At 33.9% G+C, this 72,089-nt stretch overlaps 3 protein-coding genes across 3 annotated transcripts; 1 reads left to right on the forward strand and 2 right to left on the reverse strand.

Annotated features, from left to right (window-relative positions):
- Positions 1 to 3,365: 3,365 nt before the first annotated feature.
- On the reverse strand, positions 3,366 to 4,263 carry LOC124353390 (alpha/beta hydrolase domain-containing protein 17B-like). The gene is given in 2 exon segments (XM_046803233.1): positions 3,366 to 3,792; positions 3,794 to 4,263. Coding segments are annotated over 2 exon segments (651 nt in total). The 5' UTR covers positions 4,091 to 4,263; the 3' UTR covers positions 3,366 to 3,438.
- Positions 4,264 to 9,342: 5,079 nt separating this feature from the next.
- Positions 9,343 to 49,520, forward strand: LOC124355959 (major facilitator superfamily domain-containing protein 12-like). The gene is made up of 6 exons (XM_046807108.1): positions 9,343 to 9,359; positions 44,174 to 44,437; positions 45,171 to 45,378; positions 47,795 to 47,918; positions 48,869 to 49,048; positions 49,494 to 49,520. The coding sequence occupies exons 2-6, from the start codon at positions 44,188 to 44,190 to the stop codon at positions 49,518 to 49,520; spliced, it is 789 nt and encodes a 262-aa protein (XP_046663064.1). The 5' UTR covers positions 9,343 to 9,359; positions 44,174 to 44,187.
- A 3,591-nt stretch (positions 49,521 to 53,111) lies between these two features.
- LOC124355960 (major facilitator superfamily domain-containing protein 12-like) lies at positions 53,112 to 58,699 on the reverse strand. Its single transcript, XM_046807109.1, has 2 exons — positions 58,428 to 58,699; positions 53,112 to 53,380 (listed from the first exon to the last, which is right to left on the reverse strand). Exons 1-2 carry the CDS (start codon positions 58,453 to 58,455, stop codon positions 53,112 to 53,114), a joined length of 297 nt encoding a protein of 98 aa, XP_046663065.1. The 5' UTR covers positions 58,456 to 58,699.
- Positions 58,700 to 72,089: the final 13,390 nt, after the last annotated feature.

Consider the following 72,089-nt stretch of genomic DNA (forward strand, 5'->3'; position numbering starts at 1 on the left):
TTTTTCCATTGCTCATTAAGTGCGTGTGTTGATCTGTACTTTTAATACAAGTTAGTGCGAGTGCCGTTGAAGTTAATTTTTGATAGCTAATAATAGCTTATTCATCATGGCAGGTAATATGAATATTATGTACACTAATGGTGAAATGGCAGACATGCATTTAATGTACGGTCTTGCACATTGCAACAGTCGTCAGGCAACGTTAACCCCCCCTGGGAATTTGTTCATATGACCAGACCAATATCCTGACGAAATTAAACCCCCTCTTGTCTTAACCTCCTTAACATTAATCACCCACCCAGGGAATTTCTCGCCTTGACTAGATAGTCTCCTGGTGATATTAAACCCCCTGTTCGACTTAAAATACTGCCTTGAGGTCGGTTTTTATTATGTTTATACTAAACAATTCAAGATAGCTGACCCGTGCAGACTTTTCTCCCGAGCTCATTTCTGGCTAAAACCATAGGTCGTAGATCAGATCTGAGGGCACAAATCGAAAGACAAAATTAATTTCCAACAAGAAAGGTCCAGTCACTTTTTGTCGTATCTCTAACGGTTTAACCGCAAAAATGCCCTCAAAGTCAAAAGTTTTTACGAATCCGGAAAAAAATCTATGAAAAAGGTCAATTTCTAAATCCCTTGTCATTTACTTAATGTCCGGACTTAACCAGTCACCGAATTCCGCTTATCCTGAATTTGCAAGCGTTTACTTTGGGGGCCTGGGGGCGTAGCCCCCAGCGAGCCGAAGGCGAGTCAAAACTTATAAATGTTCATGGACACTTTTGAACCAAGTCAAAGAATTCTGCCGTGTCGTGTGGAAGGTGGTCTGCAAGCCGGTCTTCTTAGGTTCTTCAGTCTGTTGCCTGTGAGACATTAAGCGATTCTGTGTAGTTTACGTCCAATGTTGGATGGTTTCTTTTTAATGCTGTGCGATGAAGAGGTAGGGATGTGTTGTGATTGCATGTCTTGTGTTGTGTGTACGTACGTATACTACTTCCTGTAGGTAGCTCCATCTCATCGATATGCAGAACAGCATCTATTATATAGAAGTGCAATGGCTGTTAGTATCCCGAGATATTTAAAATGACTCTCTGTAGCTGTCCATAGAATTTGAGATCAGCCAGCACCCTTATGGACAAGAAATTTCAAGGACAAGAATTCGCCGTAGGTTACCTTCAGTTGTTTTCTCCCCGAGACTACTAGGCCATGCTAAGATGGGACACCACAAGTGAGTAATAGACTGTCTTCGCTGCATTCAGATCATCAATTACCACTCCATTTATTTCTTCTCATAACATAAATCCCAGCACTTATTGGCCAGATTGTTTATGTGGTCGGGGAAGTAGGTTCATACTTTTGTTAAACACTTTACATTTCTCTTAGATCAAAGCGCACTTGCTCATTTATTGGCAATTCTTTCACACGGTTCTTACAAATAGTTGTTGTTCTCAACCATCGTGGGTATTCTGAAGGAAGCAATACATTTCTTAACAGGGATAGAACCTCCCAGAAATAGTGACATACAATTTTTTTTTTTTCACTGAACATCAAATCAGAATACACAACCAGACAAGAGGCCACCTTGTATTCAGTAGCATGGTGATTCTGACTATGTTCCCAAAGCAGATAACACTGAAGCTCAGCACAGGCAATGACAAGATAACGCACATAAAAAAATAGATTACATTTTACATCTCGAAGGCTCTGAACCAAGAACAATATGATTCCAACATGTCGAACAGCCAACTGGATTACAGATCCGGCTGGTAAATTAAATAATTATTTTGCTATCAAAATTGTTCAACTAACAACGAGATTGATTATAAAACTTTTAAAACCAAGGTCAAAGCAAAAGAAACAAAACTACTCCAACAGATGATGGGATTGCATTCCACTACCTGGAGGAAGGGCATCACAACCAGATGCTAAGCAAATAGGAATCTTTAGCGGCAAGAACATTCTATGAAACTGATTTATTTGGCTTTGTTTGTAAAAATAAGGAAAGACCATTGTCAAAAAACACTCATTAGACTAGTAATGACGCTAACACAGTCTACAAGACATTATTTTAATAACTAGGAGGTATAATTACAAGCAATCGCTTTCCCCCCCCGACCTGACCATGCCACTTTGCTTTTAGACCTAGATACTGCATGATCAGATATTTCATCAGTGATAAGCCATGCGTTAAGTTATAAATCCCACACAAAAAACAAACCACACATGTGAAGAATGGATATAACTGTTGGAACAAAAAAAGAAACTTGAAATGAGTTAGTAACTTTACAGTTTAATACATATAGAACATGAGAATATGTAAATGAATAGTCGAGTTTTAAAATCAGATAAAATATTTACATACATTTTTTTTACAGCAAAACTCAGTATAGCCTTAGCACCAAACACTACCGCCTGTGTAGTTAGATTAGTGGGATAAATATTTTGAAACTATGGATATACATCATATCTATAAGCCTTGCCCATCAGCTAAACAAATACAAATTATCTAGAAATGTCTAACTAGAGTCTCAAAATTGCTATAACTCAATAAAACCATTCGTCTTAAAACTATGAAGCTAATTTAGTACTCGGGGAGACTTTGGTAAGCAGCCTACACTCGTTATTTGATTGTTATAACTCTAGAGTTCACCACCGCTCTAACCAACTGAGCAATTGAAGAATAATATAATGTTATAAATTATATTGTTACATTATATAATTATAATATGGTAAGTATAATTTTTAATTCAATAAATTTAACAATAACATTAAAACCATAAAACTATCTTAGACATATATGTAAATATCAGAAAAACTACAATATTCACAGCTTGACCGGATAGCTGTGAGTAACCACTTTTGTGAAAGGGACGTGTAAGGATTATCCCCATGGGTACAAAAACTAAACATGGGGGGAAACAAATCTAATCACTTTTTAAATATATCTCACATAATTTCCTCACATTAATCGCCATTTTCAAATTCTCCAAAAATTGGTTACGTCTAGTTGCTTAAAATAATTTTAATTAGGCTAATAAGTTGAAATCAATATGTTAGTTAAATAAATTGTAATAAGCTATAATCATTCATTATAAAATCAAACATTATAACATTAGATAAAAACAAATCAAAACATCCAATAATAAAGGATAAATAACCAGTGTAGGCCACTTATTAAAGTCTACTTACATACAGACCAGGTCCTATACAATTAATTGCTTACCTTTCTAGGTTGTTATGGCAACAGAACCATTTTGAATAAAACAGATAGCTAAACCAATTATACATTAAGTTTGATCTAAAATAGTGAGTTTTTCACAGATTGCTAGATCTAATAGGCCTAAGTCTTAATCTAAATAGCTTACTAGGATCTTTAGGCACTTAGCAATTTCAGAATTTCCCTTATATAAGAAGCAAACAACAGGCAGTTCAACTAAGTTACCTAGGAAAGGCATCGAAGAACCACGTCCTTTTCGTATTAGGAAAGGCCACTCTCATGCCTGACATCAGCGGTGAATGTAGAACAACTGCACCAACCTCATATCTTGATGCCAAGTCCACTGTGGGTACAGTTCCGATGCTTTGTCCATATAATATTATATTTTCAGGACTTATCCCATACCTTGTCCTTAATGTTTGCCAGGCCGCATCAATATCAGCATACAGGTTCTTTTCAGAGGGTTTGCCTGTACTTACTCCATATCCTGAATAATCGTAACTAAATATGTTACAGTTGATTCTAGTTCCTAAGCCTAGATAAAAACTACTCATCTGCCCCAAGTCAACTGCATTAACCGTGTGAAAACAATATTGTAAACCGAGCATTAGCACTGCACCTAACAAAAAGACATGCAATTCTATTGCCTCTTGAAGTCCTTGCAAAGAAGCCTTCTATATTTTCCTTCTCACGTTCTGAATATTGCCATTCCGCTCTGTCTGAGAGACTGATTTGAAACTTGGATCCAGATTCATCAGACTGAAAGCTGTATGTGGGATCAGGTGGTAAGAAAGCTAATTTTGCTGCGATTCTTGATGGACAAGGTGGACAACAAAATAAGCAACACAATTCACTCAAACTTAACCCGTTCATTGCTACCGATAAGTTCTAAAACGTCTAATTACACTCATGAATGTAGTGAGTTTTACAAACTAAACTCAATTACTATAACTTAAATAACCAACAAAAAAGAACTGTTGTTATTAAATTAACAAATAGGCCTCGCGCCTGACACTACGACAGTGCATCGTTTCCGCCATTGTAGTCTGTAGATTCTTCAATGCCACCTGTACTAAATTTTGAAAAATATACTTTGAGACCATCCCAACCACTTATGATAAGTATCTTCTGTATGTAGCATTAAGACAAATTTGTTGCATATACTGTAATATAAGTGAATATTACTGGGAATCTTTATTATAAATAACAATACTTGAGCCAGATTATCACAAAAACGTTTACAATTTGTGTTATAAAATGGAGTAAGGTTTGAACCGAACTGAAATGGTTTTATTCAATTTAAAACAAAGCTACATTTAGATAAATGTGTTTACAGAAAGTAAACATAAATATTGAGAATTAATAAGCAGCTGTTTTAAGACATAAAAGACATAAGATAATGCTACATTCACCCCCTCCTTTATATAAACATAGTCTCTGAGATATGTAGGGGCTTTTCTTACTCTTAACTAATGTAGTTTTGTAATAGAACGTTGGCTTGTTTTCTACGCATACGGAGCATGTAGCAGTCGTCCTACGCACATCCTCTATAGAGTAGGGAAGATTCTTGCGTTTCAATAAGTGAAAAGTTCGCACAATACCCGGATGTCCAATATCTACGTGCATCTGATAAAGTTTTTTCAGATTTTTTAGTTGAAAGAGAAGGGGAAACACGATAAAAGGCATCTGTTTAGTACTATGAATGTAACATTTATTCAGGGGCGGGCGTCCTCCACCATATTTTTAACTCAACAGTTGAATGTTGGTGAAGAAAATCATGTCCTATCACATCAGCGCTTAACTCAGGTAAAATTATGAGTTTTGCTTGCGAATATTTATGTCTGTTATATTTCATATCAATATACAAATAGCCAAGTGCATAAGACACAAATATTTGACGCCTGATTGACGCCATGGGATAGTTGTTGCTTTATTGGATATTTTACGAGTGTTGTATCTTCTAACAGCAGTCTCAGATATAAAATTATCAGAGCTCCATGTGTTGATTAAGACTTCGACATAATATCCATTAATAGTCAGGGGAACTAGTGCTTTGGAAAGACATTTTTGAGATGCAGGCAATGTGGATGATGTCATATAGTTTACTCTCTGTCCTTTTGTTTTGAAAGTGTTTGTCCCTTTACACAATTTTTTTGTAAAATTACACACTTAGGCCCAATGTCCCCTTTGCTCACAAATATTGCAAATCGAATCCTTAGCGGGATATCTGTTTCGTGGGTGCCTACGCCGTCCACAGAAACATTCATTCTTCTTAAGAGAGGAGACTTGATGAGAAGATGAATCAGTCAACGATTCGCGACGATTAAATATTGATTATTTCTTTATATGATATAATTGCCTTGGTAGAAAGTAAACTTTCTCAGGAAGTTAAGAAATCTGGTTTCAGGCTTTAATATCTACTCATGTGATCGATCGTATAATAATCGTACGACTACTAATTTTACCACAACAACAACTACTAATACTAATACTGCTGCTGCTGCTGCTATTGCTTCTGCTTCTACTGCTGCTGCTGCTACTACTACTACTACGTCTATTACTACTACTACTAGAACTAAATTTAGTGAGGGGCTGCGTGTTTGTTTCTGTTTACAACCCAGACGCTTATTGGATAATTCTTATATGATCCTACCGAATGGTATTATTTCCTGGACTTTATTATCATGATGCATTTTCTTGGTTTTGCATATAGCATTTCTCCATAACCTGCCAACCTTCTATGAAATTTGTAATTCTCGATAAGGTTATTGTTTGCACTTTTCCCCCTGAGAATATTTTACTGATGAGTGATTTCAATATTCCGAGTTTTAACATATCTGCATCGCATTATATGATCCGGAAGCCTGCAACAGATTTACTCCATGCAAAACCTCAGATGTTTTTATCTCGACATAGTTTTTCTTCTATCTCTGATTCTAAATTAATTCTGGTCCAAGATAAACTTTTAAGGAGGATATTCATCACGCTGCGCGCACCCTCCATCTTCTTTTGCCTTGGGAAAATTCCCTATACTAAAAATGCAAGATATGTATACAATTTACGTCAATTTAATTTATATGCAATTTCTCAAGGTCTACAAGTATTGCCTATCCAATTCTAAACACTTTATACAACTCTAAAACTGAAAATAATAACAATGATATCCTCGGACCGACAAACAATTTCAAACTCATCAAACTGCCCATATTAGAGTAGAATCACTAATTACCTTAGTGGAGATAATAAATAAAGATAGATGAAACAAAACTAAGCCGCAATAAATGTAACCAAGACAAGAAAGGGTAAGAAAACTTCTTGTAAATTCCATAACTTTTATTGAAATTTAAAACGTCATGTATATAATTTTATACCTCACTCTAAAATAACAACAACCAGCAGACGGAAAACTTTATTTGACGTCCATGACCTATTAATGGAAAATTTGAATCGTCACCAATGTGACTATTAGTCACAACATAGGTCTAGTCAGTAATTTCTTTTTACGGTTCGTACTCTATTTTTTATTTTTATGAGATAAAACATTAACGCTGAGACTTTTTCATACATTGTCATTTTAACATTGTGACATAAATGTCAAACATGGTTCTATTGAGGTTATGTTTTTATGAATGGTAAGTTTTAATTTTTTATGAATTTAGTAGAATTATGGATTTATTACTAAATTAGACTCTCTTCAAGATAAATCAATATTTACACAAAATGTTCAGCTAATGAAAACCTTACAGTGGTTAATAAAATTATGAATGTAGTCTAGGAATATGGTTTTTAGTTTGCAACCTTATATTTTACATATACATTTATTGTAACATTTCCTTATAGCCTACATGTTCTGAATAGAAGTACAGGGACACAAATTTAGTTCACTTGTGCCTTCAAAACTGTGCAAATAAATATAAATTACATCGTAGAGCGATAAGATAAATGTCTTGGCTAATGATTTTTAGGTATTACCCCTGTTCCCTCTGGGTAAGTTACTGATTATATTCACCTGTAGTGATACACAGTTTTTTAGGAGTTTTGCAAGCATATGCTGAAAATAAATAATTAGTAAGCTACACAAAATTTAAAGTTCATTAGGCTATATATTATATATCTGTCTTATAAAAAGTTACAGAATAATAAAATAATCATTGCAATAAGGCCTCTTACTATTACATATTGAAAAATATAAACTGTTTTTTTAGAGAAGAATAAGCAGGGACTTTAATAAGTAGCCTACACTCGTTCAATTGTTCTATCACACTATTTGATATATTATCCAAATTCAATATTTTATGTAAATCGTACGAAACAAGAATAATAATAAATTAACAACAAGAATAATACATTACAATTTTTAATAACATAAATTTAACAATAACATTATAAAATAACAAAACCAACTATGGCCTAGACCTGCACATCAGAAATATGTTACAATATTTATAGATTGCGTGGATAGCAGTGAGCAACGGCTTTTGTAAAGGCAGTAGCCAAACCCACAATTATATCTAGAAATCTATCATACGATTTCCTCATATTCATCGTCATATTCAAATTCACAATAAATTAGTTACTTCTTGCTGTTTCTTATTTACATGACAAATGACTAACTAATAAGTAGGAATTATATGTTTTGTTAAATACATTTAATATTGAATTATTCATTCGGTTAAAAACAATTTGACAAACCATTTGAAAAAACAACCGAATAAAGAGTGTAGGCCGCTTATTAAAGTTACCCAAGAATAACAGTTATTATGTACTTTTTGACCTGTAGCATAGCATAGTACTTCAATTCCCTCAAATAAAAATCCAAAATATATAAAATATAAAAAAATGTTACAAATCAAAAATATTTACAACTCGCCTCATTTATTTTTATATAAAGGCACAAAAACACCAATTGAGTTGTTTTGTACCCACTGAAAAACTAAAAATCTGAGAAAGTTAAATTACTTTAATACGTTTTATTGCATCAAGAAAGAGACCATGTTAGTATATCACATATGTTTTTAATTGAATGTGTAGAAAGAACAGAAAATTTCAAATAAAACACTAAAGAAAACTTGAAATTACTTTAGTTATCAAACAACAACAAATTAATCGCATAAGTAAGGGCGATTCTAACTAGCTCCAACAATGCTAGCATCTTATGGTGCTGCCCATCACTGTACTAGTGATAAACAAAACACATATTTTAAGATAGTATGTATCACGTACCAGGTATATTTATATTCCTTGAGTGGTTCTATGAACTGACGTTCTAGAATTCAATAGGTGGTAGTCAAAGTGGACATACTGCTTTGCAGAAAAACAACAAGATTTTACATACACTTGTTTTGAATGTTGTATAAAACACTGTTAGATGTGCTAATTTTGTTTCTTCAGATGAAGCATTACAATCTAAATTTAACACGTAACAATATCTATTATGTAATAAATAATTGGTTTTAGGCATATAATCATGTATGCACATAATAACTGTAAATCTTACAGATGGTCCATATTGTCAATAAAGAAATGAAATCTACTCTGGTTATAAGCTATACAATGTCTGAACACTTATCTATCGGGTTTACTGAAATGGTAGCTAGAACAAAATTAACAGGATTGTAAGGGCTGTGTGTGTTAGGCAGTAGTATGCTCTTAGCAGTGCGTAAGGAATTTTATAATTGTTGGAAAAAATTCTCTAAAGTATTGGAGCAAGTATAAAAATCATGTTTTCTTCTGCAGAGTTGCGCAAAACAAGTTTTACTTAAGTTATATTGTTTTTAACGTTTGTTTTATCCTTAATATAAATGTTGATTATATAATATTAAGGTAGAAACTAGGCTATTGGTGTGGTAGTCTAATTTATGAATAATATAAGTTACTACATTTCCAATGCTGCCAGATAATTTTACACAACAATTATTATGGGATTTTCAGATATAATAATTCTGTATTTGAGTTTTAAAAATTGTCAGTATAAATTATTAACACCAAGACACACAAGTTTAGTAAAAACAAATCCAGTTCCAAAACATTTTTTAACAAACCTATTTTTTTTCAGAAAATGAATATTTTTTAAGAAAGAAAATCTCTAAATAGGAAGGAAAGAATCTGAAGTTCTATCAAGCACCTCACTTTAGTAAACCAGGTAAGTAAGGAATCATTTTCCATAAAATATATTGTGTTCTTTTAAGAATCTAAAAGAATACACAAAAGTGTTTAAAAACAGCAAAAGTTCATTCTTTTTACAAGACATACTGTTTTATTTCCACTGATGAGATAATCTGGTTATACTGAAGTTATTTGAGAACTACTCATCATACTTGGCCAGGAGATAAGATTTAAAAACAAAACACACAAACAGATGAAGATCCTATTATACATTTATGTACAAGACACTAAAATAAACCACCTTTTCCAATATTCGTGATGTTTTGCAAAAGAGCAAATGATTCAAATACATGTTATAGTTACACAAGGCTAAGGAGGCCTTATGTGCACGGGATGTATTTATTGTTACGTGAAACATTGGCAGAATCAATGAAGATAGCTTCTGTTTATATTGTACATGTTAATTTAATGACAAGACTTCTGTTGCTTATCTATGTATTTTGTATTTATTTAAATATGACTTCTTGTGTGCCAACAAAATAAATTAATATCGCCTAAATAATCCAGTATAAGTGTTTTTAGATATGCGCCATCATTAAAAGTGTTAGTCCACTGAGCACCAGCAAATGTCTGAAAAGATCAGTGTTACCATGACAATACTTTTATCATCAAAAGCAACCTTAAAAAAATGCTTGTTTTTAAACATAACACAACTACATTTTTCTTCTTACTTTTAAATTACATACTTAAAGTAACTGTTGAGACATGTCTTTAAATGTCCTGTCTACATTTTTCAATAAAATCTATAGATATTTAAGATTCTTACCAAGACAATAGTAAATGCAAAACATGTTTATACAGCATATTTCCAAGTGTTGACCATTACGGTACTCCTTATAATTGAATAGATTTATTGTAAAAAAAATAGTTTTCATTAGTGTATGATGTTTTAAACCAACTATTACATGGTGTTTACATGGTGAAATATCTGGATAAGCCACATTTCAAATATACTTACTCCACTGATGGCTTTGTATTTATTTTGTTTATAAGCATATGATGGTTGACTAAATTAATAACTTTAGTCAAACAAAAACTATTTGTTGCAGCATATGTTTTGTATATAGACTATTTATTATTTGTTTCAAAAGAAACCTAAGTATGTCGGATCAAAATTTCATAACAAACTTCCTATAGAAATTAAATTAGAGGTTATGTATAAAAATTTTAAGATAAAATTAAAAAATGTTTCTCTTTGACAAGGTCATATAATCCACTGATTGATTGTAATGTAATAATTCGGTAACCTTAATAATTGATTGTTTTATGCCAAAAACTGTTTTAATTGTAATAATTTTATTTTAAATTTGTTTCTGTTTTCTGTAATATGTATATACCTTGTTTTTCGTGTATATATAAATAATTTTTTAATTTATATTATAGACATGAATTAATTATAATCCTGACACTCACTATTCATGTATATTTGTGTGTCTACTAATAAACTTGTTTTGAGTCTTAATTAGAATTTATGTGTTAAATTATTTATTTATAGTAACTATTTTTTATTTGTTTTTGTATAACCGTACGAATTTTGACATCTTTCTAAGCACATATCCAGAGAAAATACTGGATAAGTCACTCCAAGTCATAATGGGACAATTTAAAAATATGGTTTTTTTTGAACTTATATTTTAAACATTTTGTTTAAAAATCAGGTAATTCAAGTCAGTTCTCATGCTTGAAAATGTAGTTATTATTCTCTGTAACACCAGAGAATAATAACTCTGTAATACAATGATGTACTTTTATTGCCAGTAACGTACATATCATAAATCTGTCATGGCCATAAACTTGTAGGAAATTGAACTGTGAAATTAACTATTGAATCATCATTGTTTCTTTTATCAGTTCCCGAATGCTGGTGCACACACTGTTGTATGAAACTAAACCATACATCCATTATTATTATTATATATGGATATTATAACCAATTAACATATGTTTGTCAGATTTCATACTGTTTATAAACACTGAAATTTAAAAATTAGAATTTCATAAAAATATTCTTAAATCAGAATATTGTTTTCCATACTTAACACATTCACGACGGATTTTTATGTGAATTTTTAATAATATTAGCAAAAAAAAACCATAGTCCTTTAATTATGGTAAATGTCTTAAATATAACGATAAACGTATGTAGCCTTCGCATTTTTGCACAAAGAAATGTATTTCAATATGTTTTTTTCCATTTTTTTTTTCCGTATACCCCAATTGCATCCTAAAAAAAATTAATTTACCTTAAAAATTAAGTATAACGTCCTAAGTATAATGAGAAATGTATGTAGGCTTCACATTTTTGCACAAAAAAAAATGTATTTTCAATATGTTATTTTCAATGTTTTACCCCAATTGGTACCTAAAAAATTAATTTATCTTAAAAATTAACCAATCGTCGGGCGCCTAAAGGAGTACCGTACACGATACTGTAAAGGTAATTTATTTAAGCGTGAGATTAAATTTGACCAAATCACCAAGACAGGAAAATAATAAAAACGCAATAATAAAATGCATAGCAATGTGTACCCTAACGGGCGCACGACAATTTTATGAAAGCCCAGTGTGTACCCCATCGGGTACATGACGGCACTTGTGAAAGATTCACACGTTGTTGTGAACATGTTAATTAGATTCAAGTTTCATATTGGTTCATACAAGTTAGTTATATTTCAGAATAAAATATAGACTTTTTAAAGTAACATTACATAACATCATATTGCATCTGACTTATTACCTGTTTTTGCTTACTATAAAAAATGATACAATAGATATATTTTAGTCATTATATATGGGGATATACTTATTACGGCAAAGTTATACTGTCCGTACTTTCCAAAGGTTGTGTTTTGACTCGTTCTCAGACAGAAATTTGATTTTTACCTAAAACCTTTTTGGTCACATAAGCTTCATATTTCTTTATATGTTTCTGTACAATATTTTATGAAGGTTCTTACACGAATATGGCTTACTAATTATTTGTTTCAATATTAATGAAAGTAAATCAATAAAATTAGATTTTTAGTATAGAGCATAAATATGTATAGCTTATGTAACTTCGCTTCTTGGATATATTTTAAAATATTTATTCAGTTCCAAAAAACCCATAAGGAGCTCAATACATATTTTTAGTCTAATACTAGAAAAAGATTGTAGGTTTTATAAAATACATTTTAAAAAGTTGCTCGATTTAAGATATATACATATTAATTGTATAAACAGCAATAGCCTCATTTAGTGTTAACAGAATCGTAAAAAGTTTCTTGCTCCATAAATACACCGGAACCCGAATTGTCACCTGTTCAACAAGCATGCTTCTATTACATGACAGATCTGTAACTCTTTGTGATTCCATTATATTTTGTTGTTTCTTTCACACTTGCTTAAATAAGCGAACTAATTTAATTCCAATGAAGATTGATTCACAAAATGTACTTGTTTCCGCAGGACCCGGATCTCTCACGTCCTGAAACATACTGGTCTTGTCACTTGCAACGTTATTTTACGCTTGTAACTGATGTGTAAATAGTGTTTACATCAACCTTTAGTAATATTCCAACTAATAAGATTAGTTTGAGACCAGTGTTAAAAACACGTGATATTTTACCAAAATAAAAAAATAATCAAATTAAATAAAGTATATCTGTTGAATCTGAACACGAAATTGGCTCATTGGTAAGCTGAACCCATTGTGGTTCAACAATTCAAAATTCTGAATAGGTGTACAAGTTCAGTTTTAAAATGCAAACTTTTCCTTTGCCTAGCTGTGCCTGTATATTATTTACAAATCTAATAAATACAATAGCTATATCCAACAAGGTTTCTGATTGTAGAGATTGGCTCATTGGTAAGCTGAACCCATTGTGGTTTCAACAATTCAAAATTCTGAATAGGTGTACAAGTTCAGTTTTAAAATGCAAACTTTTCCTTTGCCTAGCTGTGCTGTATATTATTTACAAATCTAATAAATACATTAGCTATATCCAACAAGGTTCTGATTGTAGAAATTGGCTCATTGGTAAGCTGAACCCATTGTGGTTCAACAATTCCAAATTCTGAATAGGTGTACAAGTTCAGTTTTAAAATGCAAACTTTTCCTTTGCCTAGCTGTGCTGTATATTATTTACAAAATCTAATAAATACATTAGCTATATCAAACAAGGTTCTGATTGTAGAGATTGGCTCATTGGTAAGCTGAACCCATTGTGGTTAAACAATTCCAAAATCTAAATAGGTGTACAAGTTCAGTTTTTAAAATGCAAACTTTTCCTTTGCCTAGCTGTGCTGTATATTATTTACAAATCTAATAAATACATTAGCTATATCCAACAAGGTTCTGATTGTAGAGATTGGCTCATTGGTAAGCTGAACCCATTGTGGTTCAACAATTCAAAATTCTGAATAGGTGTACAAGTTCAGTTTTAAAATGCAAACTTTTCCTTTGCCTAGCTGTGCTGTATATTATTTACAAATCTAATAAATACATTAGCTATATCCAACAAGGTTTCTGATTGTAGAAATTGGCTCATTGGTAAGCTGAACCCATTGTGGTTCAACAATTCAAAATTCTGAATAGGTGTACAAGTTCAGTTTTAAAATGCAAAACTTTTCCTTTGCCTAGCTGTGCTGTATATTATTTACAAATCTAATAAATACATTAGCTATATCCAACAAGGTTCTGATTGTAGAGATTGGCTCATTGGTAAGCTGAAACCCATTGTGGTTCAACAATTCCAAAATCTAAATAGGTGTACAAGTTCAGTTTTAAAATGCAAACTTTTCCTTTGCCTAGCTGTGCTGTATATTATTTACAAATCTAATAAATACATTAGCTATATCCAACAAGGTTCTGATTGTAGAGATTGGCTCATTGGTAAGCTGAACCCATTGTGGTTCAACAATTCCAAAATCTAAATAGGTGTACAAGTTCAGTTTTAAAATGCAAACTTTTCCTTTGCCTAGCTGTGCTGTATATTATTTACAAATCTAATAAATACATTAGCTATATCCAACAAGGTTCTGATTGTAGAAATTGGCTCATTGGTAAGCTGAACCCATTGTGGTTCAACAATTCCAAATTCTGAATAGGTGTACAAGTTCAGTTTTAAAATGCAAACTTTTCCTTTGCCTAGCTGTGCTGTATATTATTTACAAATCTAATAAATACATTAGCTATATCAAACAAGGTTCTGATTGTAGAGATTGGCTCATTGGTAAGCTGAACCCATTGTGGTTCAACAATTCCAAATTCTGAATAGGTGTACAAGTTCAGTTTTAAAATGCAAACTTTTCCTTTGCCTAGCTGTGCTGTATATTATTTACAAATCTAATAAATACATTAGCTATATCAAACAAGGTTCTGATTGTAGAGATTGGCTCATTGGTAAGCTGAACCCATTGTGGTTCAAACAATTCCAAATTCTGAATAGGTGTACAAGTTCAGTTTTAAAATGCAAACTTTTCCTTTGCCTAGCTGTGCTGTATATTATTTACAAATCTAATAAATACATTAGCTATATCCAACAAGGTTCTGATTGTAGAAATTGGCTCATTGGTAAGCTGAACCCATTGTGGTTCAACAATTCCAAATTCTGAATAGGTGTACAAGTTCAGTTTTAAAATGCAAACTTTTCCTTTGCCTAGCTGTGCTGTATATTATTTACAAATCTAATAAATACATTAGCTATATCAAACAAGGTTCTGATTGTAGAGATTGGCTCATTGGTAAGCTGAACCCATTGTGGTTCAACAATTCCAAATTCTGAATAGGTGTACAAGTTCAGTTTTAAAATGCAAACTTTTCCTTTGCCTAGCTGTGCTGTATATTATTTACAAATCTAATAAATACATTAGCTATATCAAACAAGGTTCTGATTGTAGAGATTGGCTCATTGGTAAGCTGAACCCATTGTGGTTCAACAATTCAAAATTCTGAATAGGTGTACAAGTTCAGTTTTAAAATGCAAACTTTTCCTTTGCCTAGCTGTGCTGTATATTATTTACAAATCTAATAAATACATTAGCTATATCCAACAAGGCAACAAGCTGATTGTAGAGATTGGCTCAGTACAAATCTAGAAATAGCAATACAGCTAACTTTTTATATTAAAAAGAAGTCATAATTTTGGGTTAAAAATTGTTCAGTTTTTATAACCAATGTATTTCTAGAAAATGATACCAAAAATAAATAGAAATTGAGGACAAAGTATCTAACTCACAGTACTGCTCTCTATAGCTTTAGATACAAAGCCATACACATGTGCAACTGCCTGCCTATAATATTAAGAATATTTAGATTGTAATAGTTTTTAGTCTAGACTAAGAAGAGAATTCTTTTTACAATGTTGTTTTTACAAAGCAGGTGAATATAAATCTAACTTAGAATACCTTAACTATATATTTGAACTTAACTTTTTGACACAGCCTATACACATTTTTTGTATTTGTCTTTAGGCAATGCAGATTATTGATTCTATAGTTCTAACTTACACTTTACTGTACATTTGATGTACTTGAAAGATTATTTTAAGTAAGGTCTACTACTAAGTAAGTTACTAAGTAAGATACTAGTAAGTTTTTTATGCAGTATTTTACTATTTAATACATAATTATCATCAAACAGCAATTTAGATTTTTTTAAGATTGTTTTATAATGGTTTTATAATTTTATCAACTTACTTTAACCAAATTATTTGTTTAGTTTTCTTGCTGGCAAGAAACTTGAATATTTTATGTAAATTACAGGTTTTATTATACCTTTAAAAACTTTGTATTTTCGAAATATTCATATAAATGTCATCTGGAAAATTTTGTTGTTTACTAAAAGTTGATCAAATCGTATTGTAAAGTAAAAATACTGTGAGATTACTTGCTATTGGCTCATCATCCATTTATAACACAGAGCAGACCATGTTTTTGATAACAGTGTTTTAGTAAATATCTAGTTTGGTATACAACAAGCACTGATTTATTTCTAAGAATGTGCTCTATAATAGAATACAAGCATTTCTAGCAACTCTCCTAGAGATAATTTATTCTATGAAATACTCGACATTGTGCCAGTCATGGAGTGTGGTCTTTCACAAGGGGGAAGGGGGATAAGTGGGGAGATGATGTAACATGTCATTTTTACGGGGGGTTTATATAAGGCATTTTTTTTGAGAGGAGAATATTTTTTAGTTAATGACATGTTATGATTTTTATTTCTTCCACCTACAATTATACTCCAGTAGCTCAACACTATCGCGGGAGACGTCAGCTGGCGGGGTCCGGCTCGACCGGGTAAGACGCGGAGTTTCAGGATACATCCGCCGGAGTTCGCTTCAAGGGCTGAAGCGCCTTACAGCGGACGACTCCAGTACTACAGTACGTAAGTACGCTGTGCCTGGCTTCCTCGCTCTCTCGGTCGCTGTCTCTCGGTCGCTGTCTCTCGGTCGCTGTCTTTCGGTCGGTGATTGCAGTCGAAGTCGTCGAGACGGAGTCGCCGCCCCCACACACGCCACGATAAGGTGCAAGTAAGTAGGTACTTATTTACCTGCCAAAACACGCTTTTACCTGAACTTGCCTAGTCACTAACGATAGGATAAGTACGCGACATTACGTACTTAAGCTGCTAACGGAATATAATTATAGATATAAAGTGTAGCAAGAAAATAGATCAGTACGAATAGGATTAGATTCTACTACTAGTAAAGAAGAGTTTGAATTTAGTTTTACTTAATTTATCGTTTCTTTTCGAGGTCGCTGGGTCGCTTGACGTACGTTGGCACCAGCACTCCTGAGCTTCAGGCTAAGCGTAATTTAATTTAGTTTTACTTAATTATCGTTTCTTTTCGAGGTCGCTGGGTCGCTTGACGTACGTACGTTGGCACCAGCGCTCCTGAGCTTCAGGCTAAGCGTAATTTAATTTAGTTTTACTTAATTATCGTTTCTTTTCGAGGTCGCTGGGTCGCTTGACGTACGTACGTTGGCACCAGCGTTCCTGAATTTTGGACTAGGATTGAACGTAGTTTAGTGTTTATATTTAATTTAATTTAGTTTATCGTTTCTTTTCGAGGCCACTGGGTTGCTTGACGTACGTTGGCACCAGTGTTCCTGAACTTCGGGCTAGGCGTAATTTAATTTAGTTTTACTTAGTTTATTGTTTCTTTTCGAGGCCGCTGGGTCACTTGACGTACGTTGGCACCAGCGTTCCTTAGTTTCGAGCTCGAGTCGAACTAGGCGCGAATTTGAGTGAACTAGTGTTCGCATTCAATTTTTATTTAGTTTATCGTTTCTGTTCGAGGCCGCTGGGTCGCTTGACGTACGTTGGCACCAGCGTTCCTTAGTTTCGAGCTCCAGGCGAGCTAGGCGCGATTTCGAGCGAGCAAGTGTTTACATTTAGCCTTTATTTAGTTTATCGTTTCTTTTCGAGGCCGCTGGGTCGCTTGACGTACGTTGGCACCAGTGTTCCTTAGTTTCGAGCTCGAGTCGAGCTAGGTGCGAATTTGAGTGAATTAGTGTTCGCATTTAGTTTTTATTTAGTTCATCGATTCTTTTCGAGGCCGCTGGGTCGCTTGATGTACGTTGGCACCAGCGTTCCTTACTTTCGAGCACTAGTCGAGCTATGTGTGATTTCGAGCGAACTGGTGTTCGCATTTAGATTTATTTAGCTGTCATTTCTTTTGTTTTGGCCGCTGGGTCGCTTGACGTAAGTTGGCTCCAGCGTTCCTCGTTTTCGAGCTTCAGTTGAACTAACAACTGTTCGTATTAGGGGACGTTTAGATGGTGGAACAGTCATCCTAAAGCAAATGCTGACGCCTTCCCTTTATTCCCTTTCGTTTCCGAGTCTGCGATGATGAAAGCATGTTGATCCGTTGATCATCGGTGCTGTATTTGCTTCGGCTTTTGGTTTTACATTAATTCGGTTCTGAGCTGAACTTGGAAACTACCTCTCCCTTTCGAACCCTGGATTTTACCCCTCTCGACTGTTCTATCCGGTGTCTTAGGGTTATATAATTTTATAAACTATCCCTGACCCGATTAAACGTTATAAATTTGGCGCCCGAACAATTGGACGAAATTAAACGATTAAATTTTCTTAAAATACTGTTATATTTAAGGAAATTAGTTTAAAATGTTTGAAAACGTTATATTTCGCAAGTTCTTTGCAGTTTTACGCTGGCTGTTGGGAATATTGTATATTTTGCCTACCTCAAACAAAAGGGTCGATTTAGATAAGACTAACGGTACTAAGGGTGATAAAGATACTCCTGTACCATTGTCAACAGAAACTCGACCTTCGGTGACACTTAATATTCCCACTAGGCAACCGGAAACAATAAAAGATAAATCCCCAATGGAAAATGACCCATATGTTGGATGGGTCTATCGCTTAGACAAAAACCAACTACGTAACGAATTATTAAAATACAATCTTGATAGTGAGGGAAAAGTCGACGAATTAAGGAAACGATACGTAGCATATTTACGGTCGGATAAATTAACGACTTCAGAGCATGAGGTCGAGAACGAAAATAATAGGATGGACTATGCGGGCGTATTAGGAGGCAATTCCGTATCTCACACCCACAGGGTACTGAGCAGCAATGAGCAAAACGAAAGCATGGCTCTTCGTGAAATTCTTGGACTCCCTCCTAACGCTGACAGCAGAACTCTAAGGGAAATGATTTTATCGTTAAAAACCACTAGAGAATCCCAGCCTTCAGCTAATGGCACGATACAAACTCCACACACAAACGTAGTACATAGCCACCAATCGATGTTACCGAACTATTCACTTCCGACGTATACACAAACGAATCCGGTCGGACTAGAAAAACGACCAGGTTGTTTCGATCTGCAGAATGACTCGCCTAACTTATGCAACCTAGTAAGGAAATGGAATCTTCGTTTTGACGGAGTGAAAGGACCGATCTCGTTCCTAGAGAGATTGGATGAGCTACTCGACGCGTACGGCATTGAACGAAACGACATCCTTACAGCCTTGCCAGAGATTTTCCAAAACTCTGCACTCCTGTGGTATAGGAACAACAAGGACTTATGGGACAATTATGTGGATTTTCGGAGGGACTTTGAAACACAGTTTCTTCCTCCTGGATACAAACAAAATCTTGATGACGAGATCCGGAAGCGTACACAAGGTCAAGAGGAGCAATTTAAAGACTTTGTCGTGGCTTTAATGACATTAATGCGCAGAAGAGGTTCGTTAACACTAGATGAAAAACTCAATATTTTATATTCAAACATGCGTCCCGAGTATAAACTTACGATGAAACGACAAGAATGTAGGACCATATCGGATATGATTCACCAGGCTAAGCAGTATGAAGAATATTTGAGTGCCCGAAACACTTACCGGCCTCCTCCACTGCCATCACTCGCCCTAGTGCCAGAGACGGCATACTATGCAAAGAAGAAGTGTGATAAATCTCACGAAGCGTCTGCGGTTAGCAAGAACGGCGTTACAAAGACAAAACCCGCTCAAGTAGAAAATGAAATGAGTTTGCACCATTCATGGCGAGGCGAACCACACGCAAAGACGGACGACAGAAACCAAAATTGTCAAACCTAACGTTCAAAAAGATAAACGTGAGCTTAACGTGAGGTTCCAAACCCCAGTTAACACGGTGAGGCGTATACGCGACGACACCATATGTTGGAACTGCGAAAAAAGGGGGCATTTTTTTCGAGAATGCCAAAGGCCCAAGACCTTGAGGTGTTTTTATTGTAAGCGACAAGGTATAGCAGCAACTACCGCTTGCGATTGCCAGACGGGAAACGGTCGGTGGACTCAGCCGAGAAGGGGTCACCTGAGTCCCAACCGAAGAAATTAAGAACGACCCCAGAAGACTGGCAGAGTTGGCTTCGCACAATAGCGAATTTTTCTGGATCAGTACAGAGCAGCAGAAACATGGACAGCAGACCACACATCGAAATAGAAATCTACGGTAGCATATTTTCTGCTCTAATAGATACTGGGGCAACGATTTCGATGGTGGGAAAGAGACTAGCTGAGCTTTTGAGAAGAAACGGAAATGTACCAATTAAACGCCCGATGAAAATCCGGATGGCTGATGGCTCACAGACATCGTTTAGAAGAATATTATACGTTCGAAGGCTTGATCTCCTATAGAGATACGACGCATAAGTTCGAGGCACTTTGCGTGCCGTCACTTACTTCGGACCTAATAGTTGGTGTCGATTCGATTGAATCGTTGGGGTTGCTGACATATGATTTTCCCTCCCCAGACGCGACACGAACGTAATATCTTCTTACAGAAGAGTGATGTAGGGGATGTTAGCGGATTGAATCAGCTATCAGAAGATGAACAAGAGGTCTTAGAAAAATTTCTAACAGAGGAGTTGCCTAAATTCGATGATGTTACGGGTAAAACAACACTAGTTGAACACAAGATTCGCCTGATCGATAATACACCTATTAAACAAAGGTACTATACGAGAAATCCGGCAATGCAGGCTGTACTAGAAAAAGAGTTAGAGCGTATGATCGAAGCTGAAGTGATCGAACCGTCTTCGAGCCCGTGGAGCTCACCGATTGTACTTACCAAAAAACCATCTGGTGCATACAGAGTATGTATCGATTTTCGGCGTCTAAATACAGTCACGGTGAAGGATGCTTACCCCTTGCCACAAATCAACCCAATTCTAGAAAAACTCAAGGAAGCCCGCTATATTTCGACCATCGACCTCAAAGACGGATATTGGCAGGTCCCTTTATCAGAGGAAAGTCGGCCGCTGACAGCATTCACTGTACCTGGAAAAGGATTGTTCCAATTTCGCGTCATGCCATTTGGTTTGCATTCGGCTGGGGCTACCTTCCAGCGCCTCTTGGACACCGTTATAGGACCAGAATTGGAACCTAAAGTGTTTGCCTATCTGGATGACTTGGTTATCGTGAGCCCTAACTTCGAGGCTCATCTACAGCTTCTTCAAGAGGTTTTTCAACGACTAAGAAGAGCAGGTCTGAAACTTAACCCTGCCAAATGTCACTTCTGCAAAAACTGAACTGAAGTATTTGGGTCACGTTGTGAACGACAGGGGCATTAAGACAGATCCAGAGAAAGTTCGAGCCATTGTAGAATTTCCTAGGCCGTCCAATTTGAAAACTCTAAGAGGCTTCCTTGGTATGGCCTCGTGGTATCGGAGGTTCGTCCCCAACTTCGCATCTCTGACCACCCCCCTCACGAGACTGTTGAAGAAAGATACTAGATGGCAATGGACGGAAGAACAGGAGAGTTCATTCAAGACTCTTAAGGAAAAATTAACGACTACGCCTATCCTAGCCTGTCCTGATTTTGGACAAACGTTTGTTTTAAGAGTGGACGCCTCGGGCGACGGCCTTGGAGCATCGTTAACACAAACACAGAACGGAAAAGAAGTTGTGATTGCGTACGGTAGCAGATTGTTGACGGGAAATGAACGCAAATTCTCAGTCACAGAAAAAGAATGTTTAGCGCTAGTCTGGGCCGTAAAAAAATTTCGCCCATACCTAGAGGGATATCACTTTATCGCAGAATCGGACCATCAGGCTTTGAGATGGTTACAAAAGTTAGAGACTCCTTCTGGTCGGCTGGCCCGCTGGGTGTTGGAACTCCAGCAACACGATATGGAGATACGATACCGAAAAGGAGCCCTAAACAAAGTGGCTGACGCTCTGTCTCGGAACCCGGTATATGAGCAACAAATTGAGCATATAGGATCATTTACGGCTGAAAATTGTTCAGCTCAGAAAAGAAGGCAGGTAAACAGAAGACCACGTCAGGAAGAAATTACTGATGAATCCAATGATGTAGTGATGGTTGATAGGAACCTATGGTATAAAAGGCTATACAAAATGGCCACAAAGGGTGACTCAAATCTAATTATAAAAGATGGGAACCTCTATCGTCGAATAGTAGTAAAAGGAAATAACGGACGCAGACAAGCCCACTGGAAAATGTGTGTTCGCGAAGAAGACCGCCCGAAAGTACTGCAAGAAAATCACGATAAAGAAACTGCAGGTCATTTGGGTGTTAGAAAAACTGCCTTAAAGCTCTCCCAGTGTTATTACTGGCCAAGTTGGTTTCGTGACGTAAAGGCATACGTAAAAAAAATGTCTGATATGTCAGCGATATAAAGTTGAACAAACGAAGCCCGCCGGGAAGATGTATTTTCGTAAGCCACAAGGTCCGTGGTACACGGTTACCGCAGATATAGTGGGCCCCTTGCCACGATCGAAGAGTGGAAATCGGTTTGTACTAGTATGTCAAGATTACTAAAGCAAGTGGTTAGAACTTAGTCCACTTAGATCGGCCACGGCAGCTAATGTGGTAAAGAATTTCAAAGAGATGATTTTGTTCAGATACGGTGCACCCAGCGTTTTAATAACCGATAATGGGTCACAATTTGTTTCGAGAATTTTTCGGGATCTTTGTAGGGACTGGAACGTCGACTGTCAACTGACGGCCCCTTATAGTCCTCAGAGCAATCCAGTAGAACGTTCTAACCGCGTCATCAAAACCTTGATATCGCAATTCGTTGGTGAAGACCACCGATCGTGGGATGCTAAACTAAGTGAGTTTAGGTATGCTTTAAATACAGCGAACCATGAATCGACAAAATTCACGCCTGCCATGCTTAACTTTGGACGCGAGCTGAGACTGCCTAAAGCAATATGTGGACCTGCATTTGAGTACTCCCTCGACCAGGAAACGACTACACGAGAAGAACGACACGAGCAACGAATGGAAGAATTTAAAAAGATGTATCAAAGCTGTCATCGCAACTTAGCCCGTGCCTTCCAGAGGCAGTCTCGATATTATGACCTCAGACGACGAGATCATAACCTCCGTGTTGGACAGTTGGTCTGGAAAAGACATCACACCCCTGTCTTCAGCTCCTGACGCGTATGCATCGAAGCTAGCGCCCCGTTTTGTAGGCCCTTTCGAAGTAATTAGGTTTAAAGGCCCAAATATCGTCGAGTTGAAAGACCGTTCAACAAAAAAAAACTCAAACGGCCCACGTAAAAGACGTGAAAACGTATACAGGATCCAACTGATAGAAATCGAAAGTTTAACTTTTTTCTCATTTTGTTTCCCCGAAGTGGGTGGGGGATGTAACATGTCATTTTTACGGGGGGTTTATATAAGGCATTTTTTATTTTTTTGAGAGGAGAATATTTTTTAGTTAATGACATGTTATGATTTTTATTTCTTCCACCTACAATTATACTCCAGTAGCTCAACACTATCGCGGGAGACGTCAGCTGGCGGGGTCCGGCTCGACCGGGTAAGACGCGGAGTTTCAGGATACATTCGCCGGAGTTCGCTTCAAGGGCTGAAGCGCCTTACAGCGGACGACTCCAGTACTACAGTACGTAAGTACGCTGTGCCTGGCTTCCTCGCTCTCTCGGTCGCTGTCTCTCGGTCGCTGTCTTTCGGTCGGTGATTGCAGTCGAAGTCGTCGAGTCGGAGTCGCCGCCCCCACACACGCCGCGATAAGGTGCAAGTAAGTAGGTACTTATTTACCTGCCAAAACACGCTTTTACCTGAACTTGCCTAGTCACTAACGATAGGATAAGTACGCGACATTACGTACTTAAGCTGCTAACGGAATATAATTATAGATATAAAGTGTAGCAAGAAAATAGATCAGTACGAATAGGATTAGATTCTACTACTAGTAAAGAAGAGTTTGAATTTAGTTTTACTTAATTTATCGTTTCTTTTCGAGGTCGCTGGGTCGCTTGACGTACGTTGGCACCAGCACTCCTGAGCTTCAGGCTAAGCGTAATTTAATTTAGTTTTACTTAATTATCGTTTCTTTTCGAGGTCGCTGGGTCGCTTGACGTACGTACGTTGGCACCAGCGCTCCTGAGCTTCAGGCTAAGCGTAATTTAATTTAGTTTTACTTAATTATCGTTTCTTTTCGAGGTCGCTGGGTCGCTTGACGTACGTACGTTGGCACCAGCGTTCCTGAATTTTGGACTAGGATTGAACGTAGTTTAGTGTTTATATTTAATTTAATTTAGTTTATCGTTTCTTTTCGAGGCCACTGGGTTGCTTGACGTACGTTGGCACCAGTGTTCCTGAACTTCGGGCTAGGCGTAATTTAATTTAGTTTTACTTAGTTTATCGTTTCTTTTCGAGGCCGCTGGGTCACTTGACGTACGTTGGCACCAGCGTTCCTTAGTTTCGAGCTCGAGTCGAACTAGGCGCGAATTTGAGTGAACTAGTGTTCGCATTCAATTTTTATTTAGTTTATCGTTTCTGTTCGAGGCCGCTGGGTCGCTTGACGTACGTTGGCACCAGCGTTCCTTAGTTTCGAGCTCCAGGCGAGCTAGGCGCGATTTCGAGCGAGCAAGTGTTTACATTTAGCCTTTATTTAGTTTATCGTTTCTTTTCGAGGCCGCTGGGTCGCTTGACGTACGTTGGCACCAGTGTTCCTTAGTTTCGAGCTCGAGTCGAGCTAGGTGCGAATTTGAGTGAATTAGTGTTCGCATTTAGTTTTTATTTAGTTCATCGATTCTTTTCGAGGCCGCTGGGTCGCTTGACGTACGTTGGCACCAGCGTTCCTTACTTTCGAGCACTAGTCGAGCTATGTGTGATTTCGAGCGAAACTGGTGTTCGCATTTAGATTTATTTAGCTGTCATTTCTTTTGTTTGGCCGCTGGGTCGCTTGACGTAAGTTGGCTCCAGCGTTCCTCGTTTTCGAGCTTCAGTTGAACTAACAACTGTCGTATTAGGGGACGTTTAGATGGTGGAACAGTCATCCTAAAGCAAATGCTGACGCCTTCCCTTTATTCCCTTTCGTTTCCGAGTCTGCGATGATGAAAGCATGTTGATCCGTTGATCATCGGTGCTGTATTTGCTTCGGCTTTTGGTTTTACATTAATTCGGTTCTGAGCTGAACTTGGAAACTACCTCTCCCTTTCGAACCCTGGATTTTACCCCTCTCGACTGTTCTATCCGGTGTCTTAGGGTTATATAATTTTATAAACTATCCCTGACCCGATTAAACGTTATAATGAATTTTATTTTTCATCGAAATATATTTCACAACACAATACAGTATATACTTATATTCAATGTTATATTGTATATTTATATTCAACTAGCTTAAGTTACCTGAAGTGTTACACATAATTTTCAAAACTGAAGAGTGTATCCTTCTTATTGAAATAATTTGTAATGTAATATGATGGAGCCTTGTGAAATTTTTCAAACAGAAATAGGCATATATCTGGTCCTTATCATTGTTTTAAAAATTCAAGAAATTCAAAAGTTAAATAACATTTTTACTGGTTCATGGTTAAGAAGATTAGAGGTTAAGCAAAATTGCACCTGACATTCATTTCAGGTTTTGCACATGTGACAACATGCATTTCTGGTTTGAGTCAATTACATGTCTGACCCCACAGTTGAGTTGCCTGAGCCGATGCAAGAATATATATACATATAAATGTCTCTGAATCCTACTTTGGTCAATAAGTGTTAACTTTTGGCCATTTAAATTATTTTCCTGTCTAAGATATTTCTAATGCCATAATTAACCCAGTTACCCTGATCAAGAAAATATATACCAACAAAAAACAACTTCGATCCAAAGGCATTAATTTTCAGCCTTCTAATATTCTTCCGGTCTCCGTCATTTGTTCAATCTGTAGTAAAAAGTAGACAGTAACATCGCCTTAGTAATCTGAACAATACTACTGATCAAGGATTGCATGTTTAATGTTTTCTAACATTTAAATATCAAATAATGTTCATGCCCCTTTGGCGAACATTTCATATCTATGAGATTCAATTCAATTCAATTCAATTCAATTCAATTCAATTCAATAATATCTTTATTCACACATTCATCGAGAATGGTTACAGAGTCAACACATGCAGTAAAAATTGATGTCATCAAGAAGTAGGTAAACTAGTTTAAAACTATTATAAATGCAAAGAGAAAATATCTTTAAAATTTGATATCAACTAACATTTCTGTAAAATAAAATATATATGAGGAGAAAATATATGAATGCATATACATACACATACATGTCTTAAATAATAGCATTAACAGAATTAAAAAAACTCATTCAAACTATAAATTGTAGAGTTTATCAACAGGCTGTGCAGTCTTTTCTTCAGAGTTTTAGAGTCACATGTTTTGAAGTTTTCTGGAAGCATGTTAAAGAGTCTTGCACCGCTATAGGAAGGCTTCTTGGTGTAAAGGGTTGTTCTATGCGCTGGAAGGGATATATCATTTGCCCGTCTTGTTGTGTAGCTGTTGACGTCACCAACCCTTGGTAATCTTTCTCTTGAGGCGTGGGTGATTACCTCGATGATGTATATGGACACTACGGTGAGTATCTCAAAAGATTTAAAAGCCTCTCTACAAGATTCTTGTGGCTGTAGTCCTGCTATGATCCGCATAACCCGCTTCTGTAATACCAGGACACGATGAAGGTTGCCGGCAGATGAACTTCCCCACAGAGTTATTCCATATCGAACATGTGATTCGAACAGAGCGTGATATGCGGCTTTCAAAGCGATAGAGGTACCAATGGATTTAATCCTCTTCATTGCAAAGATTGCAGAGCTAAGCCTTGAACACAGTTGGTCGGTGTGATTGCTCCAGGAAAGGCCTTGATCCAGAGTTAGGCCTAAGTGTTTTGTGTTGTCAACTCTCTGAAGATCTGGGGGCTCAGTCAAGCATTCTTTTAATCGTCCAGAAGTGAGATATTTTGTCTTTGCAGCGTTAAAAACTAGGTCGTTATTTGAGCAATATTGTTGTGCCATACTGACTGATATGAAGGTACGAATGTCCAGGTCTTCAATGGCATTGCCACTCGTTACAAGAACGGTGTCATCAGCAAACATGACTGGGTAGCTTATATTACCCAAATACTTAGGTAGGTCTGCAGTAAAAAGAACAAACAGAACCGGGCCCAACACTGAACCCTGGGGAACACCTCTTGTAACAGCCAAGGGCCCAGATCTTGCAGTCCTCTCTGTTCCATCCAGGTTTTGTTTTATTTCAACGACCTGTTCTCTTCCCGTTAAGTAACTCTCAAACCACTTGACTGTAGTCCCTCCAAAACCAAGAGATTTAATTTTGTTGATAATTAAACTATGGCCCAAACAGTCAAACGCCTTACTTAAATCAAGGAAAACACTTGTAACTGTGTTTCCTTCCTCCAAGTTGTCAATGATGTGTTCTATTAAATCGGTATAAGCACTTGTGGTTGATCTTCCAGGGATAAACCCATGTTGTCTATCAGGCAGGAGATTGTTGAGTTTAAGGTGGTTTTGAATTCTGGTTAAAATTATTTTTTCTATGATTTTTGAAATAGTTGGGATTAGGGATATCGGCCTGAAATTTTGTAGCTCCTTTTTGCTTCCCTGCTTATGAAGGGGATAAACTTTAGATATTTTGAGTTTGCTAGGAAAAATGCCTTGAGACAAAGACTTGTTGATTATATCTGTAATGGGTAAAAATACTTCACCAATGCAAAACTTTAGCAGCTTAGAGCTCACGTCATCGATACCTGAAGAAGATGTTGACTTCAGTGACATTATAGTGTTAAAAACTTCACTGAAGGAAGTGAGTCTCCATTCCATAAGTGAAGTTCCAAGAAAAGAAGTATCACTCATAACAATGGCTCTTGATTGATTGTTTTGCAGTAGAGTTTGCTCGGCTATATTGGAAAAAAAGATATTAAAGTGTTCACACAATTTGTCTGGGTCTTCTTCTACCTTTCCTCCAACATCAATCTGCCATCTTGCCCCTGCACTGTCTTTTCTTAAAATTCTCTCACTATTGATGACATTCCAGATGGCTTTAGATTTATTACTTGACTCAGCAATAAGGCTTTCATTTTCTTCCCGTCTTAGAGTTTTTAGTTTTATATCATACATTTTTTTCTTGTTAAACGCATCCACTTTGTCTTGCTCACTTCCAGTTTTTTTATATTTGTCAAGCGCCAGGATGAACTCTTTTCTAAGGCTGTTAGCTTCTGGGTTGTGTAGGGCTAGAATTTTTCCTCTATTTTTTTTCCGTATGCAAATTTTACGTGGACAAGTGATGTCAAGGGCTATTGTCAGGGTATCAATAAAGTTCATGTAAGCCTCGTCTGCTGTAGCTGCCTGATAGACTCTGTCCCATGATTGAAGTGACAGGATGTCCTTGAAGTGCTGGAGGTTGTCAGGATTAAATTGTCTGTGAGTAGTTCTAAAAGCTTCATTTTTCTTTATTGGGGCGTCAACGTAGCAAAGCTGTCCCATATGATCTGAAAGGCCCGTATTTTCCACTATGACTTTTTTTTACTCTGTCAGTGTTAAGATTGGTGCAGACAATGTCAATGGAAGTAGCAGAGGTATTAGTGACTCTTGTAGGAGGCAACGGTATTCTGGTTACATCGAAGGTGGCGAGTGCTTCGCATAATGCTACATTTTCTCTTGATGGAAGCAAGCAATTTACATTGATATCACCAACAATACAAATTCCACTGTTGTCACAAGGAAGCAAGCTGAGGGTATCAGTTAACAGGGCCAAGGCATTGTCAAGAGGAGCACTGGGTGGTCGATATATCCCAAGAATGTATAAACATGATTTCCTGTCGAATGTTATCCTGATTGAAGACATTTCACATACGAGTTCTTCTGAATGGTCAGCAATATTAACACTCTCCACCTCATTAGCCATGTCAGTGTGCTTGTAGATGGCAACACCACCTTTCCTGTGACTCTCTCTGCAAAATGCAGTTACCAGACAGTAGTCCACCAAGCATACATTTTTCAAAGTTAATTCACTTAGTCCATGTTCTGTGAGGACAACTAAATCGGGCTTGTGGATGTGTAAAAAGTGATTTAATCTATCGATTTTATTGCACAGCCAATCTATGTTCTGATGGAAGATTTGAATCTTGTCTTTAAATTTGAATTCAGGAAGATTCTGCATCGAGTTTTGCTTCTTTGAGTTGGGTCTAAAAAAGTCTGGGTTTCTGAAGAGTTTGAAATTTGGAGTGGTGATTTAATTGTTAGTACGGGTTGACGGCATAATTTTGGATCCACCGTGACATTCAGTTTTTTTGACAGGGTTTGGCTGGCTTCCCTCAGTGGCGGTTTGATTCAGTTTTTTGGACAGGGTTTGGCTGGCTCCCTCAGTGGCAGTTTGATTCAGTTTTTTGGACAGGGTTTGGCTGGCTCCCTCAGTGGCAGTTTGATTCAGTTTTTTGGACAGGGTTTGGCTGGCTCCCTCAGTGGCAGTTTGATTCAGTTTTTTGGACAGGGTTTGGCTGGCTCCCTCAGTGTCGGTTTGATTCAGTTTTTTAGACAGGGTTTGGCTGGCTCCCTCAGTGGCGGTTTGGTTAAGATTATCATATGTAGTCTGGTTGGATAAAACATGAAGCTTGTCGATATAATCATTAAAAAACTCCTCGTAAGTTTCTCCCTCTCTAAGCACCTGTGCAGTAAATGGAGGTGACTTCATTTCCTTGCCATGCGCTTCCGACAGATGAGTTTTGTGTTTGTTCTCTGTAGGTTTGTCTAACTCTATTAAATCATAAAGTGTGTTCACAGGATGCTTTATTTTCTCACTACCTGAGTGGGAATTTTGGGATTTTTTTATTTCAAAGTTTTTTCCACGTGACTTTTTTTTTATTTGAATCGGAAAGGTTCCATCTTCATAAGTGTGTATAATGGGAGCTACTAAGTGAGTTGTTGGTTTATCACCATCATCATCAGTTGACTCCATTGCATCATGAGATATCTTGTTGATGTCAAGCGTCTGACACTTAAGTCTGGCTTCCCGATTTTTTGCTGCCTGAAGGGATATACTAAACAGATTCTTTCTTTTGGTTTTATTTTTTGAATCTGTGCTAGATTTTTTCACATGGAAGTTCTTGCCAGAAGAACTGTCCCTGTGACCACTTCGGGGAATGCAAGGTGAAGAGTGTTTTGTAGGCATAATGTTTTCAAAGTTGTTACAACATTGATGGTGAATACCGTCTGACAGTTTCTGAATTGTTTGCTCCATTTGGTCTTGTCGTTTCTTTAGAAGCAGAATTTCCAAGTACACTGATGAGGATTGTGCTACTAAAGGGGAGTTGCTATCATCAGAAGTTTGTGTGAAAGCAGATTTAGTTGACTCAGGATCGTTATTTTCAAATTTAGTACTCTTCTGAAGTGTCAAAATAGTCATTTCCAAATTTTTAATTTTTGTTAAATTCAAATCAATAAGTTTTTGAGATTTTATGTCTTGTTCTTCAAAAAGGTTCTGCAGTTCCAGTTGAAATTCCTTTTCTTTATTAAGTTGGAGTTCAGAGTCTCTCAGTTCTTGGCTGAGTGATTCTATCTTGTTAATGTGGTTCTTTTCATTTTCCTCCAATTCTTCTAACTTTTCTTCTGTCCTAGCTATTGTGGCAACCAATCTAAGATTTTTTTCCTCCAAAAGCTTAACACTCCTCCAAGATAATAACACTGCTTTAAGTGTATAATATACAGTATCAAGTGCATATAGAATCAGTTAATACAAAAATTGTAGTAAAAAATTAAGCAATAAACAAACTGTCTCATACAGGTGTTGTTTTATTATTCTACGTCAATAAGACATAGTTCTCAGCGTTTTCCTCGCGATATTGCCAATTTTTGTTTGTATTTTCTGTAAGGAAAAAGATATTCCAATAATAATTGATGTCAGAATTATGACGGTAGACAAACAACAAAACGTAATAAACAGGTAAACCGTTATTATTATGTTGTTCAGAAAAATACAATATTCAAATTTATTAGAAATTTACCTAATAAACGTTACTAAGGATTTGATCATCTTTTAAACAAGAAAGGAGATTGTTTACAATTATCTAATTAATCACAAATATCTAATCTAAATATCTAAGTAATAAACACAGAAGACGAACAAAAACCAACATCAGTAAGATAAATATTTAATTAACAAAATGAATGTTATATGAGAAAATCATTCTTTCACAACCACTACTATCACCATGGTGGAAAGAGATGGGTGGGCCAGTCGGGCATCCTAAATTTGTCTGCCGCCGTGCTCAACCTCACGCATTGCAGCTACATCTGTTTGGTTGGGGAGCATTACAGTTTGTGCTAATTGTAGACATCAGTTATATAAATAATATGACAAAATATGCCTGTGTGTATGTGCTTTATAAAGTATTGTTCATAAACAAAAACTATAGCATCAAACAATAATATCAGTAACAATAAACAAGACATCAAGCAAGGGACAGCTCGGGAATTGAGCTGCTCTATGCTTTGTGAATGACGTCACATACCTGAAACTAATCAGCTATAACACCACAGTAAATGTGCAGTGGTATACCTAGTTCTATTTCCTTCATGACCATCACCACCATTAATCGTCCTGATGTCTCTCGACTGGTAAATCTTCTCAGACCCCAGTAGCCTAACAGTGGTTCCGTTAGTTTACATCAGTACCTTTCCACCCCTCTACTCTGCCTGTAGTTGTTTATAGACATTTTGTAAACGTATGTAATGTAATGACAGACTGATAATTTTCAACCTGAAGATGTTGTTCCTTGCCTAAAATGGACATGATGTGCACCGTACATCATCAAGACCACTAACTAAGCTTATAAGGCACATTCCTAACAGATTTTAGGTCTTGAAGCTACAAAAAGCTAAATGTAATAATTAAATTGGTTCATGGATGCCAATATGATAATGGAAGTTACTGCTAAAGTTAAACATTTGACAGTTAATCATGAATCAGAGAAATTGTTTATTCTGAAATCTTATAATCCTCATTCCATTACATACACTTTGGAGTTAACTTGATTGTTTCTTTAAGTACTTTTTTGCAAGTTAATGTTCGTGGTCAGAGAGAAAGGATGCAGCAATTATTTGCAAACATAAAATAAAATCAACATGTGATGGTTTTAAGGTTATTGCTTATAATTGGCTGTCAGCAAAGCCTATCACTTGAGGAACTGGAAAAATTTCATTTCTTTGTCTATCAGTCCGTGTCAGTATAAATCTAGAAAATTAACTGACCAGTAGGCTAGAAATTTTGCATGAACCTTAATTTATGTATGAAAAACACTGAGTTCGATGATGATGCATGTTGCTCAAAGGGATTTGGCTGAGTGTTAGCGGATATTTTTATATTGGTCTTTTGGGTAACCATGATGGTCATGAGAAAATAGCAGAATAAATAAATTTGCAAACAAACTCAGTACACTTTTAAGAGATTTTACCATGTGACATTTCGACACTGATGTAACCTAACTATCCTAACACACAACATCATTTTATGTTAACTTGTGTAAACTTTTATTATTTAAACACTTAAGTGAAACTAACAAATTAATGAACAATAATGTAAATGTATCATGTGGCAACATATCTCAAGATCATCTGTAGACTTCAAATTTGGCATGAAACTTTATTTGTACATGGACCAGAATGAGTTCAATAATAGTGCATGTCCAACGATTTGGAATTTGGTTGAGCTTCATCGAAGCTTATCACTCAGTATCCTAACACAATTCCTTTTTGTTTGCTAGGATAACATTTTTCTGTATAATTATCTGTTATTCTATCTGTATAATAAAATTTATAGACTTGAAATTTTGCATTTAACGTCAGCGAAGCCTGTTGCTTGTCACATGGTTGGGAAAGAGATAAGTATTTTTGGAGTTTATTGAAAGGCATATAGTCAAATCTACAACAGAATAGAGCATTAGTTTAGAAGAATGTCCTAGCCAGTTAGACATTATTTTGTGACAGATTATATCCTGACTAGTCCATGAGGTAACGGTCAGAAAATATCTTTGTATCATCTCAGGACATAGTCACAGATAATTTGGAAACATCCTCTGTATAATCTTGGATGGATGCTGGAAAGGATGTAGTTATGATTTCTTCTCTTGTTTATAAATGACTTGTACAACCAGGTTTCATGGGTTATGTTAGTGTTTCACATGGTATAGATATCAATCTTTACCATTGTGTTTTGAAATCTAGTATATACCATAATATTTGATCACTGACTTATAATACTCCTTTGACGTTTTTTGTTAGGAAAAAATAATATGAATCTTTTTCTCCCCAACGAATTGTGACAAAGTGACATTGTTATTCAATGCCGGTACAGGTAGTAGCCCTCAGAATAGTTGTTTCTGTTATCTCCAACTCTCATCTTACACGATATCTTGTATACATATTCTCCTGATAAGTTCCCAGTGTGGAAAAACCGGAGTTGGTTTGCATTGTTATAACTGGTGGAATTCAGCCCACATTTAAATGAGCAGTGTAATGTCTCCATCGTAAGTTGGAATTGCAGAAAATTAATAAATTTGAGCATAAACCGTAGTCATCAAAACCAAAAGCATCTAGGTGGTATAATAGATGATCGGGAATGAAAACTCATTAGAAGATGGAATGGTCATCTGTTTTGGAATTCAGATGACCCTTTCAATTACTGCTAAGGATTAGGGTTTGAAGGCATCGAGTATGCCTATCTATCTATCTATTCATCAGATTTTGCAGGAAGACACTGGACAAACTTGTATACTTCATGGAAATCTGAATGTTCTCTTGAGGTATCAAGAACTGGTAAGTTCTTGTCTGCCTTACCATCTGCCTTCACATACGACTTTCCATCATTTATTTCCCTCCTGTCCTGAAGCTATACAAACATCCTTTGATAAAGAAGTGAAATGGGAGTTTCCTACTTCCAATTTCTTGGAAACAACACAGTACCACTCTTGTGATTATCTCGGATTTATCCACATATTCTCATCTTATCAATAGTTGACCGTATAAATAAGAAAAATAGTTATATCATTTTAAAATATTTTTTAAGTGTGAAGAATTGGGGGCAGGGGTTCTCCCCTTCAGTGTACACCACTGGCAGACACTTGTACAAATCTACAGTCTAGTGCGGAGATTAAGTCACCCTCAACCTTAGCGTGTGAGCACTGTTGAGCTCATGACAAGATTAGAACCACTAGACACTCGGTGACGACACAGGCTGTGGAGTGGCAGACTAATACTTAAGTTGTGATTTGAATCAGTGCTCAGATAATTTCCATTGTCACTCAGTTGTTAGTGTTGACAGTACCGAGCTACAGCGTGTAATTCCGTTGACATCTATAAAATGTTACCAACAGCTGGAAATCTGAAAAAGAGTAAGTTTTTATTACAGCAGTGGTAGAAACACACAAACATGTCCATTAAATTTTTCTCATCACACGTAGTATGATATGATATTAATGCGTGATATAAATATAGCTGAACGGTCAAGTTTTATACTTGATATAAATGATTCTCAAATACACTGCTCCTCAATACGCTAATGGTATTTTTTCAAATTAATTTTTTTGCAAAATAATTTTGCTTATTTGAGGTTTTTTATTAGTGTATTTTTTAGTCAGTTTATGTAATGGTTCAGGCATTAAGCAGATTATAATATTGTTTTTATACATTAAATTTGTTCTGTAACAGCCAGTTTAGGACAGTAAATATTTTGTTGTTATTTATTTATTTGGTTGGGTTCAGTTTTGTTAAAACGTAAGGTTGATGTCCATTGTAAATAAGAATTTAAGTTCTCTTAATTTTTTTGTTCAGTAATGAAAGTAATTATCTAAGGGATGAACTGTATACCTGAAATTTTGTATGGAACTTATGCAAAGTCTGTTATGTGACATATGGTCTTATGTTTCTAACTTTGTGGTTAATTAAGATAGTGTGGTTAATGCACAATGGAGCTTCTGATGTGTAAAACCTCCAACACCCTAAAGTCATTTTGGATAGAGATAATTAAACAAAACTAAATTGTGAAATGAAGCTTGGAGTATATTGAAGATCTTTTATAAGTATATTAAAGAACTGTTTAGTTCTATATTTTTATGCCAGCAATCAGTCAGTTTCTCATTCTGTTTGGGGAAAACAATCAGCATCTTTGAGCCAGTTTACCGCTGCAGATTTGGTTTCATTGGCTGATTCTTATCAAACTCATTTCAGGTTCGTTTTTATTAGTGGGATGAGCCAGAAGACATATGGTGCTAAATCTGGACTGGTGAGTGGGTGAGGGGTACGGGGGTACGTATAAAGATTTGTCCAGCAATTTTCAAGAGTTTTTACGTCAGGAGTAAACCTTCTCAATTCCCATTAAGCACACCCGTTATGGTACTGTAAATTGTGAATCATATGATTGACTCGTTCTTTAGTGATATCAAGAAGAGAAGTGATTTTTGTTATTTCATTTGTCTGTTTTCCCGAATAAGCATATCAACATGAGACTGGTTTTCATCTGTTGTCACACTCACTAGATGGCTGGAATGAGAAGAATTCACCACATTTAATTTCCCACGTTTATAACTTTAACTCTTAAAAACCACTCTCTAACTTGATTAATATCAATAGTTTTGTCGTCATAAACACTTGTCATTCATTGATAAATTTCAATGGGCATATGGGACAATCTTCTGCAACAAAGAACTTAATTATTGCCCTTTTTTTCAACCTGACGGAAAACTTGTCTTATTCATCTTGTACGAGAACATTAGATCGAAGTGACCGATCAAAATAATATGTGGCTCGCTTCGAACTGACCTTCATTCTACTGAGAATAAGTCTAATAAGCTATCTTGATACTCACTGTGGTGATGACCTCGGAGGCACTACTTCTCAGCCGCACCTCGTATTTGATGTATAAATTAAATATTTAGTGTAGCTTTATTAAAACGTAGAATAATGTTCAGTAATTTTATTGGCAATATATTCATCTTGTTATCTTTTTATATAATGACATACCTAAAAAGAACTTTAGACATTTTTCAATTTGCAAATATTTCTTCAGTTTTAATTTTAGTTTACTCGCAATTCAGTGTCAGAGATTATTACAGTTCTGTCCTATTGTTAACTACTCTTCATATCAACTGAACATTTCGCTTTTGCTATCGCTACGATAACCATTATTTTTATAGCATGCTTGGCAGTAAACAGCTGTTAAACATATAAGTTAGTTGTTGTCAAGCGTATAATTAACAACAATAACTTTACAAGCTGTTAAAATTAGTTTTTTTATGGATTCAATGCAATACCTCTAGTTTAAATCACTTTTACCGATCATTCCTAAACATTTGTATTGCTCTTATTAATTTTCTAGACCGGATTAATTTCACGATGTTAGGCACATTGTCACAAAACATGATAAAATAATTATATAAATAGGAATTATTTTCTAACAAACCCGATTTCACATGGTTTAGTTTCCAAAAACCAGTTTAGAAACGCATGTAATTATCATACATATTATGAAATACTGTACATAATATATTATTCTTCAGTACAAAGTATTTTTGTTGGAGCAAAATAAAAATAAAACCCACATCACTATTACATTGATAATTATTTTATCAGTCATGACATTTTGAGTTTTTGTATTATAGTGGGGGATAAAAATATTTTAACTTGTACATAATAGTTTTGCTGTACTGAAGATGAATTTGTGTTTATGTAAGTTAGAGAGAGTAAGTCATCACTCAATCTCAAGTGGGGTTTACCTGAGAGATCAGTTCCAAGTGGTCCTTGAAATATGAACAGATTTTTAATGCTCATTGTTATTTAAAATGTGATTAGAAATTTGTGTCTGTATATTTTTAGTACTGAAATTCCCTTCTTTCTTTATGTTTCTTGTCTGTAAAAGATTGCTGTTCCATACTCCAGATATTGAAAATCTACTCTTTAAAACACAAACAATCCATATGTTAGTATTCTTCAAGTCGTGTAGATTGGATCAGAAAATGTAAAAAACTCAAAATTTTGCTTACTATTACCCATTATCAATACATTTTCATTTTTATTATTACTATATTTTGTTATATTGATGAGGTAAAGTTATAAGAGGACTGGCTCAAGAGTTATTTTAAGTATTTTAATTACAAATATGGTTTATTTTCAGTCATGCCTGGTACCATTTCACATAGCTGTCATGTTTTATTTGTAAATAACTAAATATTTTGGACGAACTACTATGTATTTTCTTAATAATTCAAGTAAAATTACCTTATTTCAGAATTTGATTGTTTAATTTCGGAGCTATCAGACAAAAAGAATTTATGGCATTAATTTTTTTCATGCATTTACTAACTTTATTTGCGAATTATAATAATCCAATTGATAAATGCAATTTACTAAAAAAAATATATACCTTCATAATTGTGTTTCACTTCTTTTTACATACATTATTTTCACTTTCTCATATGTCCAGACACAAATATTGCTAATGAATAGAAAATGATTTTGATACAGATATTTAAAGAAATTACTACTAAAACTAATTGTTTTATGTTGGTTTTCTGGTAATATGTGGAAATGTCAATTTTAGGATATTCTTAGTTAGAAAAATGGCTTTTATGAAACATATATGTGTGTCTTGGATGAAAAAAACTAAAACTTTTGCACATTAATTAGCTGTAGCATTTTTATTTAAATTTTCAATATTGATACTCAATTATTGACTTTAAAAAATGGCATAGATATATGACTTTTAAAAAAATCACTTAATATAGACCAGTACTGAAGGTGTTAACTTCATGTATTGTAATTAGATAGTTATTGTAGAATACATTAACTGTGGCAGACACACTAGTATGTCACGGCTCGATATTATCATTCGTTATAGACCAGTAGTGAAGGTGTTAACTTCATGTATTGTAATTAGATAGTTATTGTAGAATACATTAACTGTGGCAGACACACTAATATGTCACGCTCGATATTATCATTCAGTATAGACCATTAGTGAAGGAGTGTTAACTTCATGTATTGTAAATTAGATAGTTATTGTAGAATACATTAACTGTGGCAGACACACTAATATGTCACGCTCGATATTATCATTCGGTATAGACCAGTAGTGAAGGTGTTAACTTCATGTATTGTAATTAGATAGTTATTGTAGAATACATTAACTGTGGGCAGACACACTAATATGTCACGCTCGATATTATCATTCGGTATAGACCAGCAGTGAAGGTGTTAACTTCATGTATTGTAATTAGATAGTTATTGTAAAATACATTAACTGTGGCAGACACACTAATATGTCACGCTCGATATTATCATTCAGTATAGACCAGCAGTGAAGGTGTTAACTTCATGTATTGTAATTAGATAGTTATTGTAGAATACATTAACTGTGGCAGACACACTAATATGTCACGCTCGATATTATCATTCAGTATAGACCAGCAGTGAAGATGTTAACTTCATGTGTTGTAATTAGATAGTTATTGTAGAATACATTAACTGTGGCAGACACACTAATATGTCACGCTCGATATTATCATTCGGTATAGACCAGCAGTGAAGGTGTTAACTTCATGTATTGTAATTAGATAGTTATTGTAGAATACATTAACTGTGGCAGACACACTAATATGTCACGCTCGATATTATCATTCAGTATAGACCAGTAGTGAAGGTGTTAACTTCATGTATTGTAATTAGATAGTTATTGTAGAATACATTAACTGTGGCAGACACACTAATATGTCACGCTCAATATTATCATTCAGTATAGACCAGTAGTGAAGGTGTTAATTCATGTATTGTAATTAGATAGTTATTGTAGAATACATAATTGTGGCAGACACACTAATATGTCACGCTCGATATTATCATTCGGTATAGACCAGCAGTGGAGGTGTTTCCTACACATATTATAGTCACTGTACAGTAGTTTGTCATTTTGTGGCGGTGGCACTGATGTGTCATGCTTCTTACTACTTATAGTATGACTCACTATAGTACAGTGTTAAGGGAACGTTCTGTGAGTAGTCCATTAATATTTAGTACAGGACTACAATCTTGGATTATTGTCTGCCTGAAAACATAGGTTACATATAGTTTTAAAGGTCTTGGTGAAACAAACCCAACTACACAACACTTTTTAAAATGGAAAAATGGCTTGATACATGAGGTTTATTAACAATCTGACTCAAAAGATAAGTTTAGTATAATCAGCTAAAAAATTAACTGTAACAAATTGTTATACTCTAAAAAAATATATCAGCCCCCATTTTAAGGATGGTGGCTCAAAAAATATTTATAGTTTAATAGTTAAATAAACTAGATTTGTAACACGTGACTTTTTAATTCTCATTTTTCTCAATTAATTTGATGATATAAAATTATATGGACCATTTTTAGTGTGCAGTTTAAAAAAAACTAAGTGTTCACTATTTTTTCTGGGTTGACCAAACCTATTTTTTTTTATTGTTCCTGATGTATCAATATCATTAGAAATATAATCTATTCTTACATTATAAACTTTTCACATTCCCCTCTCAAGCTGAATCTCTGATTACCTGTAAAAAAAAATTGCTGATTGCTGATGGTACAAAAAATAAGTCTGTAATTGAAATATTTAGTTCAGATTAAAAATTTTTTAAGATAAAGTTAAAATTTGTCAAGCCATCCCAGTACAATTGAGCTATTCTGAATACATATATATATGAGTTAAGTTACTTTTTCAGAGATATGATGCTGGAATTAATAATGGGTTTTACTTAAACGTTGTGTAGGATTAGATTGAATTGAATATTGGCATCAAGCTCTGTATTCCATTCTGATTTCCTATTAAACCCTTACTATTCTCTCCCTGTTACTGTAGCAAACTGTCCAACATTTTATCTATTTTCTATAATAAATTTACTTTCTAAACTCTTAAATATGATCTAAATTCAAATTGTTATATTAACTGCATGCACCAAATGAACATTATCAACGTTTTTGTCAACGAAACAAAATACTATTTCTAAAATATAATAGTTTACAAAAGACATCTTGTAGTATATTTTAAAGAAGTTGGAAGTTAAACGATTTATTGGACATAACAATGATATTGTTGAACCAGTAAAGTTGGGTCGTAAAACATGGTGGCAGTAAAATGAGCAGTTAACAGTTTTGGTATAGATCGAAGTCAGTATTTAAGGACTGTTTTGAGCACAGCAGACATATACTGAATGTGCCGATAGCATCAGTGTGTATTAGTAGTTCGGGAGATAACCCATTATTGAAGCTAATATTCGTGAAGCCAGTCAGATTATATGTACCAGAGAACATGACTTCATCAAGCTTTGTAATTAAAGGTACTGTCTTTATCGAGAATTACATTAGAGCTTTCCAGTAGAAACTTACAGTTCAATTTTTGTTTTTATGGTAGTTTATTTGTATTTACATTTGTCTTTATCAGATTATTGCCTCTGATTTCTTTTAACAGATTACAGTACTATTACAGTTTATGTAATGCAATTTATAAAATTATTGATTCCTAATAATAGTTTTGAGCCACAGACCAAATTCATTATTCGTTTATTTTTACAACTAATAGGATATTTCGAAGATTACAATAATAATATCTGGCTTGCCTATATTTATGATAAACTTTTAATACTGTCATCTTTTACGTATGAAACAATAATGACAGCACATTGGCAGATATGGCAATTTTTAATAACTGTAAAATATTATTATTAATTTTTATTGAATGTTTTTTAAATTTGAAAAAACAGTAAAACTAGTATGCAAACATGTTTTGAAGAGTATTGAAGTTTCAAATCAGATATTTTGTATTGCAGAAAAGGATTTTGTTTACTAGCAAAAGATTTTGTGAAATCCTGATAATTAAAAATAGTGACTATACAGAAAACAATACTTGCCATTTCAAGTCAATTTTAAATTGCAAACTCTATTAATACAACATTTTAATTATTGTCTCTTTCAAAATATTTTCCCTTTTTTTAATGCAATAGGTTGCAAGGAGGTTCCAGTTTGACAAACTCTATTGCAGTTTGTTTCAGATCGTTCCAATTTTTATCCTGTATTTTTTCTTATTGTCATTTACACAATAAGGCAGAAAATATTGCATCGATCAAACATAAGGTTCTGGTTACTGTTAGAAATACTCGTATTTGGTTTTGGATCTCTCCACTCAAAAGTCTATTGAGCTGTATGTGTGTGTGTGCATGAAGCCACAACAATGTTGGACACTCATACTGTACAGTCATGTTTATTTTATTTTGTACAATTTTTTATTTAAAAACACCAAAAAAAACAATGTTACTGAAAAAAATTTATAAAAATGGATAAAAGATGTTGGTCTTAAGTTGCAATTCAAAACCATGATAGGAACCAAATTAATGATTCAATGTTAATTTAAAATTTTTTAATAAATAACTTCTAGCATATGTTGTGATGGTTGCACATAGTATTTTTGCCCTACAAACAATTAATAATTAATTATAAATTCTGAATTATTAAGTAAATTCCTGTAAAAACACATAACTATATAAAAAGACATTTTTTTATTACTGCAAAACTCCTATTCTATTTATTTCTAATTAGTTTAATACAAATTTATACAAAAAGTCCATTGCATATTATTGAATAGCCTTTTTTTTAGGAAATCATTAAAACTATTGAATTAACTGTGTTTAATCACTAACATTTTTCTTTTTTTTTCTATAAAACAAAATTTAGAAAGTTAAATATTTTTGACTTAGCAAATTAATTATACTTTTCACGTGCTTGAAACTATGTGTAATTATGAAACGTTTATGATTTTCACGTATTCAATTTACTTTTTAAATTTCTCACTACTGACGTCAAAAATTTTTATAGTATGTCGTACTAGTTTTATCAGAGTTATTTTACAGTCCTTTAATTTTTATCAGATTTGCCTAATGACAAGCTAAATAAACGTCTGATGAAAACAAGAATATAATCAGATTCTATAATTTGTTAAGCTTTATTTTATTTTAGAACGAAGAGAGCCAATAAAATAATTGGCTGAGAGTTCCAAAACCTATTATTAATTAAGGGGCTGAAAAATATGTAATTTCTGTCAGCACAGTATCTCAAAAGGAACTAACCTAAAAAGTTGAAAGTGCCCATGTAACGACATTTTTATAAGAAACACTGAGTTCGATGATGGTGCATGTCACTATATAGGATTTGGTCAAGCATTAGGTTTATTGGGTCACCATGATGACAATGAGAAAATAGCAGAATATATTTTATAAACAAACTGAGTACAATCATTTGACGTTTCGGCATGTGACATTTTTATTATTAGAGGTAAAATAAAAATAATACAGTGGAAAGTCAGTGTTAGAAATTGGTGACAAGGTTTGATTTCAGTACTCTTGTGTTGTAGTACCCTTCGTAGCTCACCAAAACTTCTATTATTTGAACACTGCTAATGAAAAGAAATATAAAGAAATATTTCGTCTGTAAGCTTTTAATTTGCATGAAACTTCATTTCTACTTGAATAAGAATAAGTTCTTTGATGGTGCAATTTCTCTTTTGTCTGCTGGAGGATGTACAAATTTCTTTACTGTAAGACTGTCTGTATGTCTATCCATGTATCTGTCTGCAGGACATTTCACGCATGAAATTATCTATAGATTTGAAATTTTGCAAATAACCTCAGAAAGCCTTTTACATGACACTTGGCTTTCGCATGTAATAAATAATAGTATAACATTTCACAAATCATCACTACCATTGTGTATATTTTTACAAAATGTTATTTTTAGTAAAATTGTGTAACTAGAAGCCTCAGTGGCTTTCAAATCATAACCGTATTTATCACATTACAAAAAATAACTAGAGACTATAATGTGAAATTTTTTTAAATCAACTTAACTTACAGAACATTCTAATTTTGTTTATTGGATATTATATTTTCAATTAAGTAAACCTGATTTTCACTTCCCAAAAAAGTAACAATTTTAAAACGTCTATAATGCAAAGAGTGTTGTAAAATACTCTTAGTTGTCCAAATAACATCTTTCATCTCTGGTTGCTTGATGAATCTTATAGTCCAAGTTGGGGTTTCAGATAACACTGTTATTAATATTAACCTAATATAGTATTTTTTTTAGTTTTTGAAAATAAATAACATAAGAGAAGTAATAGTAAATTCTCAATCTGTTTGGCAGGAATTTTCAAACTGATTGGCATTTTTTACAGATGGGAAGGGTAAGATGAGGTTTGTCATTGTTACAGACGGGATGGGTAAAATGAGGCTTGTCATTGTTACAGACGGGAAGGGTAAAAATGAGGTTTGTCATTTTTTTACAGATGGGAAGGGTAAGATGAGGCTTGTCATTGTTACAGACGGGAAGGGTAAAATGAGGTTTGTCATTGTTACAGACGGGAAGGGTAAGATGAGGCTTGTCATTGTTACAGACGGGAAGGGTAAGATGAGGTTTGTCATTGTTACAGATGGGAAGGGTAAAATGAGGTTTGTCATTGTTACAGATGGGAAGGGTAAGATGAGGCTTGTTATTGTTACAGACGGGAAGGGTAAAATGAGGTTTGTCATTGTTACAGACGGGAAGGGTAAGATGAGGCTTGTCATTGTTACAGACGGGAAGGGTAAGATGAGGCTTGTCATTGTTACAGACGGGAAGGGTAAGATGAGGCTTGTCATTGTTACAGACGGGAAGGGTAAGATGAGGCTTGTCATTGTTACAGACGGGAAGGGTAAGATGAGGTTTGTCATTGTTACAGACGGGAAGGGTAAGATGAGGTTTGTCATTGTTACAGACGGGAAGGGTAAGATGAGGTTTGTCATTGTTACAGACGGGAAGGGTAAGATGAGGTTTGTCATTGTTACAGATGGGAAGGGTAAGATGAGGCTTGTCATTGTTACAGACAGGAAGGGTAAGATGAGGTTTGTCATTGTTACAGATGGGAAAGGTAAGATGAGGCTTGTCATTGTTACAGATGGGAAGGGTAAGATGAGGCTGTCTCTTGTCACCAAATTCAGCTATGGCGTCGGCCATGTGTTCAACGACTTCTGCGCCTCCATGTGGTTCACGTACATGCTCATCTACTTCAACAAGGTGGTGCTGTTCAGCTCGCAACTCTCGGGGAGCGTTGTGCTTGTTGGTCAGATCGCTGATGGACTTGCCACACCCTTTGTTGGCCTCATGTCGGACAGAGGCGAGGGCTGCCGTTATGGCCGACGGAAAACTTGGCATTTGTTTGGTTAGTATGAATTTCCACTGTTTGGATAAGTAAAATGAAACGATACAACGTTTTAGTATCGATACAAACATCCACACATTTTAAGATAAAATTATCTTAGGCTACAAATTTATGAAAATTTACTCTTACAGTTTGGAGTTTGAGTTTTAAACTCTAAAAATATGTCTAATATATCAATTTTGAATCGTTTAAATATAATTAAATATTATTTAATGATTCTTTTATGACTTGTAGTTATTGTAAATAAAAATTACACTTTAAAATGGTCCTCATATGTTTAAACAAATTTGTTATTATTTTGTCTTGTTTATGTTTTTGATCAGTGTTTTCCATTTCTAATGTAGTTAAAGGAAATAGGTAACATTTAGAGAACAATTTTTTTTTTTAAACAGTAGTTAGCTTATTCTATTTAAATAGTTTATATTGTTAAAATGAGTAATAACTCTTATTATCTTTAAGAAACATTTAAATTTCCAGATTTAATTTTATTCATACAGCCTCTGTTTTTAAAGTTGTGTTTAAAGTTTTTTTGTACAGTATTAACTCTTCAGCCACTAATCTGCAGGTAAGCAATTTTTGAATGAGTAAAAAGAATTTCATTAGTATTGTTTAAGAATAAGTGTAGCCTGTAGAAGAATGTTGAAATTATTGTCAGGTGGAACAAGGCTTTTAATAAAATGAGCCAACACATTGCACACTATTTTCGGTGAATAAAAAACAATATTTTTCACAGGCACAATTATTATCATGTGTACATATCCGTTCATCTTTTCCCCGGCGGTGGGCCTTCAGGACAGCGAGACGTGGGCCAAGATGCTCTACTACTGTATCTTCATCGTATTCTTCCAGTTCGCTTGGGCGTCCGTCCAGATCTCTCATCTCTCATTGGTTCCTGACCTCACACCCGATGAGCACGAGAGGACAGCTCTCCTTGCTATCAGGTCAGTTAAGTGTAGAAATACAGGGTGGCACATATGTCAGTTTCCCCATAAATTGGGATATTTTGTTTCGATATGTTGGTAACAATGTTAAGTTGACATCAACACGGAGTAAGTTCATTGTTGTCTCTTCCAGTGGCTAGTGTAAAGTGACGCTCTTTGTGTCTGTTATTTGTTTGTGTATGTTTTTAAAATGTTTACAACCCAACAACGAGTTTACATCCTTCAGTTGTGGTGGAAGCATAATAGAAATGCTGCTATAATAATTGAAGAATTTAGTGGTAAATATCCAGAATACTCAGAAAGTTACTTACGGTTGCTGGAAGAAAGTAGTAGTTCCCCGAGCTCAGAAACAATCCTGTTTTCAATATTCATTCGCTCATCTAGAGACAAGATGGTGCCCCAGCACATTTTGGTATCCGAGTTCGAGATTTTTTTTAAATAACACATTTAATGAATAGGTTGGTCACCGTGGTACAATCGATTGGCCTGCGGCTCTCCAGTCCTGACTCCATGTGATTTTTCACTGGGGGTATTATAAAGGAGACTATGTATGCTTCAAAACCGCAAAATCTTGATGAACTCAGAAACCTAATTAGAAATGCATTTGAACTTGTTAATAACGATAAACCTTTATTGCTAAAAATTTGTGATTCTGTTCTCAGTCGTTGTATGAAGTGTATACAAAATTAAGGATGTTAGAAGGTGTACATTTCTAACAACTGCTGTAACATTGTATGGTAATATGTAAGTAATTTCATATAATGAATTTGTTTTCTTGCCTAAAAGTGTTTTAATTAATTAACCTGTAACGCCTTTAAATTTCTCTTCTGGGGAAACTGACATATGCACCACCCTGTACACTTGTCTGTGTTTCTATAGTACGTTTAAGCAACACCTTGTTTCTTAGAGTTTAAAAGATCTTCTGTTTAATTCAACTTAGTCATAGCTAGTTTTATTTAAATTTGTGTGTCATTTTATTTATAAATCAAAGTTTATGAATCAGCATCTGCAAATGAAAATGTTACATTGTTTTAAACAACTAATTTTGCAGGTCTTTTTTTTTGTAATTTATTTAAATAGAGGGACAAATATATATTAGCAATTCATTCAGTATATAACTTCAAAATATATTGGTAATTTTTGAAGAGTAAAAAAAGAATATGTTATATTGTTCACTATTTTAACCCTTTGTACGCTGAAAGCAAGTAGTATCAAATTGCTCTAATGCTCAAAAAAAAAATAATAATTTTTTTCGAAGTTATATATTTTTTTTATGTTTATTGGTCTTGTAACTGATGAAAACATATGATAGTTTTTGTATTGCTTTTATTTTATTTACATATGAGTACATATACAGTTAAATATAACACGGCAGTATATAAAGTACAATAAAACGTTCCTGAAAGTAGCAAAAGTTATCACAACAGTAAATATATATTATTTATACAAAATTAGTAGATAATGAAGGGAACAAATCCATGACAAATCTAATATATAAAGAACACAAAAAAGGCACACTAGTATTGGACTTGTGTGTGGAAAATCTCAAAACACTCATCTGGATGGAGGAGCAGGCTTGGCCTCACATGTTTTACATAGATATATAGTTTATCACATTATCGATATGAATAACCTCGCACAATAGGTAGCTAAAGCAGTATAGCAGGTTATAAACAATAAACAATACACAGCGGCCGCCGGCAGCTGACTGTCATGCGCAAGTATTTTCCGCTTAGAGCGTACAGCTTGCTCACTGGCGATGGCGCAGACTGCCAAAGCAAACCAAAGTTTCCGTTGTGATTGGTCTCAGCTGTTTTGATGAGTCACGCTTCACATTGTGTCATATTAAAACACCAAATATTTACTCTCAAGCATTCTGGCGGCAATTTGTTGAACTAACGTAAATATATATTGCGTTGTCAGGGGATTCCGCGATCTATTCCGCTTAGAAGGTTTCGAGTTAGATTTACTCAGCGGAATATTCCGCTTACAGCGTACGAAGGGTTAATACCACTTATGTTCTGTAAGTCCAGACAATAGTTACAAACATATCTAATAATTATTGTAATTAGCAGATTTCTAAGCACATGTTTCTTTGGGAAAAGTTCGTATTTCTACCCTTTTAGTTTCTTTTTTATTTTTTGTCATCGGTGCATCTAGCTGTTTTTTTTTTACTATTCAACGTTTCACCATCACAATTGAAAATAAATATAATATACAGCTATTAGACAGTGCCGCCAACCTAAAATACTACCAAACTAAAATTCCCATATTAAGGATCATCAGATTTATTCCAGTAGAATCATTGTTAAGAATGGTTCTTAAAACTTAGCTCTTAGCACTGTGTAACTACTTGATAAGATGTAAGTTAAGTTTAGAAAGTCTCAGACACATAAAAGTAAATTTGTTTGAACAGAAACAGTTTCACCGTGATCGCCAACATGACTGTGTATGTATTGCTGTGGACAGTCCTCCAAGTGGAGAGTAACGGCATAGATCAAGATCAACCCATCACTCCCAGTGACTCAGGGAAGTTCCAGGTACCTTACTTTGGTGTTCTTTTTATTGATCATTTTTAAATTTATGTTAAAGTTTGTAACTGACAATGTTGTTTGGAAAATATAATAGGATTATAGACATTTGCCTATGTAATGTAGAGTTTAGCTCCATTTCACCTTCTGCTTATAGTGCAGTGTCGGAAATCTGACATAACTGTGTTATATTTAGAAATTATTTTTTGAAAACCAGCATCTGTTCTCTTCATCTGGTGTTAAATCCTTAAAAATACTTGGTTAAATATGTAAAAACGTGAACAATTTAAACATATTGCAAATGAATACACTATAGTCAAAGTTGACGGCAAAGAGTTTTTATTTAAAAACGATTTACCAGAAATACAGTGCTTAGTTAGATTAAACTAAAACATTATGTTAGTTTCATTTCATTATCATGTTTTAAAATAACATGAAAATCATAAAAACACCTGATGATAAATTATGAACTGCCCGTAAATTACATCATCTAAAAATAAGGAAGAGGACGTTGGGATAAAATGTTACGGTTAATGATGTTAAACAATGGCTTCTAGCGAACACAATTTCTTTTAACCAGATTACATATGGGTTCCAGATTCCTCCTTCATTCACACTGGCATAGATCAAAGGCTTCATGTCACGACATGTAGATCTCATCCATCCTTGCTTTAACCACCCCTTCCATAATTTCTCTCTATGAAACCTGTACATTGTAATATGAGATTTGATTTGATTCACTATCCCATCCTTCAGTAGAAGTTACAGCACATTGATAAAATGGATAGGCTGTGCTTACTGTATTCTTTCCACTACCTAGTTCCCTACACTGTCCTGTTTCGAGTGATGTTTACAAAACAAAATCCGGAAGCACTTGTTTTCCATAACGTTTTTCCCTCACGCTATCCTGGGAGTAACTTTGACCTCAGACGGACCTGAACTTTAGACGGATGTTCCAGATCGTGACGTACACGACAGCAGTGATAGGCACCATAATGTCCATCCTATTCCATGTTGGTGTGAAGGAGGGGCGGCAGGAGAGTTTGTTGCCGGGAGATGACAGTCTCAATGTTCTCCCAGAGACTGGCAACACCACCATGAGTCTCTTCTGTAAGATTCGGCTCTATCAGGTCAGTATTGTCAAATTCAAATTCAAATTTTCTTTATTACAGTAGACAATTGTTTAAAATTGTATTGCGTGTGTCTAACTTATTGTAATACAATTATTCTATAAGTTAAAGTTTAAAACATCAATTTTGACCAATGTTACATTAATTAAAACATTTTTGTACAATCGTCAACACAAAAATTTTATTCATTTCAGTAACAGAGTTAACAAAATAGTTTTATTCGTTCCCAGCGATTTGTCATGAACTCATCAAGAGAATAAAACGGTTTCGCTCATTTGTAAGTAGAGCCTTATCGGCCATTAGCAACACAATATTAATCTAAAATCCATGTTTTAATTATCTCTTAGATAAATTTTTACTTAAATTTCTTATTAATTCATCAAAATTTATATATTTTGGATTATTCATGGCTTTACTCTGATTTTATACCTGTGAGTGTGTCTGCCTGATACAGGAATTTGCCTTAATTCTGGAGTCGTAACCTTTAAATCTTTTATAACTATTTTGGTGCTTGATTACATCTCCAAAAATAATGAAATAAAAATCCTCAACTTTTAAAAACGTAGTCTTTCAGTTAGATACACTAAAGATAACAAAACTGTTATTGTATGATTTTCTTAAACCAGTTTTAGATTAATCTTAGTAATAACAATATCTTTGTGATTTCAATTTTTACAAATTGTTGAAAATTTCAAAAATTACAGCACACAGTATCTTAATAACTTAAAACTTACAACTAAGAGCTAACTGAAAAATCAGTGTGAAATAATCTGACACAAAACAATAAATATTGAACACAAATTTATGTTCCAATATTATATAAGTTTTAACACATTAAATGTTTTCAGAGACAAATCAATGTGGTTATTCAAGGTTGTTTGGCATCAAATATGGGATGATTTTAATCAAAATAGGCTATATGAGACTGACTTACATACATACATTACACATAGCTTAAAATTTATAGTGCAATATATATTACATCACCACAACACTAAACTATACTTGGGTTTTAAATCAACTAGTATCTTTATTATCTTTAATATACAACCTCATACATTATTGGGATAAGTACTGGTAATGACTGTCTTTAGTTAGGTGTCACCTGAGTGATTGTTAACAAAGATTACACAGTACTTAACACCCCCCCCCCCCACCCCCCCCCCCCCCCACCCCCCCCCCCCCCCACCCCCCCCCCCCCCCACCCCCCCCCCCCCCCACCCCCCCCCCCCCCCACCCCCCCATCTTAAAGATAATAAGAGTTTATTACTCATTTATCAATATAAACTATTTCAATAGAATAAGCTAACTACTGTTTAAAAAAAAATTGTTCTCTAAAATGTTACCTATTTCCTATTAACTACATTAGAAATGGAAAACACTGATCAAAAACATAAACAAGACAAAATAATAACAAATTTGTTTAAACATATGAGGACCATTTTAAAGTGTAATTTTTATTTACAATAACTACAAGTCATAAAAGAATCATTAAATAATATTTAATTATATTTAAACGATTCAAAATTGATATATTAGACATATTTTTAGAGTTTAAAACTCAAACTCCAAACTGGTTGTACACTTTAAAATGGTCCTCATATGTTTAAACAAATTTGTTATTATTTTGTCTTGTTTATGTTTTTTGATCAGTGTTTTCCATTTCTAATGTAGTTAAAGGAAATAGGTAACATTTAGAGAACAATTTTTTTTAAACAGTAGATTTTTTTAAACGTTTATATATTGGATAGATTATGAAATAACTTGCAAACAAAAAGAACTTATAAATAAACATAATTTATATAGGAAGAGTAAAAATAACAAACAAATAAAACTTTCTTTGAAGGAACAAAAAAATAAATATAAAAAATTGATTCAAAAATAGAAAAGAGATTACATTAATAATAAAGTGGTGAATACAACAAATATCAATAAAACTATATGGCAAGTGGTAAATAATGAAATTAGAAACAGTAAGGAAATGTCATTTAAAAATATAGAGCTTAACGATGGTGGTAAAATAATCTGTGACCCTGTTTTGTGTAGCTGATTTATTAAACATAAGTTTTGTCGAAATGGTAAAAAAGCATGTTGCTCCAAATTTAAACAAAAAGTCAATTTCTATTAATCGAAATTCAAATTATAAAAGTAAATTTAAATGCAACACTATTGACTGTGATCAACTAATTAAAATAATTGATTCTATTAAGCCAAAATGGTCGGCAGGGTATGATGACATACCTATAAAGATTATTAAAGAGGCAAAACATGCACTTTTAAATCCTCTTTTACATGTGGTGAATGTTTCTATAATAACAGGAAACTTCCCAACTCAATTAAAAATATCAAAAGTTGTTCCTGTGTTAAAAAAAGGAGACAGCAAAAATCCTCTAAATTATAGACCATTGGCAATACAACCTGCTTTATCAAAAATATTTGAAAAGACTATGATGATTCAATTAGTAGACTATTTTGAGAAGGGTAAATTGCTGGATTTGGAGCAGCATGGCTATAGAAAAAATAGATCAACGGTAACAGCATTAATTGATTATATTGAGAATGTGCTAGAAAATTTGGATGAAGGGAATCATACTGTTGGAGCCTTTCTGGATCTGACAAAGGCATTTGATAGTGTCTGCCATAAAACCTTGCTAGAAAAATTAGAATCATATGGTATTGAGGATAAAGAATTAAGCTGGCATCAGTCATATCTGGAAGGGCGACAGCAGTATGTTAGTATTAAATATCTAGGTAATAATGAAATAAGAAATATTAATTCAAGAATAGAAAAAATACAATATTCTGTACCACAAGGTTCAGTATTGGGCCCATTTTTGTTCTTATGCTACTTGGGAGGTATGCCACAGATTTTAACAAATTTATCAAATAAAAATCATTTATGTTTGTTTGCAGATGATATAAGTATGTCAGTTTCTGGAAAAGATTTACAAAGTGTAATAAATACAACAGAATATTCAATGTCACAACTAAAATGTTACTTGAATGATAGAAATTTATTACTAAATTCTGATAAAACAATTCTAATGAAATTTAAATGTAAACAATCAAATGAGATAAATACAATTGGAAATAAATTTGTAAAAGATACAAAATTCTTGGGTCTGGCTCTAAGTAATACATTAAGTTGGACAAAACAAGTAGAAAAAATTTGTCATAAAATGAGTTCTGGAATATTTTCAATCAGGCGGTTATCCTTCTTCCTAGAAATAAATGCACTGAAATCTGTTTACTATGCCTTGATACATCCACACATTTCATATGGCATTGAAATTTATGGTGGAACCAGTGCAAATAACTTAAACAAAATATTACATTTACAAAAAGTGGCAATAAGACATATTCTACACCTTAAAAATAATGATAGTTGTAAAGACCACTTTATTAACCTAAGAATAATGACAGTATATAGTTTATATATTTATAAAACTATATTACATGTCAAGACAAATGCAGAGTCTATACCAAGGCAACAAGATTATCATAATTATAATACAAGAAATAGAGAAAATTTTGTAGTAAAGAAACATAATAAAGAAAAAATATAAACAGTGTCCGACATACATAGGAATAAAATTTATAAATGACCTTCCAGGCTGTATTAAGAATGAGAAATTCTTTTAATAATTTTAAGAAAATGTTGAAACAATTTTGTACAGATCATTCATTCTACTCTCTTGAAGAGTTTTTTTACACTGTGACTTGAAAGTAATTTTGTTTGTATTTGCCTACCATTACAAAACATATTAACACTATGGACATAAATATTTAAAATATTATATGTATTATTATACTGTATTAAATATAAAGTATGAATACTCTAACCTGAGTCTTATGTTTTATATTGTAGTAAAGGTAATTGAGGCAATTCAGGTACATTATGTATAAAAAGAATAAAGGAATTTTGAATTTGAATTTGAATTTGAACTGTAAGAGTAAATTTTCATAAATTTGTAGCCTAAAATAATTTTATCTTAAAATGTGTGGATGTTTTGTATCGATACTAAAATGTTGTATCGTTTCATTTTACTTATCCAAACAGTGGAAATTCATACTAACCAAACAAATGCCAAGTTTTCCGTCGGCCATAACGGCAGCCCTCGCCTCTGTCCGACATGAGGCCGACAAAGGGTGTGGCAAGTCCATCAGCGATCTGACCAACAAGCACGACGCTCCCCGAGAGTTCCGAGCTGAACAGCACCACCTTGTTGAAGTAGATGAGCATGTAAGTGAACCACATGGAGGCGCAGAAGTCGTTGAACACATGGCCGACGCCATAGCTGAATTTGGTGACAAGAGACAGCCTCATCTTACCCTTCCCATCTGTAACAATGACAAGCCTCATCTTACCTTTCCCATCTGTAACAATGACAAGCCTCATCTTACCCTTCCCATCTGTAACAATGACAAGCCTCATCTTACCTTTCCCATCTGTAACAATGACAAGCCTCATCTTACCCTTCCCGTCTGTAACAATGACAAGCCTCATCTTACCCTTCCCATCTGTAACAATGACAAGCCTCATCTTACCCTTCCCGTCTGTAACAATGACAAACCTCATCTTACCCTTCCTGTCTGTAACAATGACAAGCCTCATCTTACCCTTCCCATCTGTAACAATGACAAACCTCATCTTACCCTTCCCGTCTGTAACAATGACAAACCTCATCTTACCCTTCCCGTCTGTAACAATGACAAGCCTCATCTTACCCTTCCCGTCTGTAACAATGACAAGCCTCATCTTACCCTTCCCGTCTGTAACAATGACAAACCTCATCTTACCCTTCCCATCTGTAACAATGACAAGCCTCATCTTACCCTTCCCATCTGTAACAATGACAAACCTCATCTTACCCTTCCTGTCTGTAACAATGACAAGCCTCATCTTACCCTTCCCATCTGTAACAATGACAAACCTCATCTTACCCTTCCCGTCTGTAACAATGACAAACCTCATCTTACCCTTCCCGTCTGTAACAATGACAAGCCTCATCTTACCTTTCCCATCTGTAACAATGACAAGCCTCATCTTACCCTTCCCGTCTGTAACAATGACAAGCCTCATCTTACCCTTCCCATCTGTAACAATGACAAACCTCATCTTACCCTTCCCGTCTGTAACAATGACAAACCTCATCTTACCCTTCCTGTCTGTAACAATGACAAGCCTCATCTTACCCTTCCCATCTGTAACAATGACAAACCTCATCTTACCCTTCCCGTCTGTAACAATGACAAACCTCATCTTACCCTTCCTGTCTGTAACAATGACAAGCCTCATCTTACCCTTCCCATCTGTAACAATGACAAACCTCATCTTACCCTTCCCGTCTGTAACAATGACAAACCTCATCTTACCCTTCCCGTCTGTAACAATGACAAGCCTCATCTTACCCTTCCCGTCTGTAACAATGACAAGCCTCATCTTACCCTTCCCGTCTGTAACAATGACAAACCTCATCTTACCCTTCCCATCTGTAACAATGACAAGCCTCATCTTACCCTTCCCATCTGTAACAATGACAAACCTCATCTTACCCTTCCCATCTGTAACAATGACAAACCTCATCTTACCCTTCCCGTCTGTAACAATGACAAACCTCATCTTACCCTTCCCGTCTGTAACAATGACAAGCCTCATCTTACCCTTCCCGTCTGTAACAATGACAAGCCTCATCTTACCCTTCCCGTCTGTAACAATGACAAACCTCATCTTACCCTTCCCATCTGTAACAATGACAAGCCTCATCTTACCCTTCCCATCTGTAACAATGACAAACCTCATCTTACCCTTCCCATCTGTAACAATGACAAACCTCATCTTACCCTTCCCGTCTGTAACAATGACAAACCTCATCTTACCCTTCCCGTCTGTAACAATGACAAGCCTCATCTTACCCTTCCCATCTGTAAAATGCCAATCAGTTTGAAAATTCCTGCCAACCAGATTGAGAATTTACTATTACTTCTCTTATGTTATTTATTTTCAAAAACTAAAAAAAATACTATATTAGGTTAATATTAATAACAGTGTTATCTGAAACCCCAACTTGGACTAAAGATTCATCAAGCAACCAGAGATGAAAGATGTTATTTGGACAACTAAGAGTATTTTACAACACTCTTTGCATTATAGACGTTTTAAAATTGTTACTTTTTTGGGAAGTGAAAATCAGGTTTACTTAATTGAAAATATAATATCCAATAAACAAAATTAGAATGTTCTGTAAGTTAAGTTGATTTAAAAAGATTTCTAGTTATTTTTTGTAATGTGATAAATACGGTTATGATTTGAAAGCCACTGAGGCTTCTAGTTACACAATTTTACTAAAAATAACATTTTGTAAAAATATACACAATGGTATTGATGATTTGTGAAATGTTATACTATTATTCATTACATGCGAAAGCCAAGTGTCATGTAAAAGGCTTTCTGAGGTTATTTGCAAAATTTCAAATCTATAGATAATTTCATACGTGAAATGTCCTGCAGACAGATACATAGATAGACATACAGACAGTCTTACAGTAAAGAAATTTGTACATCCTCCAGCAGACAAAAGAGAAATTGCACCATCAAAGAACTTAATTCTTATTCAAGTAGAAATGAAGTTTCATGCAAATTAAAAGTTTACAGACGAAATATTTCTTTATATATCTTTTCATAGCAGTGTTCAAATAATAGAAGTTTTGGTGAGCTAGAAAGCGTACTACAACACAAGAGTACTGAAATCAAACGTCACCAATTTCTAACAGACTTTCCACTGTATTATTTTTTCTTTTACCTCTAATAATAAAAATGTCACATGCGAAACGTCAAATGATTGTACTCAGTTTGTTTATAAAATATATTCTGCTATTTTCTCATTGTCATCATGGTGACCCAATAAACCTAATGCTCGACCAAATCCTACAGAGTGACATGCACCATCATCGAACTCAGTGTTTCTTATAAAAATGTCACATGCCGAAACGTCAAATTATTGTACTCAGTTTGTTTATAAAATATATTCTGCTATTTTCTCATTGTCATCATGGTGACCCAATAAACCTAATGCTCGACCAAATCCTACAGAGTGACATGCACCATCATCGAACTCAGTGTTTCTTATAAAAATGTCAAGTTAGATGGGCACTTTCAACTTTTTAGGTTAGTTCCTTTTGAGATACTGTGCTGACAGAAATTACATATTTTTCAGCCCCTTAATTAATAATAGGTTTTGGAACTCTCAGCCAATTATTTTATTGGCTCTCTTCGTTCTAAAATTAAATAAAGCTTAACAAATTATAGAATCTGATTATATTCTTGTTTTCATCAGACGTTTATTTAGCTTGTCATTAGGCAAATTTGATAAAAATTAAAGGACTGTAAAATAACTCTGATAAAACTAGTACGACATACTATAAAAAATTTTTGACGTCAGTAGTGAGAAATTTAAAAAGTAAATTTAATACATGAAAATCGTAAACGTTTCATAATTACACATAGTTTCAAGCACGTGAAAAGTATAATTAATTTGCTAAGTCAAAAATATTTAACTTTCTAAATTTTGTTTTATAGAAAAAAAAGAAAAATGTTAGTGATTAAACACAGTTAATTCAATAGTTTTAATGATTGAATTAGCAGTCGTCGTTGGGCCGGGGCGGTGGTCGCTGGCGGTGGCACGGTTCGCGGATGTGGTGCGTCGGTCGTACTGGAACGCGTTTCTCGTCGGGCTGGCTCTCTCGTTAGAGCAGAATTATGTCCATAACCACAACATGCATTTTTTTGTTTATTTTATATTACAGACTTTCCCTTTTTTTATTATTAAATTTTGGACTCCTCTCACCCAATTATTACCAATGAAAAATACTCCATACTCGTCACAATGTACCAGACCAAAAAAATGTCATTTTTAATTTGAACCTCCTCAATATTATATATTATATTATGTTACATTACGGCTCGCACCCACGCACAGGCTTCAGCCTATGTGGGTGTCAATTTCCTTGAATGTTTGTAAAGTTTATTTTGTAAATTTTTGGAAATAAATCTTTTTGAATTGAATTGAATTGATTTCCTAAAAAAAAAGGCTATTCAATAATATGCAATGGACTTTTTGTATAAATTTTTATTAAACTAATTAAAAATAAATAGAATAGGAGTTTTGCAGTAATAAAAAAATGTCTTTTTATATAGTTATGTGTTTTTACAGGAATTTACTTAATAATTCAGAATTTATAATTAATTATTAATTGTTTGTAGGGCAAAATACTATGTGCAACCATCACAACATATGCTAGAAGTTATTTATTAAAAAATTTTTAATTAACATTGAATCATTAATTTGGTTCCTATCATAGTTTGAATTGCAACTTAAGACCAACATCTTTTATCCATTTTTATAAATTTTTTTCAGTAACATTGTTTCTTTTGGTGTTTTTAAATAAAAAATTGTACAAAATAAAATAAACATGACTGTACAGTATGAGTGTCCAACATTGTTGTGGCTTCATGCACACACACACATACAGCTCAATAGACTTTTGAGTGGAGAGATCCAAAACCAAATACGAGTATTTCTAACAGTAACCAGAACCTTATGTTTGATCGATGCAATATTTTCTGCCTTATTGTGTAAATGACAGTAACAAAAAAATACAGGATAAAAATTGGAACGATCTGAAACAAACTGCAACGGAGTTTGTCAAACTTGAACCTCCTTGCAACCTATTGCATTAAAAAAAGGGAAAATATTTTGAAAGAGACAATTAAAATGTTGTATTAATAGAGTTTGTAATTTAAAATTGACTTGAAATGGCTAGTATTGTTTTCTGTATAGTCACTATTTTCAATTATCAGGATTTCACAAAATCTTTTGCTAGTAAACAAAATCCTTTTCTGCAATACAAAATATCTGATTTGAAACTTCAATACTCTTCAAAAATGTTTGCATACTAGTTTTACTGTTATTTCAAATTTAAAAAACATTCAATACAAATTAATAATAATATTTTACAGTTATTAAAAAATTCCCATATCTGCCAATGTGCTGTCATTATTGCTTCATACGTAAAAGATGTCAGTATTAAAAGTTTATCATAAATATAGGCAAGCCAGATATTATTATTGTAATCTTCGAAATATCCTATTAGTTGTAAAAATAAACGAATAATGCATTTGGTCTGTGGCTCAAAACTATTATTAGGAATCAATAATTTTATAAATTGCATTACGTAAACTGTAATAGTACTGTAATCTGTTAAAAGAAATCAGAGGCAATAATCTGATAAAGACAAATGTAAATACAAATAAACTACCATAAAAACAAAAATTGAACTGTAAGTTTCTACTGGAAAGCTCTAATGTAATTCTCGATAAAGACAGTACCTTTAATTACAAAGCTTGATGAAGTCATGTTCTCTGGTACATATAATCTGACTGGCTTCACGAATATTAGCTTCAATAATGGGTTATCTCCCGAACTACTACTGATGCTATCGGTACGTTCAGTATATGTCTGCTGTGCTCAAAACAGTCCTTAAATACTGACTTCGATCTATACCAAAACTGTTAACTGCTCATTTTACTGCCACCATGTTTTACGACCCAACTTTACTGGTTCAACAATATCATTGTTATGTCTAATAAATCGTTTAACTTCCAACTTCTTAAAATATACTACAAGATGTCTTTTGTAAACTATTATATTTTAGAAATAGTATTTTGTTTCGTTGACAAAACGTTGATAATGTTCATTTGGTGCATGCAGTTAATATAACAATTTGAATTTAGATCATATTTAAGAGTTTAGAAAGTAAATCTATTATAGAAAATAGATAAAATGTTGGACAGTTTGCTACAGTAACAGGGAGAGAATAGTAAGGGTTTAATAGGAAATCAGTATGGAATACAGAGCTTGATGCCAATATTCAATTCAATCTAATCCTACACAACGTTTAAGTAAAACCCATTATTAATTCCAGCATCATATCTCTGAAAAAGTAACTTAACTCATATATATGTATTCAGAATAGCTCAATTGTACTGGGATGGCTTGACAAATTTTAACTTTATCTTAAAAAATTTTAAATCTGAACTAAATATTTCAATTACAGACTTATTTTTTGTACCATCAGCAAAGGATTCTACAGGTAATCAGAGATTCAGCTTGAGAGGGGAATGTGAAAAGTTTATAATGTAAGAATAGATTATATTTCTAATGATATTGATACATCAGGAACAATAAAAAAAAATAGGTTTGGTCAACCCAGAAAAAATAGTGAACACTTAGTTTTTTTTAAACTGCACACTAAAAATGGTCCATATAATTTTATATCATCAAATTAATTGAGAAAAATAAGAATTAAAAAGTCACGTGTTACAAATCTAGTTTATTTAACTATTAAACTATAAATATTTTTGAGCCACCATCCTTAAAATGGGGGCTGATATATTTTTTTAGAGTATAACAATTTGTTACAGTTAATTTTTTAGCTGATTATACTAAACTTATCTTTTGAGTCGGATTGTTAATAAACCTCATGTATCAAGCCATTTTTTTTCCATTTTAAAAAGTGTTGTGTAGTTGGGTTTGTTTCACCAAGACCTTTAAAACTATATGTAACCTATGTTTTCAGGCAGACAATAATCCAAGATTGTAGTCCTGTACTAAATATTAATGGACTACTCACAGAACGTTCCCTTAACACTGTACTATAGTGAGTCATACTATAAGTAGTAAGAAGCGTGCCACAGTCAAAAACGACAAACTACTGTACAGTGACTATAATATGTGTAGGAAACACCTTCACTGCTGGTCTATACTGAATGATAATATCGAGCGTGACATATTAGTGTGTCTGCCACAGTTAATGTATTCTACAATAACTATCTAATTACAATACATGAAGTTAACACCTTCACTGCTGGTCTATACTGAATGATAAATATCGAGCGTGACATATTAGTGTGTCTGCCACAGTTAATGTATTCTACAATAACTATCTAATTACAATACATGAAGTTAACACCTTCACTGCTGGTCTATACTGAATGATAATATCGAGCGTGACATATTAGTGTGTCTGCCACAGTTAATGTATTCTACAATAACTATCTAATTACAATACATGAAGTTAACACCTTCACTGCTGGTCTATTACTGAATGATAATATCGAGCGTGACATATTAGTGTGTCTGCCACAGTTAATGTATTCTACAATAACTATCTAATTACAATACATGAAGTTAACTAACACCTTCAGTACTGGTCTATATTAAGTGATTTTTTTAAAGTCATATATCTATGCAATTTTTTTAAGTCAATAATTGAGTATCAATATTGAAATATTTAAATAAAAATGCTACAGCTAATTGTGTGCAAAAGTTTTAGTTTTTTCATCCAAGACACATATATGTTTCATAAAAGCCATTTTTCTAACTAAGAATACCCTAAAATTGACATTTCCACATATTACCAGAAAACCAACATAAAACAATTAGTTTTAGTAGTAATTTCTTTAAATATCTGTATCAAAATCATTTTCTATTCATTAGCAATATTTGTGTCTGGACATATGAGAAAGTGAAAATAATGTATGTAAAAAGAAGTGAAACACAATTATGAAGGTATATATTTTTTTTTAGTAAATTGCATTTATCAATTGGATTATTATAATTCGCAAATAAAAGTTAGTAAATGCATGAAAACATAATGCCATACATTCTTTTTGTCTGATAGCTCTGAAATTAACAATCAAATTCTGAAATAAGGTAATTTTACTTGAATTATTAAGAAAATACATAGTAGTTCGTCCAAAATATTTAGTTATTTACAAATAAAACATGACAGCTATGTGAAATAGTACCAGGCATGACTGAAAATAAACCATATTTGTAATTAAAATACTTAAAATAACTCTTGAGCCAGTCCTCTTATAACTTTACCTCATCAATATAACAAAATATAGTAATAATAAAAATGAAAATGTAGTGATAATGGGTAATAGTAAGCAAAATTTGAGTTTTTTACATTTTCTGATCCAATCTACACGACTTGAAGAATACTAACATATGGATTGTTTGTGTTTTAAAGAGTAGATTTTCAATATCTGGAGTATGGAACAGCAATCTTTTACAGACAAGAAACACAAAGAAAGAAGGGAATTTCAGTACTAAAAATATACAGACACAAATTTCTAATCACATTTTAAATAACAATGAGCATTAAAAATCTGTTCATATTTCAAGGACCACTTGGAACTGATCTCTCAGGTAAACCCCACTTGAGATTGAGTGATGACTTACTCTCTCTAACTTACATAAACACAAATTCATCTTCAGTACAGCAAAACTATTATGTACAAGTTAAAATATTTTATCCCCCACTATAATACAAAAACTCAAAATGTCATGACTGATAAAATAATTATCAATGTAATAGTGATGTGGGTTTTATTTTATTTTGCTCCAACAAAAATACTTTGTACTGAAGAATAATATATTATGTACAGTATTTCATAATATGTTTGATAATTACATGCGTTTCTAAACTGGTTTTTGGAAACTAAACCATGTGAAATCGGGTTTGTTAGAAAATAATTCCTATTTATATAATTATTTTATCACGTTTTGTGACAATGTGCCTAACATCGTGAAATTAATCCGGTCTGGAAAAATTAATGAGAGTTATACAAATGTTTAGGAATGATCGGTAAAAGTGATTTAAACTAGAGGTATTGCATTGAATCCATAAAAAAACTAATTTTAACAGCTTGTAAAGTTATTGTTGTTAATTATACGCTTGACAACAACTAACTTATATGTTTAACAGCTGTTTACTGCCAAGCATGCTATAAAAATAATGGTTATCGTAGCGATAGCAAAAGCGAAATGTTCAGTTGATATGAAGAGTAGTTAACAATTGGACAGAACTGTAATAATCTCTGACACTGAATTGCGAGTAAACTAAAATTAAAACTGAAGAAATATTTGCAAATTGAAAAATGTCTAAAGTTCTTTTTAGGTATGTCATTATATAAAAAGATAACAAGATGAATATACTGTATTGCCAATAAAATTACTGAACATTATTCTACGTTTTAATAAAGCTACACTAAATATTTAATTTATACATCAAATACGAGGTGCGGCTGAGAAGTAGTGCCTCCGAGGTCATCACCACAGTGAGTATCAAGATAGCTTATTAGACTTATTCTCAGTAGAATGAAGGTCAGTTCGAAGCGAGCCCACATATTATTTTGATCGGTCACTTCGATCTAATGTTCTCGTACAAGATGAATAAGACAAGTTTTCCGTTGAAAAAAAGGGCAATAATTAAGTTCTTTGTTGCAGAAGATTGTCCCATATGCCCATTGAAATTTATCAATGAATGACAAGTGTTTACGACGACAAAACTATTGATATTAATCAAGTTAGAGAGTGGTTTTTAAGAGTTAAAGTTATAAACGTGGGAAATTAAATGTGGTGAATTCTTCTCATTCCAGCCATCTAGTGAGTGTGACAACAGATGAAAACCAGTCTCATGTTGATATGCTTATTCGGGAAAACAGACGAGTGAAATAACAAAAATCACTTCTCTTCTTGATATCACTAAAGAACGAGTCAATCACATGATTCACAATTTACAGTACCATAACGGGAGTGCTTAATGGGAATTGAGAATGTTTACTCCTGACGTAAAAACTCTTGAAAATTGCTGGACAAATCTTTATACGTACCCCCGTACCCCTCACCCACTCACCAGTCCAGATTTAGCACCATATGTCTTCTGGCTCATCCCACTAATAAAAACGAACCTGAAATGAGTTTGATAAGAATCAGCCAATGAAACCAAATCTGCAGCGGTAAACTGGCTCAAAGATGCTGATTGTTTTCCCCAAACAGAATGAGAAACTGACTGATTGCTGGCATAAAAATATAGAACTAAACAGTTCTTTAATATACTTATAAAAGATCTTCAATATACTCCAAGCTTCATTTCACAATTTAGTTTTGTTTAATTATCTCTATCCAAAATGACTTTAGGGTGTTGGAGGTTTTACACATCAAAAAGCTCCATTGTGCATTAACCACACTATCTTAATTAACAACAAAGTTGGAAACATGAGACCATATGTCACGTAACAGGTTTTGCATAAGTTCCATACAAAATTTCAGCTATACAGTTCATTCCTTAAATAATTACTTTCATTACTGAACAAAAAAAATTAAGAGAACTTAAACTCTTATTTACAATGGACATCAACCTTAAGTTTTAACAAAATTGAACCCAACCAAATAAATAAATAGCAGCAAAATATTTACTGTCCTAAACTGGCTGTTACAGAACAAATTTAATGTATAAAAACAATATTATAATCTGCTTAATGCCTGAACCATTACATAAACTGACTAAAAAATACACTAATAAAAAACCTCAAATAAGCAAAATTATTTTGCAAAAAAATTAATTTGAAAAAATACCATTAGCGTATTGAGGAGCAGTGTATTTGAGAATCATTTATATCAAGTATAAAACTTGACCGTTCAGCTATATTTATATCACGCATTAATATCATATCATACTACGTGTGATGAGAAAAATTAAATGACATGTCTGTGTGTTTCTACCACTGCTGTAATAAAAACTTACTCTTTTTCAGATTTCCAGCTGTTGGTAACATTTTATAGATGTCAACGGAATCACACGCTGTAGCTCGGTACTGTCAACACTAACAACTGAGTGACAATGGAAATTATCTGAGCACTGATTCAAATCACAACTTAAGTATTAGTCGGACACTCCACGGTCTGTGTCGTCACCGAGTGTCTAGTGGTTCTAATCTTGTCATGAGCTCAACAGTGCTCACACGCTAAGGTTGAGGGTGACTTAATCTCCGCACTAGACTGTAGATTTGTACAAGTGTCTGCCAGTGGTGTACACTGAAGGGGGGAGCCCTCCCCCCAATTCTTCAAACTTAAAAAATATTTTAAAATTATATAACATATTTTTCTTACTATACGGTCAACTATTGATAAGATGAGAATATGTGGATAAACCCGAGATAATCACAAGAGTGGTACTGTGTTGTTCCAAGAAATTGGAAGTAGGAAACTCCCATTTCACTTCTTTATCAAAGGATGTTTGTATTGCTTCAGGACAGGAGGGAAATAAATGATGGAAAGTCGTATGTGAAGGCAGATGGTAAGGCAGACAAGAACTTACCAGTTCTTGATACCTCAAGAGAACATTCAGATTTCCATGAAGTATACAAGTTTGTCCAGTGTCTTCCAGCAAAATCTGATGAATAGATAGATAGATAGGCCATACTCGATGCCTTCAAACCCTAATCCTTAGCAGTAATTGAAAGGGTCATCTGAATTCCAAAACAGATGACCATTCCATCTTCTAATGAGTTTTCATTCCCGATCATCTATTATACCACCTAGATGCTTTTGGTTTTGATGACTAAGGTTTATGCTCAAATTTATTAATTTTCTGCAATTCCAACTTACGATGGAGACATTACACTGCTCATTTAAACGTGGGCTGAATTCCACCAGTTATAACAATGCAAACCAACTCCGGTTTTTCCACACTGGGAACTTATCAGGAGAATATGTATACAAGATATCGTGTAAGATGAGAGTTGGAGATAACAGAAACAACTATTCTGAGGGCTACTACCTGTACCGGCATTGAATAACAATGTCACTTTGTCACAATTCGTTGGGGAGAAAAAGATTCATATTATTTTTTCCTAACGAAAAACGTCAAAGGAGTATTATAAGTCAGTGATCAAATATTATGGTATATACTAGATTTCAAAACACAATGGTAAAGATTGATATCTGTACCATGTGAAACACTAACATAACCCATGAAACCTGGTTGTACAAGTCATTTATAAACAAGAGAAGAAATCATAACTACATCCTTTCCAGCATCCATCCAAGATTATACAGAGGATGTTTCCAAATTATCTGTGACTATGTCCTGAGATGATACAAAGATATTTTCTGACCGTTACCTCATGGACTAGTCAGGATATAATCTGTCACAAAATAATGTCTAACTGGCTAGGACATTCTTCTAAACTAATGCTCTATTCTGTTGTAGATTTGACTATATGCCTTTCAATAAACTCCAAAAATACTTATCTCTTCCCAACCATGTGTCAAGCTACAGGCTTCGCTGACGTTAAATGCAAAATTTCAAGTCTATAAATTTTATTATACAGATAGAATAACAGATAATTATACAGAAAAATTTTATCCTGGCAAACAAAAAGGAATTGTGTTAGGATACTGAGTGATAAGCTTCGATGAAGCTCAACCAAATTCCAAATCGTTGGACATGCACTATTATTGAACTCATTCTTGTCTATGTACAAATAAAGTTTCATGCCAAATTTGAAGTCTACAGATGATCTTGAGATATGTTGCCACATGATACATTTACATTATTGTTCATTAATTTGTTAGTTTCACTTAAGTGTTTAAATAATAAAAGTTTACACAAGTTAACATAAAATGATGTTGTGTGTTAGGATAGTTAGGTTACATCAGTGTCGAAATGTCACATGGTAAAATCTCTTAAAAGTGTACTGAGTTTGTTTGCAAATTTATTTATTCTGCTATTTTCTCATGACCATCATGGTTACCCAAAAGACCAATATAAAAATATCCGCTAACACTCAGCCAAATCCCTTTGAGCAACATGCATCATCATCGAACTCAGTGTTTTTCATACATAAATTAAGGTTCATGCAAAATTTCTAGCCTACTGGTCAGTTAATTTTCTAGATTTATACTGACACGGACTGATAGACAAAGAAATGAAATTTTTCCAGTTCCTCAAGTGATAGGCTTTGCTGACACTCAGCCAATTATAAGCAATAACCTTAAAACCATCACATGTTGATTTTATTTTATGTTTGCAAATAATTGCTGCATCCTTTCTCTCTGACCAGGAACATTAACTTGCAAAAAAGTACTTAAAGAAACAATCAAGTTAACTCCAAAGTGTATGTAATGGAATGAGGATTATAAGATTTCAGAATAAACAATTTCTCTGATTCATGATTAACTGTCAAATGTTTAACTTTAGCAGTAACTTCCATTATCATATTGGCATCCATGAACCAATTTAATTATTACATTTAGCTTTTTGTAGCTTCAAGACCTAAAATCTGTTAGGAATGTGCCTTATAAGCTTAGTTAGTGGTCTTGATGATGTACGGTGCACCTCATGTCCATTTTAGGCGAGGAACAACATCTTCAGGTTGAAAATTATCAGTCTGTCATTACATTACATACGTTTACAAAATGTCTATAAACAACCACAGGCAGAGTAGAGGGGTGAAAAGGTACTGATGTAAACTAACGGAACCACTGTTAGGCTACTGGGGTCTGAGAAGATTTACCAGTCGAGAGACATCAGGACGATTAATGGTGGTGATGGTCATGAAGGAAATAGAACTAGGTATACCACTGCACATTTACTGTGGGGTTATAGCTGATTAGTTTCAGGTGTGTGACGTCATTCACAAAGCATAGAGCAGCTCAATTCCCGAGCTGTCCCTTGCTTGATGTCTTGTTTATTGTTACTGATATTATTGTTTGATGCTATAGTTTTTGTTTATGAACAATACTTTATAAAGCACATACACACAGGCATATTTTGTCATATTATTTATATAACTGATGTCTACAATTAGCATAAACTGTAATGCTCCCCAACCAAACAGATGTAGCTGCAATGCGTGAGGTTGAGCACGGCGGCAGACAAATTTAGGATGCCCGACTGGCCCACCCATCTCTTTCCACCATGGTGATAGTAGTGGTTGTGAAAGAATGATTTTCTCATATAACATTCATTTTGTTAATTAAATATTTATCTTACTGATGTTGGTTTTTGTTCGTCTTCTGTGTTTATTACTTAGATATTTAGATTAGATATTTGTGATTAATTAGATAATTGTAAACAATCTCCTTTCTTGTTTAAAAGATGATCAAATCCTTAGTAACGTTTATTAGGTAAATTTCTAATAAATTTGAATATTGTATTTTTCTGAACAACATAATAATAACGGTTTACCTGTTTATTACGTTTTGTTGTTTGTCTACCGTCATATTTTCTGACATCAATTATTATTGGAATATCTTTTTCCTTACAGAAAATACAAACAAAAATTGGCAATATCGCGAGGAAAACGCTGAGAACTATGTCTTATTGACGTAGAATAATAAAACAACACCTGTATGAGACAGTTTGTTTATTGCTTAATTTTTACTACAATTTTTGTATTAACTGATTCTATATGCACTTGATACTGTATATTATACACTTAAAGCAGTGTTATTATCTCATAGATATGAAATGTTCGCCAAAGGGGCATGAACATTATTTGATATTTAAATGTTAGAAAACATTAAACATGCAATCCTTGATCAGTAGTATTGTTCAGATTACTAAGGCGATGTTACTGTCTACTTTTTACTACAGATTGAACAAATGACGGAGACCGGAAGAATATTAGAAGGCTGAAAATTAACGCCTTTGGATCGAAGTTGTTTTTTGTTGGTATATATTTTCTTGATCAGGGTAACAGGGTTAATTATGGCACTAGAAATATCTTAGACAGGAAAATAATTTAAATGGCCAAAAGTTGACACTTATTGACCAAAGTAGGATTCAGAGACATTTATATGTATATATATTCTTGCATCGGCTCAGGCAACTCAACTGTGGGGTCAGACATGTAATTGACTCAAACCAGAAATGCATGTTGTCACATGTGCAAAACCTGAAATGAATGTCAGGTGCAATTTTGCTTAACCTCTAATCTTCTTAACCATGAACCAGTAAAAATGTTATTTAACTTTTGAATTTCTTGAATTTTAAAACACTGATAAGGACCAGATATATGCCTATTTCTGTTTGAAAAATTTCACAAGGCTCCATCATATTACATCACAAATTATTTCAATAAGAAGGATACACTCTTCAGTTTTGAAAATTATGTGTCAAAGCTGCAGGTAATTTAAGATAGTTGAATATAAATATACAATGTAACATTGAATATAAGTATATACTGTATTGTGTTGTGAAATATATTTCGATGAAAAAATAAAATTCATCTCCCCACTTATCCCCCTTCCCCCTTGTGAAAGACCACACTCCATGACTGGCACATGTCGAGTATTTCATAGAATAAATTATCTCTAGGAGAGTTGCTAGAAATGCTTGTATTCTATTATAGAGCACATTCTTAGAAATAAATCAGTGCTTGTTGTATACCAAACTAGATATTTACTAAAACACTGTTATCAAAACATGGTCTGCTCTGTGTTATAAATGGATGATGAGCCAATAGCAAGTAATCTCACAGTATTTTTACTTTACAATACGATTTGATCAACTTTTAGTAAACAACAAAATTTTCCAGATGACATTTATATGAATATTTCGAAAATACAAAGTTTTTAAAGGTATAATAAAACCTGTGATTTACATAAAATATTCAAGTTTCTTGCCAGCAAGAAAACTAAACAAATAATTTGGTTAAAGTAAGTTGATTAAAATTATAAAACCATTATAAAACAATCTTAAAAAAATCTAAATTGCTGTTTGATGATAATTATGTATTAAATAGTAAAATACTGCATAAAAACTTACTAGTATCTTACTTAGTAACTTACTTAGTAGTAGACCTTACTTGAAATAATCTTTCAAGTACATCAAATGTACAGTAAAGTGTAAGTTAGAACTATAGAATCAATAATCTGCATTGCCTAAAGACAAATACAAAAAATGTGTATAGGCTGTGTCAAAAAGTTAAGTTCAAAAATATAGTTAAGGTATTCTAACTTAGATTTATATTCACCTGCTTTGTAAAAACAACATTGTAAAAAAATTCTTTTAGCCTAGACTAAAAACTGTTACAATCTAAATATTCTTAATATTATAGGCAGGCAGTTGCACATGTGTATGGCTTTGTATCTAAAGCTATAGAGGGCAGTACTGTGAGTTAGATACTTTGTCCTCAACTTCTATTTATTTTTGGTATCATTTTCTAGAAATACATAGGTTATAAAAACTGAACAATTTTTAAACCAAAATTATGACTTCTTTTTAATATTAAAAGTTAGCTGTAATGCTATTTCTAGATTTGTACTGAGCCAATCTCTACAATCAGAACCTTGTTGGATATAGCTAATGTATTTATTAGATTTGTAAATAATATACAGCACAGCTAGGCAAAGGAAAAGTTTGCATTTTAAAACTGAACTTGTACACCTATTCAGAATTTTGAATTGTTGAACCACAATGGGTTCAGCTTACCAATGAGCCAATCTCTACAATCAGAACCTTGTTTGGATATAGCTAATGTATTTATTAGATTTGTAAATAATATACAGCAGCAGCAGCTAGGCAAAGGAAAAGTTTGCATTTTAAAACTGAACTTGTACACCTATTCAGAATTTTGGAAATTGTTGAACCACAATGGGTTCAGCTTACCAATGAGCCAATCTCTACAATCAGAACCTTGTTTGATATAGCTGATGTATTTATTAGATTTGTAAATAATATACAGCACAGCTAGGCAAAGGAAAAGTTTGCAATTTTAAACTGAACTTGTACACCTATTCAGAATTTTGAATTGTTGAACCACAATGGGTTCAGAGCTTACCAATGAGCCAATCTCTACAATCAGAACCTTGTTTGATATAGCTAATGTATTTATTAGATTTGTAAATAATATACAGCACAGCTAGGCAAAGGAAAAGTTTGCATTTTAAAAAACTGAACTTGTACACCTATTCAGAATTTTGAATTGTTGAACCACAATGGGTTCAGCTTACCAATGAGCCAATCTCTACAATCAGAACCTGTTTGATATAGCTAATGTATTTATTAGATTGTAAATAATATACAGCACAGCTAGGCAAAGGAAAAGTTTGCATTTTAAAACTGAACTTGTACACCTATTCAGAATTTTGAATTGTTGAACCACAATGGGTTCAGCTTACCAATGAGCCAATCTCTACAATCAGAACCTTGTTTGATATAGCTAATGTATTTATTAGATTTGTAAATAATATACAGCACAGCTAGGCAAAGGAAAAGTTTGCATTTTAAAACTGAACTTGTACACCTATCAGAATTTTGAATTGTTGAACCACAATGGGTTCAGCTTACCAATGAGCCAATCTCTACAATCAGAACCTTGTTGGATATAGCTGATGTATTTTATTAGATTGTAAACAATATACAGCACAGCTAGGCAAAGGAAAAGTTTGCATTTAAAACTGAACTTGTACACCTATTTCAGAATTTTGAATTGTTGAACCACAATGGGTTCAGCTTACCAATGAGCCAATCTCTACAATCAGAACCTTGTTGGATATAGCTAATGTATTTTTAGATTTGTAAATAATATACAGCACAGCTAGGCAAAGGAAAAGTTTGCATTTTAAAACTGAACTTGTACACCTATTCAGAATTTTGAATTGTTGAACCACAATGGGTTTCAGCTTACCAATGAGCCAATCTCTACAATCAGAACCTTGTTGGATATAGCTAATGTATTTATTAGATTTGTAAATAATATACAGCACAGCTAGGCAAAGGAAAAGTTTGCATTTTTAAAACTGAACTTGTACACCTATTCAGAATTTTGAATTGTTGAACCACAATGGGTTCAGCTTACCAATGAGCCAATTTCTACAATCAGAACCTTGTTGGATATAGCTAATGTATTTATTAGATTTGTAAATAATATACAGCACAGCTAGGCAAAGGAAAAGTTTGCATTTTAAAACTGAACTTGTACACCTATTCAGAATTTTGAATTGTTGAACCACAATGGGTTCAGCTTACCAATGAGCCAATCTCTACAATCAGAACCTTGTTTGATATAGCTAATGTATTTATTAGATTTGTAAATAATATACAGCACAGCTAGGCAAAGGAAAAGTTTGCATTTTAAAACTGAACTTGTACACCTATTCAGAATTTTGAATTGTTGAACCACAATGGGTTCAGCTTACCAATGAGCCAATCTCTACAATCAGAACCTTGTTTGATATAGCTAATGTATTTATTAGATTTGTAAATAATATACAGCACAGCTAGGCAAAGGAAAAGTTTGCATTTTAAAACTGAACTTGTACACCTATTCAGAATTTTGAATTGTTGAACCACAATGGGTTCAGCTTACCAATGAGCCAATCTCTACAATCAGAACCTTGTTGGATATAGCTAATGTATTTATTAGATTTGTAATACATTATACAGCACAGCTAGGCAAAGGAAAAGTTTGCATTTTAAAACTGAACTTGTACACCTATTCAGAATTTTGAATTGTTGAACCACAATGGGTTCAGCTTACCAATGAGCCAATCTCTACAATCAGAACTTTGTTGGATATAGCTAATGTATTTAATTAGATTTGTAATAATATACAGCACAGCTAGGCATAAGGAAAAGTTTGCATTTTAAAACTGAAACTTGTACACCTATTCAGAATTTTGAATTGTTGAACCACAATGGGTTCAGCTTACCAATGAGCCAATTTCGTGTTCAGATTCAACAGATATACTTTATTTAATTTGATTATTTTTTTATTTTTGGTAAAATATCACGTGTTTTTAACACTGGTCTCAAACTAATCTTATTAGTTGGAATATTACTAAAGGTTGATGTAAACACTATTTACACATCAGTTACAAGCGTAATATAACGTGCAAGTGACAAGACCAGTATGTTTCAGGACGTGAGAGATCCGGGTCCTGCGGAACAAGTACATTTTGTGAATCAATCTTCATTGGAATTAAATTAGTTCGCTTATTTAAGCAAGTGTGAAAGAAACAACAAAATATAATGGAATCACAAAGAGTTACAGATCTGTCATGTAATAGAAGCATGCTTGTTGAACAGGTGACAATTCGGGTTCCGGTGTATTTATGGAGCAAGAACTTTTTACGATTCTGTTAACACTAAATGAGGCTATTGCTGTTTATACAATTAATATGTATATATC

The sequence above is a fragment of the Homalodisca vitripennis genome, chromosome 2, assembly GCF_021130785.1.
Source record: "Homalodisca vitripennis isolate AUS2020 chromosome 2, UT_GWSS_2.1, whole genome shotgun sequence".
Lineage (NCBI taxonomy): Eukaryota > Metazoa > Arthropoda > Insecta > Hemiptera > Cicadellidae > Homalodisca > Homalodisca vitripennis.

Coding starts and splice junctions, on each gene's coding strand:
- LOC124355960 (XM_046807109.1), bottom strand. CDS start 58,455: ATGACTTCATCAAGCTTTGTAATTAAAG. Junction 53,381..58,427: donor ATCAAGCTTTGTAATTAAAG/GTACTGTCTTTA, acceptor TCATTGTTACAG/ATGGGAAGGGTAAGATGAGG.
- LOC124355959 (XM_046807108.1), top strand. CDS start 44,188: ATGAGGCTGTCTCTTGTCACCAAATTCAGCTATGGCGTCGGCCATGTG. Junction 47,919..48,868: donor GTGACTCAGGGAAGTTCCAG/GTACCTTACTTT, acceptor CGGATGTTCCAG/ATCGTGACGTACACGACAGC. Junction 49,049..49,493: donor GGCTCTATCAGGTCAGTATT/GTCAAATTCAAA, acceptor TGCCTGATACAG/GAATTTGCCTTAATTCTGGA.